The sequence below is a fragment of the Pristis pectinata genome, chromosome 41, assembly GCF_009764475.1.
Source record: "Pristis pectinata isolate sPriPec2 chromosome 41, sPriPec2.1.pri, whole genome shotgun sequence".
NCBI lineage: Eukaryota > Metazoa > Chordata > Chondrichthyes > Rhinopristiformes > Pristidae > Pristis > Pristis pectinata.
This window is the reverse complement of record NC_067444.1, coordinates 1,098,861-1,170,510: the sequence shown is the minus strand read 5'-3', so window position 1 is coordinate 1,170,510 and position 71,650 is coordinate 1,098,861. Positions and strand designations below refer to the sequence as shown.

The window sequence follows — 71,650 nt, the reverse complement described above, 5'->3', positions numbered from 1 at the left end:
GGTCTAGTCCTCAGAGATTGTGCATGTTTGAGGCTGAAATGGGTAGGTATATGGACTGTAGATCAGTCCGGAGTTCTGGAAGCTGGAGCTGAAGCTAACAATCAGCTGTGATCTTATTGAGTGGTGCTTGGGGTAGAGAGCCGCACGGGCGACTCTGCTGCCACAATTATTCAACGCCCTCAGTGTACCGAGGGAAATGATATCTTCCCGCGGAACTTCCACCCAAGGCCAAAAAAGACAACATAAAAAAGTCAACAGGACAACGTAAGATAAAATAACGCAGGACCTGGAGCGGGGCTACATAACTTTATTCCTGAATTTGCGTGCTTCCACTAATGATTGCAAAATTATTGTTCATATTCTCCACTCCAGCTGCAGTTCTTGGGAGTCTGCTGTGCCATCAGAAAAATGCCACGATTCCTCGTTGTTTCAGTTTACAATGAGGAACAGATTGGGAAGTATGTATCGGGGTGGCATTGATTGTTAGTGTCCGCTGTTTTACAGTTGGCCAAGGTGGAACACAGGTCGCTCTGGCTCAGGATAACACTTGTAACTCTTGGGTTGATTTCCGCCCGTGTTCCGCCGTGGCGCTGCTGTAACCTCCGCCTTAAAGACAAAACTCCTGTCCATTCTGCACATTTAAAACATTTTCCTTTTACAGTAACCTGATTCTTATCCTTACGGTACACCAACAAGACTGTGCCAATTACTCGGGCCATGGGGGTATTAATCCCATTAATTTGATTTTACTCGCTTTCGCAAGAACGGACAGGATTCGAGACAGAATGGTGGTTGTTGTAACAGGGAGACCAGCTGGAACGGAACTCTACTTAGGACAGGAAGGATTGGTTAGAATGAGCGCCTTTTTTTGGTAAATGCCAGAACAAGTGTCCAAGGAGACATCAGCAATGTCTTCAGCTCCTCCCTGAATTTAGTTTGGGTCACTGCATAAATGTACGTGCTTGTACAGGAACTCAGATTCGCGAGCAGAGCTCCAGTTTGAGCAGCGATAAATTCTGGCGAGGAATAGTCGCGATCAGAATGCATGGTGTGACCGGCGATAAAATGGGTCACGGTTGCCGGCAGCCACAGTAACATGAAGCTGCCCGATACACTGAACAGTAATATTATGGATTTTATTCTGCTCTCCATTTTTGTGTCGCCACGATTCTCACTCATTTGACTCCGAAATCCCCTTCGGGATTTACTGGACACCAAGATATGTCTGACGGTCAGCCCATTAAACAGTAATATTGAACCAAAGACGCAGAATAAATATCGAAATGATTTCAGTCAGGCGAGCGCCATATATGCTCGCGAATTAAAGGCCTCCAGTCTGAACTGAATACCCCAAGAAATGTTGCCAATTATTCGTAGAGGTCGAAATACAAGCAAGTGGGGTCTATTCTCCAAGGAAGGCAGTATCAGAAACACTTCCAGACTGACGGCCATCAGGTACACAATGGCGATAAGGAAGTTCGTGTGATGCAGAATTGTGCCTGGCAGACGTTTAATTAAAATTTCATAGAGAACGACATTTATGCTGATGACCGATAAATCATCATGTAGGCGCCGATACATTTGGAAAGACTACAGTTCCCTCAGGAGAGAATGATAATTGTCAGCATGTTCGCCGTAATAAGAAACCGAAGAGTCGTCAGTAACGGGGCAAATATTCGCCTGTCCGTCTGCTTCGTGTCATCTAGTCCGGTCGCACGAATTATTCTGGGGGCTGGTGGCATCGCGGCACTGAGGACCAGGCATCGTCAGACACTCGAATAACTTCTGAGCAATTACCAGCAGGACAGGTGTTCAAGGGAGACTTCCAGCTGAGGCAATAGAAAGAAAATAAAGAGTAGATTGCTTGTTTTCTTATAATTGCTGACGGAAGCCGCATCTAACAGTGTGTGAGCGGGTTATTTGTAGCCCAGGGAAGGAAATAATATTGAGACCAAACTACAAATTAATCTATTATATTCATTAATTCACGGCAGGTGGCCGTTCTCGTCGAGTCCAGCTCGTTTTGTCCATTCGCTGTTCAACCTAATCTAAGAGGTGCTGAGGAATCAGGCGCATTGGTGGGACTGGAGTCACATATAGAGAAGACCAGTAAGGAAGGCTGTGCACTTCACAAGGCACGTCAGCGATCAGATCCGTCCATGAACAGTCAGGGATGGGTTTATCATCACAATTATTGATACTAAGTGACACTATGTGGTTCCTGTAATTTCGCAGAGGCTGTGGCGGAAAAGATTATCCCGCCTTCTAGATTCCAAATCAGTGAGGGAATAAACCCACAAAATCCCCTGATGAGTGCGCTGTTGTTACATTACTGCGGCCACAGTCCGAGGGAATCCCAGGTTAACAAGGTGACTTTCTACAAAGGATTCCACGGCCATGCATAATCCCTTCATTACTGAAAGATCCTCTGTTCTGTGAATCAGAGATGAGGATCCTCCTTTACTTTTTACAGGAGGGGACATTGTGTCCCACGGGCGTGCGCACACGGATGGGTCCTCACGGGCCCTGAGGACTACCAGGAATTCTGCAGTGATTGAACAATTTAATATACTGTGTACATCGCGGTGCATCATCGGAACCCGTTGCATCCAAAAACACAATGCAATGTCAGATGGTCAGAAGTTGTGAGAAGATGCGCTACTTTGACTTACCGGGGAGACCAAAGACTGCTGGAATTGGGTAACAAATATGTTCCCCCTGGAGAATCGGGGGCCGATACATTTTCGAAGATTGTTCGAATTCTGTCCCGTTTTGTAGCTCACATCAGAGTACGACTGCGATCTAGAAACACGTCCGCTTTATAGAAAATACGGATACTCGGTCAGAGGAAACAGTTTGTGCAATAACTGTCGTCATTTAGAGCCACTGAACAAACAAGGGGCGATGTTCCGCTCCAGTGCGACCGAGATTCCAATTTGTCGATTGTGCAGCTGTACCAAGAAGATCATTCATTCACATTCCACAACGGAAAATACCCTCAGAGGGAGTGACTTCAAGGCTTACTTTGCAATCCCTGCAGGTAACATCCCTCCAGAGCGACATGAGCCTCTTGGTGCCTCACAGTGATTCAGTGACACGTCACTTCTCCGTTCTATTACTGAATCTGTTTTACACTGTGGGGATCTCCGGCGATGAGCTGACTTCAACGTTGCTGCTGTTGCTCTTGCCTTCACCTTACTCGTGATTACTAGTCTCTAACAGTGACCTTTATGATTCTTACCCAGCCTGAAGTCTGCGGGTCCCAGTCCAATATTATAGCTTGTGATCCATTCCTGATCGCGGTCACATTGCAACAGAACCGATGGTGCTGACGCTCGGACGATGAGGGTGACGTCCCGACTCTAACATTACTGATGACATCATTCTGCGGTTTCTGGTGGAGATTCCGCTGTGGCACATAACGTGGTCACTCTAAAATATCACATGAAACCCCTTTCCAGCAGTTACTGAATATGTTCACTTTTGAACAGGTGGAGTCACCTGTAGTTATGCCACTGATAATCAGAGTAAAACACAAACGATCGGGCAGCACCTTTTTAAAGACAATTTGTTTTATTCTTCCTTTAGGTCGCTCTCCTCCCCCACCTCACCTCTTTCCCCCATCCCTGAACGCCTCCATCTGCACCATGTTGTTTTCGGATTACAGCTGTTCACGCTGCCCTCTGCTGATCACTGCCAGTGACACCAGTGCTGCCGCTGTAATCTTGAGTAGGGAGTTCACGAAAACCTCTGGCGATTCATATTTACATAACATTGTGAAGAATGATACTGATCGATTAGTAAGGCAGACTGTTGATCATTGACGGCCGGTAAGAAAATCCAATATATACAGCTGTCCAACACTTATAATATTATTGGAGATGGTCCCAGTCTCCGTTTACCAGAGGTGGCTCGAGTCCAATGCTGCAGGAGGTGGATCAACACTGACCATTGAAACTGGGGTCGGACTCTCAGCACTGCACGCTCGCTGCACTATTCGTTACTGGGCCTGTTTCAGTGTGGAAATGGGGTAATTGGATTTGCTCTGGGATGAATGACCTCTTACTGTCCTTATGAAATATGGGAGGCGTGAGAGCACTGAGAACTTCTCCCCGTAACACCTGGATCACCTTCAATACAATAACCCCTCTCTCTCGGTCATGAAGATATTCAGTTTCAGCCTCCTCAGATCTGTGGGACAGAGAATTTGAAAAACTCGCTGGCATTTGAGAGAGAAAGGTCTCTTCACCTCCATCTGAAAAATTGACCGTGTTCGTCTCAGGCAAAACCCATTATAGGCAGATATTCCATTACCGTCAAATAACCTTTCAACAATGAGCGACGACTCAGTAATAAGAGACGAACTTCTTGTTGGTTGCCACTTTAATTCACCATCCCCCGCCCGTCCAGATCTTCCTCTCTGTGCTCTGCTACACCTTACACGGAGGTCAAGCATTGGGTTGAAGAAACGCAGATCATCGTCCGTCCTGGTCAATCGCATCCTTCCGGACTCGATAATGAGCCCTACACGTCAGGTCCCTCGCTTTCTCTGTATGTACAACAAATGGCCAAGTCGTCTATCAGTGAAAACGGCTCAGCATTTTTCTCTCCATCAGCACACCCGAATCTACTGGGCACGTGTTGCAGCTCTACATTTCGCAACGTTTACACTCATTACTCTGTGCTCTCATTCTATAACTGCCCTCATTTGATAGGTTTTATGACCAATTTTATCTCTAATTATGTACTCCCATTAACCGAACACCAGATGACCTCGTTTCATGGCAACGCTAGCCTCCCCGATTAGATATAGGACCTTCATATCCCTGTCCGCCCTGCTGACAATGCTAACATTTTTACTTTCTCCTTGCCAAATCCGACGAAGGGTTTTCGACTTGAAACGTTATCGTTATTTCTGTTTCCACAGATGGTGCCTGAAGTGCGGAGTGCTTCCAGCAGAGTCTATTTATATTTTATTGCGTTAGATGGGAAAAGGAACCAATGATATCAGACCAGTTACAAGAGCGAGTCCAGAACGTCGAAGACAACGGTTGTCCCAGTTTTCTGTCTCCACCTGGAATGATGGAGCACAGTTCCCGCCTGATACAGTTGAGTGCGGTCACCATCACCAGTGTCCGAGCTGGGTGACCCCAGAAGCTTGATCCGTGTGACCGACCGGAATATATTGTATTAGGGTGAGAATCATCGGGTCATCGCCAGTAACGTGTAATACGTGTAATCGTCGCCATCATTATTATTCTGCTGGAGCCCTCACCAGTACTATTTGAGTCCAATCACTGTACTGATGTTAGTGCAGGTTCCCTGGAGTAGGCAGCAGTGTTACTCTGCTGACCTCAGGAACAATGTTCGGGAATAGTATGGAATTACGTTATAACGAAATTTATAGTTCTGGGGGAATTTGTCCATGATCAGTGCAAGTAGAAAGACGACAGAAGTGGTTCTCAAGTAGATTTATTTCACGTGACTTTGGTTTCATGTCATCACCAGCAATGTTACTGCAGCGTCTCCATCACCATTTGAAGCTACTTTGATTCCTGCTGTTAAAGGGTCTATGGCATTAAATATAGATGAGGATGACCAGCAGTAATATTCGGGCAGAGTTGTCCCCTGTACACAGACGATGGAACAGTACAGCATAGGAACATGCCCTTTGGCCTACAATGTAGTGCCGGAAGAATTGAACGAGTAATTAAACGCCCAACTAGCTGATCTCTTCTGCCCACAAAATGTACATATCCCTCCATTCTCTGCACGTCCATGTGGCAACCTCACTACTTCTAACGCGTCTTTCGGACTTACCCCCATTACCATCCCTGGCAGCGCATTCCGGACACCCCAGTTCTCTGTGTAAAATATTGTCTCGCAGATTTCCTTTGAACTTACTCCCTCTCACATTAAATACACTCCCCCCCCCCACCCCGAGTTATACCCTGGAGTAAATATACCGGCTGTCTACTCTGTCTATGCCTCACATAATCTTATAAACTTCTATCAGGTCACCGCTGAGTTTCCGCCGCTCCAGAGAAAACAACACAAGTTTGTCCAAACTTTCCTTCTAGCACATCCCTATAATCCAGGCAGCATCCTGGTAAACTCTTCTGCAACATCTACAAAGCCTTCACATTTTTCCTATAATGTGGCGACCAGAACGAAAGGCGATACTCTGGATGTGGCCTCACGAGAGTTTTATAAATCTGCAACATTACTTCCCGACTCTTGAACTCAATCCATCCACTAATGAAGGCAAGCATGCCATATGCCCTGTTTACCACCCTAGCAACATGTGCATCCACTTTCAGGGAGCTCTGGACTTGGACCCCGAGAACTCTCTGTACATCAACACTGTTAACGATCTGCCATAACTGTGTACTGCCCCTTTATATTCGATATCCCAAAGTGCTACAGCTCACATTTGGCTGGTTAAACTCCATCTGCCATTTCTCCGCCCATATCTGGAACTGACCTCTATTCCCGCTGTATCCGTTGGCAATCTTCGACACTCTGGACAACACCACAAATCTTTGTATCATCGACCAACTTACTAACCCAGCCATCTATGTTTCATCCAGGTTATTTATTTATATCACCAACAGCAACGGTCCAATCCGGAATGCTGAGGAACACAATTAGTCATGGACATCCAGCCAGGATAGGTCCCATCGAATACTATCACCTGTCTTCTATGGTAAGGCAATTATGAATCCAGACGGCCATGTCACAGTGTATTCCATGCATCTTAACTACTGCTGCTGTATCGCCTCCAGTCAGTGACATCACTCACAACGTTGGATTGGCGTCACCTTATTGATGTTGGAGCAGGATGATCATGTTCGATTTGGGACAGGAGGGCCATCACCTAACAGAAGTTCAGGCCAGTGTCACCACCAGCCAGGGATTTGTTTCATGCTAGGCAGGTAAAAGGATGTTGTTTTAAAGCATGGATGACACCACACACGATAGAGTGGGGCCACTGTAGTAAAGGGTCAGTAGCGACTTCACCGGGAATGGCATAGTCATCATCAGGAGATTTACAGCAGTAATATTGGGGAAAAAAAACATCATCGACAACGGCAAAGGTGGGTCGGCATATTTACAGTCGCCGTGATGTTTGAGGTGATGGAAATACAGGAAAAGGTCCGGTTCTGTCAGTGTAGAGCCACCAATAGAAAGGTTGAAGCAGAGTCCTCCCTGTGTTCAACTTACAATCCAAGTGCTGCTTCCTCAGGAGAGGAGACACCCAGGTACTGAGAGAGTGAAGAAGAGCGGTGTGATCTTCAGGAATGCCCAGCATCTCGGTCCATTGATTTCAATCAGTCAGCCTTCATGAACTGAGCAGAACCATCTCTCCATTGGAGTCCCGACTAACTGAAGAGAAAATTTCCTTCTTGTTTGCAAATTAAATATGACTGGTACTGAATATTGGATAACCTAAATTTACTTTATGTCCCGTGAAATGATCGTTCAGTATAAAATGGGGATTTATCGATACAGCCACACAGCTGTTGTGAGCTGGAAAGATGCTCCAATCAAATTCCGCTTAAAGGCAGCCTCGCCCCGCCAGCTAGGCAGAATCTGCCGGGGTCGGCCCGGATGATGAGCCTGAGATCAGCCGCCGCTTGGTCCATGATGTTCTGGTCCTGGGAGCGGTGTGAGGGTGCTGACGCCGGGACCAGACTCATCCGTTCATTTGTTTATGGGGGCCTTTACTTCCATCACCCTGTCTGGTAGCGGGATATCGACTTCGCGTGGATGGACGGATGAGGTCGATCATAATTTTTCATGATGCTTGGACACCAGGAGCTGTCATTCGTCACATTGTGTCCCTGCAGAAAGTGATGGCTAAACCGAGTAATCGCAGCTTCGGGACACTGCTCCACATGTGTGAGGATCTGTCTTCTTCGTCCGTTCAGGTAAGGCATTGAGACTGAAGGAGAATCCTCCCGTTATGGGTAGGAGGGTCGGCAATTCAGTTTTTTTACGTCCTCTCCACTCCTACTAATTGCTGAAATGCAACCTATTATTTACGGTATTTGGCCGGAATGATACGAGAAATGGTTATCTGGATACCTCAAGAATTTGAACGTCCATGAAGTCTCCCTCCAGAGGTTCCAACTCAAGCAATCCGGGCTGTATGATCTTTCAACTTTTTTTTATCATTTGTTCCAGTTTTTTTTGATAAAGGAGCGTTTTAATATAGTAGTTATGAACTAATTATTCAGCATGTTCGTACAGCCGGAAGGCTGTCAGTGATTCTCCCTGAGCTGGTTTTGTGAGCTGCCAATTCCAACCATTTGTAATCATGCTGTTTAAAGAGGGAGTTCAAAACATTCACCTAAAAATGCCAAAGGAACAACAATATGGCTGCATGGTGTGCGACCTGGATAGAAGTGTGCAGGTGGTGACGTTCAATGTACCTGCTGCCATTGTCAACCCTGTAAGTTGTATCAAAACCTTTCTACGTTTACACTCCGCATCCTTGTAATAGTGGCCAATGCTGTATTAATCTTTCTAATTACTTGTTGAATATACATGCTAGCTTTGTCTCTCAGTTAAAATTATCCTGGGGGTTTTGTACCGTATCAGTGTATCCTCATTGCATGCGTAGATGTTCTCTGCCAAAGTGGATAAACTCGTATCTTCCCACAGTATACTCCAACTTTCAATATTTTGCCCTCTTACCTATCCGATCTATAACCCTTGCAGGCTCTTTTTGCCCCCCTCACAAATTGCTAACCCACCCATATCTGTGTTTTCAGCAAACTCCAAATGAACATAGCTGAGGTCCAGCACTGAACCCTGTGGCAGTCAACTGGTTACTGACAGCCAATCCAATGATAACCCGTTTATCCCATTGACTGATGGACTGCCCTGACCTCGGTATATGTTGAACTTGGGAGTTGTTGGAGCTGCGTTATTCCATGCAAGTGGAGTGTCTTCCATCAGGTACCTGGTTTGTGTCCTTGTGGATGATGAGAAAGTTTCGGTGAATTTGGAGGTGCTTTATTCATTGAAGGATGCCCAGCCCTCGGCCTGTTCTTGTAATCACAACAACAATATGTCTGGTTCACTGGTGGGTTTGTAGCTTTATCACCCAGATGCCTGGCGGGAAGATTTTAAAGGATCGAAGATGTAAAAGACGATGGATGCTGGAACCTGCAGCGAAAACAAAAGAACGCTGGAAAAAGCGAGCAGGAAAGCTCACCAGCGCTTTTACTTTCTCAGAAGGCGAAATGAGTTTGGCATGTCTTTGACGACCCGAACCATTTTTTGTCGATTCACCATAGAAAACATCCTATCGCGATACATCACTACTTGGTGTTGCAACTGCTCTGCCCTTGATCGTAAAAATCTGCAGAGAATTGTGGACACAGCTCAGCACAAAACGGAAAGCAGACTCTTCTCCATGGATTCTGTCTATGCCTCACTGCCTCGGTAAAGCTGCCAGCATAATCAAACACCCGACCCACACTGGAAATCCTTTCTTCTCCCCTCTCTCGTCGGCCTGAATGTTAGTACCAACAGGCTCAAACACAGTTTCTATCTCGCTGTTTTAAGGATATCGAACGTTTCCTTGGTATGATAAAGTGGACTCTCGACCACACAATGCACCTCATTATGACCTTGCACCTTACGGTCTACCTGGACTGCTCTTTCTCTGCGGCTGTTACAATTTATTTTGCATTGTGTTATTGTTTTAACGTGGACTACCTCAATGCACGGTGTAACGAATTGATCTGTATGAAAGCGATGCAAGACAGATTTTTCACTGTACCTCGGTACATGTAACAATAATAGACCAACTCCAATTCCAGGTCAAGGAGCATCTGTGGAGGCAAAAGATGTAAGTGGACGACTTAGGCCGTGACCCTGTATCAGGGCGGACAGGGAAGAGGGAAAGAAACAGCAGAAAAGACCCACGCCCCGGTGTTCTCTTCCCACACTCACTCAACTGTTCACCGAGCTTACTACTACCTTTGTTTGACTTCACCTCACGTGATTCCATCTGTCCATTTCCTGCTCATCCGGTTCCAGCTAACATCTTCCAGCCCCTGTCCCAACACCCCACTGCTACATATCGGCGATCTGTCGTCTTCCCTTTGTCCTGAAATGGGGTTTGGCCTGAAATGGTGACTTGCAACTTTGCCTCCACACATGCCTCTTGACTCACTGAGTTCTTCAGAAATCGCGTTATGGTTACAGGACGAATGTGCTGGAGCTAAATAGGTCAATTTAATTATTTCTTTAAAAAGTCTTTTGAGACACTTTTAATGAGTTAGTTGGACAATGAATGAATCTTCATGAGTTTTACATTGAATTCATTGTGTGGTTTTTAAATATCCCCCAATGAACGTTTGTAACAGGCAAGAAATTTCCAGCAAGGTATCTTGATTTTGGATCTGCTTCTATAGATATTGCACTGCTTAGTGCTCTGTAAAACTGGAACTACCAATGGATTTATTGAATGCACTGAGAGGCAGGGTACACGCAATCATTGATATTTTAGTTTCACTAATGGCAGAATGTTAAGGGTTAACCGTTATCATCAAGAAACTCGGAGCATATGATGTTGAGTCTGTTATTTCCGTTTCAGTTACCTTTGACAATCCACTTCTTCCTTTGCCAGGGTAACAGCCCGCTAGAGCTGCAAGGGATGTCGCACATTTTTATCGCTCTCTTGTCACGGCCCCTCTGCGGAAAGGCACTGGACTCGGGAGCAGCTGCAACAGAATGATAAAGGGGGAAAAGGATGCTTCGATTATTAACTGCCCAAGAATGCGTGATGTTTGTGTTGGAATAAAATAAGAACCAGGTGGGGTGTATGGATGCCATTAGTGCAAATCCGTTGATTGCTTCAGGATGTCCCAAAAATGTTTCAATTACTTAATATATGTGCATCAAAATGAAAACAAAATGTACGTGCAAATTTTTTTTAAATTAAAAGACAAATGCTGGAAACGCTGAGCAGGTCAGACCGGCAACTTGGACAGTCCCAGTTCTGATAAATGAGTCTTCCACAGCCTGATCCACCGAGTTTCCAGCACTTGATGGTTTTACTTTTATATTCGGTGCATTTTGTCCCTGTTACACTGCAGGAAACAGGGCAGCCAATTGTTCTGAGCAAGATCCCACTCAACAATAGCAATGATCAAATGTCCTCAACTTAGCTTCTGGAGACGAGATGAAGTGTATCTTCGCCCTTCGGTGACCCACAGCCGGTTTTTCCAGCGTGAGCCCCGGTTAAGACGGAGGATCATTTGGTTCCATTTAGGCCTTTGTGAACCGGAAATGGCGGGAATACTTCCAGCACATTGCCGCCAGCAGACGGTCGCTGGGGAATCTGTGCCTTATTTATAATCCTGGGGTGGTGACTCCGAGAATATGGAACTTCCAGTTTTCAGGGCTTCTGCGAGGTTGGTAGTTCTACACTGGGACTGGATGTTCGTCCTTTCGCAATGAAGCAGAAGTCTCTGGCGGTTCGACATTGGTTGTTGGGAGATCACTGACTACACCACCCAGTGTGAGACACGGGGACGATGTGTGATGCTGCGGGAGCGGGGGATGTGGTTGTTGGGGGGTGATAAATGACAGTTCACACAATGTACCCCGAAGAGGATGGGTCCCGTGGATAAGTCTGCCCGATTTTATGAGGTGTGGAGCGAACATTTCTGTTCTGGGCTCAGATATTTGGGTCTGGATTCCTTTGGAAGCTGTCAGTGTTACTCTGCGGAGAGAATGAACTCCCTTCCCACCCTTCACTGAGAGAGGTCGTGAATAAATGAGCAGCTCCGTGTTTGCAACATTAGTCATGTACCTGTGGTTCACTATTTGACCCATGTTTGGAAGCGTCCCCCCCCACATGTCCGTCAGCCGGTGGATATCAAAGAAAAAAAAAACTGAAGATCCTGGAGATCTGAATTAAAAATAGAAAACGTTTGAAGACGTTCTGACGAATGGACCAGAAACATTAACATTAGATCATGAGACAGAGGAGCAGAATTCGGCCATTCCGACCATCGATTCTGCTCCGCAATTCGACTATGGCTGATTTATTTTTCCCTCTTTAACTCCCATTCTCCTGCCATGTTCCAGCAGCGTTTGACACCCCGACTAATCAGGAAGCTATCAAATCCCGCTTTAAGTGTACCAATGTCTAGGCCTCCACAGCCCTGTGTGGCAATGAATTCCACAGATTTAACACCCTCTGGCTGAATAAATTCTTCCTCTTCTCAGTTCTAAAGGGAGGTCCTTTTATTCAGAGGCTATTCCTTCTGGTTCCAGACTCTCCCATTATTAGAAACATCCTCTCCACATCCACTCTATCTAGATCTTTCAATATTCGGCAGGTATCAGTGAGATCCCTCCTCATGCGTCTAAGCTCCAGCGAGAAAAGTCCCAGAGCCAGCGAACGCTCCTCATACGTTAACCCTTTCGTCCCCGGATCATTCTCGTAAACTTCCTCTAGACCGCCTCCAATGCCAGCACATCTTTCCTTAGATAATGGAACCAAAACTGCTCACAATACTACGAATGTGCTCTGACCAACGCCTTATGAATCGTCAGAGTGACTTCCTTGTTTTTATATTCTCGCCATCTCAGATGAATGCTGACATGACACACATCTCTTCTGCACATCCGCTACATCTGTCCTGCAATGTGACAACATGACTTGCACAGAACACTTCAAAGGTGGTCGAACGATAACTTCATGCAATGCAATATGACTCGCCAACTTTTACAATCAGTTCCCCGACCGATGCAGGCAAGCAGGCCGTACGTGTTCTTTACCACCATACGTCCTCCTGACCACCCTGTGTAATTTCCTTGCCACTTTCACGGCTGGCGTGATGATGTCAACAGTACCACTGGGGCCTGGACAGGAGCTGACCCCACCCTGAGCTGATCCCTCCATGGGGACAGAGCGATAGAGAGGGACGGTGCCAGAACGATAGACCCGCCCGGTTCCCTGTATCTGAGAAACCAGCTCACAGCCCCACCTCTCGCTGCCCACCCGCGCTCTCTTATCTTGCATCCGACAGGGGCTTCTCGGCTCGAGCTGAGGTGGGCCAGCGGCCGTCCGCCTGCTTATCGGCAGTCACATGACCCACCATACGTCAACCAAGGGTGTTTGAGCTTCAGAGCCGCTATTAGTGACATCAGATGTCAATCACTGGATATAACCAAGAGCGCAGGCGGACCCGCCGAGTGGGCATTTCCGGGCCCCCCATGCAGTCCCCGCCCTCCCGCTCCCCCCCCCCCAAACTTGCGGTCAAACCGAACAAACCAGTGCAAATGTCCCGCTTTTTTAAAATTTATTCCCAGTTCCCTCCAAGGGCAGTTCGGACTGTTTGTGTACCGGTTTCCCCACGGATCGGTAAGAGTCTTCCTGCGGCCGGAGCCGGTGAGTTGACCGATTTAATAGTGAGAGGTTAGTAGGAGGCACCTCGGGCCATCGGATGCATGTCAGCTCCCAGGGGAGCTATCCCAAAAGTCCGGTCCCCTCCATTTCCCCACATGTCCACTTTTTAAAACCTGCTCCGCTTCCCCCCCCCCCCCCCCCCCCCCCCCCCAACAGTGACAGGTCATTTACAGCTGCCAGCATCGACCGCCCCTCTTTTGGATTGCGAGGAAGCTGAAGCCGCCTGTTTTCGTTCCCCCACATCCCTAGGCGGTTGTGGGATAAGTGTCTCCCGGCCATTCATTTTCTCCGACTGTTTCTACATTTTACTCTTTCGGTGGCCGCGGTCTGAAACTTCCGAGGAACAGGAGAGGCGCGGGAGGGAAAAACCGCAGAGCAGTGGGGGAAAGGGCTGGTGGTTGTAGGAAGAATTGTCACTGGGAGGTCCGGCTTAACGGTCTTCGTCTGTGCTGCCAGAGCTCTGAAATTAGCTATTCGTCGCAAACCACGTTTGCAGAGTGAAATGTGGAGTCTGTGCAGTGGAGATAAGGAGTAGTGAGCGTGAGGCATGTGGGGGTGGAGAAGAGATGTCGGCCTCTGGCAGAAACTTCACTGTAGGACAGTGTTCGGATTAAACAATAATGGCTGAAGCCGACCTCATTTTGAAATCTGGCGATATAATTTTTCCTGTAGATTTTCATATCTAATTGGCAAAAGTGGTCGCGGCGTAATTCAGCAGTGTATTCTGGATGCGTATTCTTAAAGCAATGTGTTGAAGAACGAAACAGGAGCAGGGAATTCATCTGTCCATCTAGACATCTTCTCCCAGTGTTTCCCTTAACCGTCCCCACCCCACCTGGTGCCATCGCATATCAGCCGCTGATAAAATTGGCGAGTTCGCACGGGTGCAGGAAGCGACACTGATGCAGTCTTCAATGTAGCGGATAAAGAATCGAGAGTGGTGCCCAGGTAGGTTTGGAACATGGGACTGCTCTGTCGAGAAGGCAGGCGCTAACTGGGGCCTATGAAGTGTCCGTGACTATATCTATGATTTAGAGAAGGTGGGAGCAGCCAGAGCAGAAGTGGTTGAGTGTCAGTTGTTTGAAAAAGCAAGAGGTCTATACATGTAGTGCGAGTACCATGTTGCAATATAAAGGACCTGTAATTGTTGTGTATGAAAGACGAAGGCATCGTATCTAAACAGCGAATAATTAGGAAGGCTAATAAGATGTCGCAAGTGGATTCTCAAACTCGTTGAGTTTTGATACTCTACAGGGGTAACCTGGTCACAGGTATATGGGAGGCCACTGCGTAGGTTTCCCTCTAGGTTACACACCAGGCAGACATCACCATTTTTCTGCACTTTTGGGTCAAAATTTCAAACTCCCTTTCTAAAGAGCATCGTTACCACATGCACAGTATTGGTTGGAGTTGGCAGCTCACAGAACCTGCTCAAGGACAATAGTATCCACTTTCAAACTGATCAGTGAAGCAGCCTCCTGTGGTCGGAGCAGTGAGTACATACAATTTATTTAACAGAGGCAGGAGGAGGGTGCTCAGATCATCGGGTCCACGCTGACTTCCGGAGCAGAGATACCACGAACTGTGTCCCCATCAATATTACCCCACATGAAAGGCGCTCCCGTTCAAGCTGTTTCTCTGCACCCCTGCATCAAGTCATTTACAACAGCCTGTCTTTTGGAACTGGAGTCCCTCATTTCAGGGCCAGTTGTGGGGAAAATATCAGCATTGACCAGCACGTCCGAGTGCCCCGAGCCACGTCTGTTTGTGCAGAGAGCGGCCCCCGTGGGTCTCCTACCTCCCACTCGCAACCACTCACATTTTCACCAGTGGTTTCTGCACGTTCTTCCTTCAGTAGCAGAAGCCCGGAACTCTGCGGGAACAGGAGAGGCGCTGAAATTCAAAGGGCAGGACAGCAGGGAAAAGTGAGCGGGATGTAGTCTGTGGAGTAGGTAGAGAAGGGTCTGTTATTGGGTGGTTGGCCTGATCACCCTCATTCTATGCTGATCGGGTTCTGCGATTAATTCAGTGTAAACAACATCTGCAGAGTGAGGTGAGGAATCTGTGCTGTGGAGGTGAGAAGTAGTGAGGGTAAATATCAGTGGGTCGGTGTGGGATGTCAGTTCCCCTTACAGGAGCTGCACTGTAGGATACGGTTCATGTTTACGCATATTGTGTTTTGTCCGAAAGGTTCTTATGGAATCCTGGGCAATTACCACCACCACCCATCCCACCCCACTCACCCCACCCCCACATAAACAATGCGTCGGGCAAAGAGAGAAGCCCCTCGGGCAGTCTGTAGCTATTTAAAAAAAATGAATTATTTTTCAGAGGTATTTACCTTGGAGAAGTTCGTGGAAGAAATGGAACTAAGAGCAGAGAAGGATGTTGTCTTGGACATATCCACATTACAGAACAGGAGGTTATGGCGGTCTACATGCACATGAAGTTGAATAGGTTCCTGAGACGACAAACGAGGGAATTAGTTGTTGAGACCCTGACAGAGGTACTTGTGTCTTCTTTAGCCATGGATGAGGTACCAGAAGATTCGAGGGTGGTAACGTTGTGCCTTTATTTAAGAAGGACTACGAGGACAAGACGGAGAAAGCAGGCTGATGATACAAACACTAGTGGTGGAAAATATACAGGAGGGAATTCTGAAAGGGATTGCCATTAAATATCAAGTGTTGGTGGTTTCACTCTCTTGTTCGAGATGGTCATTGCCGGAAAAACATGTTGCATAAATGTTACTCACAGATATCTGTGCCTAAATGTTGCCTTGGTCTGGATTTATTTTTGAGGAACTCCAGGGTTGCTCCGTCCTATTTGTCTACCACTGAGACCTATATCAATGGTGAGTTTGTGCCACAAGTTCCCAGATGCCAGTGGGGAAGATTTTACATGGTCAAAGAGGAAAGGGACTGCATTTGTTGGAATCTGTAACAAAAGAAACAATGTTTGAAAAGCTCAGCAGGTCACGCAGCATCTGGTGGGAAGGTGGGACAGAGGCTGTAAGGGAACAAGTTGAACCAGGTGTGGAGGGAATAACGGGCGGATTGAACCGTGGTGGAGGGTACTTTGGGTAATACAGACCCCTGGTGTTCTTCCCCACACACGTGCCTACCTGCATATTTTTTCTTCTCCCTTTGCTCACCTTTCCCATCACCTCTCCCCAGCCAATTCCACCTATCTCCTGCTATCCTCGGTCCCATCCCTCCATTCCCTCCTCTCCGCTAACATCTTTTGCCTACAGATGTGCTGTTTGGCACGCTGAACCATAGAACCATAGAACCATACAGCACAGAACAGGACCTTCGGCCCACCGTGTCGTGTCGTCCATCAGACCACCCTCACACTACCTAAACCCTTCCTACCGCATATCCCTAGATCTCGCGTTCCTCCATATGCCTATCCAACAAGCTCTTGAACCTGTTCAATGTATATGCCTCCACCACCACCCCAGACAGTGCATTCCATGCACCAACCACTCTCTTGGAAAAAACAAACTCCTTCTGACATTTCCCCTGAACCTCCCACCCATAACCTTAAAGCCATTACCTCTCGTCTTGAGCATTGGTGCCCTGGGAAGGAGGCGCTGACTGTCTACTCTATCTATTCCTCTCAATATTTTATATACCTCTGTCATGTCTCCTCTCATCCTCCTCCTTTCCAGTGAATAAAGCCCTAGCACCTTAAGCCTCTCCTCATATTCAATACCCTCCAATCCAGGAAGCATCCTGGTAAATCTCCTCTGGACCCTCTCCAATGCCTCCACATCCTTCGTATAATGAGGCGACCAGAACTGAACACAGTACTCTAAATGTGGCCTGACTAGAGTTTTGTAAAGCTGCATAATAACCTGGCGGCTCTTAAACTCAATCCCGCGATTTATGAAAGCCAACATCCCATTGGCCTTCTTAACTGCTCTTTCCACCTGCGAGGCAACTTTCAGCGAATCGTGAATATGAACCCCCATATCCCTCTGCTCCTCCACACTGCCGTTTACCCTGTACTCTGCCCTGGAGTTTCTCCTTCCAAAGTGTACCACCTCGCACTTCTCCGGATTGAACTCCATCTGCCACTTGTCAGCCCAGCTCTGCATCCTATCAATATCCCTCTGTAAGCTCCGACAGCCCTCCACACTATCCACAACACCGCCTATCTTAGTGTCGTCCGCAAACTTACTAACCCAGCCCTCCACCCCCTCATCTAAGTCATCTATAAATATCACAAAAAGTAGAGGTCCCAGAACCGATCCCTGCAGGACACCACTAGTCACTGCCTTCCAATCCGAGGGCACTCCTTCCACCACAACACTCTGCTTTCTAGATGCAAGCCAATTCCTAATCCACACAGCCAAGCTTCCTTGGATCCCTTGGCCTCTGACCTTCTGAAGAAGCCTACCATGAGGAACCTTATCAAATGCCTTACTAAAATCCATGTAAACCACATCCACCACACTGCCCTCATCAATCTCCCTGGTTATCTCCTCAAAGAATTCTATCATGCTTGTGAGGCAAGATCTTCCCTTCACAAAGCCATGCTGGCTGTCCCTAATCAGTCCATGATTCTCTAGGTGTTCATAAATCCTATCCCTTAGAATCCTTTCTAACAGCTCACCCACCACAGACGTGAGACTCACCGGTCTATAATTCCCTGGCCTATCCCTATTACCTTTTTTGAACAAGGGGACAACATTCGCAATCCTCCAATCCTCCGGCACCACCCCCGTAGACAACGAGGACTCAAAGATCCTTACCAGCGGTCAGCAATCTCCTCCCTAGCCTCTCGAAGCAGCCTGTGGAAAATCCCGTCAGGCCCCGGAGATTTATCTGTCTTAATATTATTTAACATCTTCAACACATCCTCTCTCTTGATATCAACAACCTCGAGAACTTTACCCCTACCAGCACTCCCTTCCGCATCATCAAGACCCCTCTCCCTGGTGAATACCGAAGAGAAGTACTCATTGAGAACTTCTCCCATTTCCGCCGCCTCCAGGCCAATTCTCCCACCTTTGTCCTTAATCGGACCTACCTTCATCCTAGCCATCCTCCTACCCTTCACGTACTTGAAAAAGGCCTTGGGATAGCCAAAGCCTTTTCATGTCCCCTTCTAGCTCTCCTCAGCCCTTTCTTAAGTTCCTTCCTCGCTACCCTATATTCCTCACGGGCCCTGTCTGAACCTTGCTGCTTATACCTCACGTATGTCACCTTCTTCTCCCTAACAAGTCGTTCCACCTCTCTCGTCACCGACGGTTCCTTCACCCTGCCATTCCTTCTCTGCCTCACCGGGACATATTTATCCCTAACATCCTGCATAAGATCCCTGAATATCGACCACATCCCCATGGTACATTTTCCTTCGAAAAGGACATCCCAATTTACACTCCCAAGTTCTCTCCTTATAGCCTCGTAGTTAGCCCTTACCCAATTGAAAAGCCTCTTGTCCTCTCTGCACCTGTCCCTGTCCATGACAATTTTAAAGGTTATGGAGCAATGGTCACTGTCCCCCAAATGCTCACCCACCAATAGATCCTTCACCTGTCCCGGTTCATTTCCTAAAACTAGATCTAACATGGCATTCCCTCTAGTCGGCCCGTCGACATACTGCGTCAGGAATCCCTCCTGGACACATTTAACAAATTCTGTCCCATCTCAACCTTTGGCACTAAGCAGGTTCCAGTCTATATTTGGGAAGTTGAAGTCTCCCATTATAACAACCCTGTTATTTCTGCTTCTCTCCAAACACTGCCTGCCAATCTGCTCCTCTATATCTCTACTGCTACCGTGGGGGCCTATAGAATACTCCAAGTCGAGTAACTGCTCATTTCTTGTTCCTTAGCTCCACCCATCCGGACTTTAGAGATGATCCTTCTACAACATCCATCTTTTCCACAGCCGTAACATTGTTCCTGACCAGTATCGCCACCCCTACACCTCTTCTCCCCCCTTCCCTATCCCTCTTAAAACACCGAAAATCAGGAATATTCAATATCCACTCCTCTCCTGACGTCAGCCACGTCTCAGTAATAGCCACGATATCAGAGTCCCCCATACTTATCCAATTTCTCAGTTCATCCCCCTTATTCCTGACACTTCTTGCATTTAAGTAAACACACTTCAGTCCATCTACCTTACTACTTTTACAGCCTGTATTCTGCTTCTCCTTCCCCAAAGCCTCTCTACCTGTTTCATCTAACTTTTCCCCATTCCCTTCTTCCTCTGACCTACTCCTCCAGTTCCCTTCCCCCTCATTAACTAGTTTAAACCCTCCTGTACCACCTTAGCAAATCTCGCCGCAAGGATATTGGCCCCCTTCTGGTTCGGGTGTAACCCGTCCTCTCTGTACAGGTCCCACCTTCCCGAGAAGAGATCCCAATGATACAGAAATCAAAAACCCTCCCTCCTGCACCAACTTCGCAGCCACACATTTATCTGCCACCTCCTTCTATTCCTACCTTCACTATCACGTGGCACTGGCAGCAATCCCGAGATTGCTACCCTTGAGGTCCTGTTCCTCAATATTCTTCCTAGCTCCCTGAACTCACTCTTCAGGACCTCATCCCCCTTCCTACCTTTGTCATTGGTGCCAATATGGACCACAACTTCTGGCTGCTCTTCCTCCCACTCAAGAATTATGTGGACCCGATCAGTGACATCCCGGACCCTGGCACCTGGGAGGCAACATACCATCCGGGATTCATGCTTACTGTCACAGAACCTCCTGTCTGTTTCCATGACTATCGAGTCCCCTATCACTACCGCATGTCTCTTTCCCACCCTTCCCTTCTGAGCAGCAGTACCAGTCCCAGTGCCAGAGACCTGGCAACTGCAGCTAGGCCCCTGCAGGTCATCACCCACAACAGCTTCCAAGGCAGAAAACATTACTGAGGGGAACAGCCTCCGGGGTTCTCTGTCCTGTCTGCCTGCATGATTTCTTCTTCCTCTTCCCTCCCATGACGGTCACCATTCTATCTGCCTCCTGAACCTCAGATGTACCTACCCTAAAGGGGGTGACTGTCACCTGATGCACCGTGTCTACATAACTCTCTCCCTCCCTTATGCTGCGCAGTGTTTGCAGCTGTGACTCCAGCTCATCAACTCTGAGCCGAAGTTCGTCCAGCCTCAAGCACTTACTGCAGATGTGGCCATCTTGGACCGCAGCAAGGTCCACGAGTTCCCACATCAAACAGCTGCAGCACACCACCATGTCCTCCATCTGACTACCTTTTTTTTCCCTAGTTAGTCCCACCTACAAATCTATAATGACCAAAAGCTAAACCTTGCCTTTACCTACTTATCGACTACTTACCATCCTTGCCCCTTGAGCCAAAGCCCAGAACACTCTGCTCCCTCTCACTCCTCTGACCGCTCCGTACGCTGCCCGCTCTCTAGGCTGTTTGCTTTTTAAGCTGCCCGCGCCGCGCCTGCGCAGTCCAGCCCCCACTCGACTACTTAAAAAACTTAATAAAAAATCTAAACCTTACACTAAAAACCCTAACAAAAACTAACCCTTACACCCAAAAACCCTAATAAAAGTGATAAACAGAGAAAACACTTAGCTGCTCCGAAGTCCTCCGAACCGAAGCCCGAGTCCTCCGAAGTTTTTTTCTCTCCTTTTTCAGCTGCCCGCGCCGCGCCTGCGCAGTCCAGCCCCCACTCGCCTACTTAAAAAAACTTATTAAAAAATCTAAACCTTAGACTAAAAACCCTAACAAAAACCAACCCTTACACCCAAAAACCCTAATAAAAGTGATAAACAGAGAAAACACTTTGCTGCTCCGAAGTCCTCCGAACCGAAGCCCGAGTCATCCATGCGTTTTTGGTTTTAACAGAGTTGACTGTGCTGGAGATAATTTGGCCAATTTAGTGCACTGTTTAACAAAATTGATCCACATCTTTCAAGGACTCTGGTACGATGAGCTCCGTTGCATTCATACTGTGTGATGCCTCGGGTGGGTGAGCATCAGGTAGGAATGTGTGTCCTGTGGCGGATAGGTCTTGGGTTATCAGACAGACCGATGGTCCGGGGTATCAGACGGTGTGCATGACTATGGGAGAATGGGCTCTGGGGTATCAGCCAGCGTGTGTGACCTGGGGCGGATGTGTCTGGGAATCAGGCTGCCTAGGTTTATGAGGTGTTAAGCGAGCATTTCTGTCCTGCTCACATTGGCTGTGGGGAACCCACTAATTACACCACCCGGTGTGAAACACGGGGACGATGTGTGATGCTGTCGGGGTGGGTGAGTGACAGGTCAGACTGTGTGTCCCGGGGCATTGGGTCCCGGGATATCAGACATTTTTTTGAGCCAGGGAGGATGGGTCCCGTGGATCAGGCAGCCTGGCTTTAATAGGTGTTGAGAGAACACTCCTGCTCTGGGCTCAGATGTTTGAGTCTGGAGTTCCCATTCCACACTTCACTGGGAGAGGCCTTGGATAAATGAGTAGTTCCGTGTTTGCCACATGAGAAATGAACCTGTGGTTCAGTATTCGAAACGTCTTTGGAAATTCTCCCTCACTTCACCCGTGAGCCGGTGGAAATCAAAGAAATTCGAAAAATGCTGGAGATCTGAAATCAAGCAGAAGTTGTTGGAAGCTGTTCTGACAAAGCGTGTTGGACATGAAAACTTAACTTTATTCCTCTTTCCACGGATGTTATTTATCTGCTGAATGTTTCAAGAATTTTAGGGGGTTTTGTTTAGCTTAAATTTACCTTGGGAAGGTTTAAGTCTCCTAGAGAATATGCCTGTGCACAGGTGGCCCCTTTTGTGATACTTGATGGGGCAGTAAAGAAACCACAGCCTTTCCCATTAAACTATCCTGCGACCAAATTGCAGGTTATTACTGGAACTGCCCTCATTACAATTGTCTCTTTCTGTGAACTCAATAATGACCCCTTCGTATTCCATTTCAGGTGTTGGGAAGTGAAAGGGACAATTATATATTTGTTCTTCAGATCATTATTTTTGTAGTCATCAGTTAAGTTTCAGTGAGATTTGGGAACACTGACCAAAAACGTTGTGTTCTCCTTTGTATTGTCCACGTGTTTCATTATCTGTCCGGTTAAAAATATATCTGGAGTGAGGGGCTGAATGAAAAAAAGCCCAAAGTAAACCAGCCCCAGGACTGAGTGCAGCAACGGGAAAGAACCCCTTTGATTCAAATGTTGCGAAGATTATGTTGGTTCGTCCCATGTTCTCAGACATTGGTCCTTTCAACGGATGCTGCTCTGGAAGTTTGTACCGCATGGCATCCAGGGAGAGCTGGATAATTGGATTGATGGTAGAAAACAGAGGGCGATGATGGATGGTTGTTTTTCGGACTGGAGGCCCATGACTAGCAATGTGCCTCTGGGGTGGGTGCTGCGCCCATTGTTTGTTATACATATCAACGATTTAGACAAGAATGTACAAGGCATGGTAAGTTCGTTTGCAGATAACACTAAAATAGGTGCAATAGTGAACAATAAAATAGGTTGTCAAAATTACAGGGCGAATCTTGATCAGCTGAGTTAGTAGGCCGAGGAATGGTAAATGGAATTTATTTTGGATAGGTACTAGGTGTTGAACTTTGGAAGGTCAAATCCAAGTAGGACTTTACAGTGAACAGCTGGGACCATGGAGTCAGAATCAGAATCAGATTTATTATCACGGTCTTATATGACGTTAAATTTGTTGTTTTGCGGCAGCAGTACAATGTAAAGATATTAAAATCTATAAATTACGAAATAAATAAATTGTGCAATGTTAAAGGAATAAGGAGGTTGTGTTCATGGGTTAATGGGCCGTCAGAAATCTGATGGCGGAGGGGAAGATTCTGTTCCTGAATTGTTGAGTTTGGGTCTTCAGGTTCCTGTACCTCCTCTTTGATAGTAGTTACGAGAAGAGGCCGTGTGGCGGATGGTAAGGTTCCTCATTGATGGATGCCACATTCTTGAGGCACCGTCTCTTGAAGATGTCGTTAATGGCGGGAAGGGTTGTGACGGTGACGGAGCTGACTGAGTCCATAACCTTTTGCAGCATCTTGCGATCCTGTGCATTGGAGCCTCCATACCAGACTGTTATGCAACAAGTTAGAATGCTCTCCATCATACCGCCATAGAAATTTGCAAGAGTCTTTGCTGAAATACCAAATCTCCTCAAACTCCTAACGAAGTAGAACCTCTGACGTGTCTTCGTCGTGATTATAAGTACATGGTCTACTGAAAACGTAGTGAAGAATGATTTTGGCACATTGGCCTTCATAAGTCGGGGCACTGTGGATAAGTGTTGAGAGGTTTTGGTGCGGTACTACAGGACGCTAGTGAGGACTAACTTGGAGTATGGTGTTCAGCGTTTCTCGCCCTGATATGGGGAATATGTTATTAAACTGAAACGAGTGCCCAAAAAATTAACAAAGGTGTTGCCAGGACATGAGTGACTGTGTTATAGGGAGAGGCTGAGCAGGCTAGGACTTTATCCTTTAGAACTTAGGAGACTGAAAGTCGATCTTATAACAGTGTGTGAAATCACGAGTTGCATAGATGAGGAGAATCCACTCCGTCATTTCCCCAGGGTCGTGGAATCTACAACGAGAGATTATAAGTTTTAGGTGACGGGGGAAATATTTATTATGAAATTGAGGTGTAAATTTTAACACGAATGGTAGTATCTATATAGAATAAACTACCAGAGGAAACGTTTGAGGCAGGTACAACAACTTTTGAAAGGCATTTGGACAGGAACATGGATTGGAAAGGTTGACAAAATTGTGGGCCAATCCCTGGCGAATAGGACTAGCTTGGATATGGCATAGTGGTTCGAATGGACGAGTTGGGCAAATGGGGCCTGTGACCGTACTTTATAACTCCAGGGTTACTTTGGAAGCTGTCAGTGCTACCCAGAGAAATAATAAATTCTCATCCCACTCTTCACTGGGAAAGGCGATGACTAAATGAGATGTTCGGTGTTTGCAACATTAGTTATGTACCTGTGGTTCATTATTAATGCGAGCTATGACCAGCTTCTTAAAGCATTTCATGATGGTGGAGGTCAGAGCCACAGGGCCGTAGACATTAAGGCACGTTACCTTATTTTTCTTTGGTACCGGGATGATAGTGCTGTTTTAAAGCAGATGGGAATATCGGATGAATCAGAAAGAGATTGAAAATGTCTGCAAATACACAGGATATAAGGACACGGCCAGGGACATCATCCGGGATCGATGCTTTCCACGTGTTCACTCTCCGAAAGACTGATCTTAGGTCCTCAACCGTGACAATGGGTTCAGGTTCATTACAGGCTATAGAGGTGGGTGGTGACATACCCATCCCCTTCTGTTGAAAACGTGCATAGAATGCGTTACGCTCCTCGGGAAGGGATGCGCTGTTGTCGGCGATACATACAGAATTCCTTTTGCAGCCTGTTATAGAACGTAAACCCTGCCACAACTGACGGCTTGTCTGGGACCCGATTATGCACTGATATTGTCACATGGCATCTCTGAGGGCTTTGTGGAGGTTATGTATCGATTTCCAGTGAGGGTAAGGGTCACCTGATTTGAATGTTGCAGTCCTGGACTTCAATGGGGAGTGGATATCACTGTTCATCCATGGTTTCCGGTTTGGGAACACCCTGACTTTCCTCTTTGCTGCACAGTCCGCAACACACTATCGACCGGTGAGCCTGACTTCAATTGTAGAGAAGTTTCTGGAAGGAAGTCTGAGGGACAAGATCAACCATCATTTGGATAGTCAAGGCCTGATATGGAATAGTCAGCATGGTTTTGTGTGTGCGACGTCATGTCTGACGAATCTTGTGGAGTATTTTTGAAGAGGTAACTGAGTGGATAGATGAAGGGAGGGCAGTGAATGTTGTCTACATGGACCTTACTAAGGCCGTTGTCAAGGTCCCATATGTCAGGCTGATCTGGAAGCTTAGGTCGCATGCGGTTCAGAGTGAGCCAGCGAGATTGACACAAAATTGGCTCGATGATTGGAAACCCACTGTCTTAATTGAAGGACGATTCTACGACTGGAGCTGTGTGACTAATGGAAGCCCCGGGTCAGTGTTGGGACCTCCCTTATTCATTATGTATGTAAATGACTTGGATATGAATGTACATGGTACGATTAGCAAGTTTGCTGATGATACTAAATTAGGGGGTCTCGTTGATAGTGAATCAGGTTACAATGAATTGCACAGAGATCTTAATCATTTGGAAAGATAGTCTGAGAAATGGCAAATGGGTTTTAACTTATATAAGTGTGAGGTAATGGGTTTTGAATATTCAAACCACGGTAGACCTTATACAGTGAATGACAGGGCACTGACGAGTGTTGCGGAACAGAGGGACCTGGAAGTACAAGTGAACAGTTCGCTGAAAGTGGCTGCGCAAGTAGACAGGGTGATGAAGAAGGCGTTTATCATATTGGCCTTCATCAATTAAGGCATCGAGGGACATCATGTTGCAGTTATATAGTTGTTGTTGTGTCCCCACTTGGGGTATTGTGTACAATTTTGGTCACCCTGTTAGAAGAAAGACACTGAAGAGGGTACAGAAGAGATTTACGAGGATTCTTCCTGGACTCGGGAGTCTGAGTTTTCGGTAAGGTTTGCCACGCTGGATCTTTATTCCTTGCAGCGAGGGAAAATGAGGGGTGACCTCATAGAAGTTTATAAAATCATGAGGGGTATGGATAAGGTGGACGGACATAGTCTTTTCCCCTGGGTTGGTAGTCCAAAACGAGAGGGCACAGATACAAGATAAGAGAATAGAGATTTAAAAGAGACCTGAGAGATAACTTCTTCACACAGAGCGTACCTGGAATGAGCTGCCAGAGGAAGTGGTCAAGGCGGGTGCAAATCAACATTTTATGAGGTATTTGGATTGGTACATGGACGGGAGGAACTTGGACGGTAATGTGCCGAACGCGGGAAACTGGGACGAGCAGGGAGGATGTTGTGGTGGGCATGGGCCAGTTGGGCCGAAGGGCTTTTTCCACTCTGTGTTATTCTATGACTAATAAATGAGCTGTTGGGTGTTTGAAACATTAGTTATATCCCTGGAGTGCAGTATTCTGACCATGTTTGGAAATTTCCCCTCACTAACACCTGTCTGTGAAATGCTGGAGATCCGAAATAAATCAGAAATTGTTTGAAGCCATTCTGACAATGGGTCTTGGATCTGAAACTTTAACTTTGTTCCTCTCTCCATAAATGTTGTTTACCTGATGAGTGTTTCTTGCATTTTTCTGAATTACATTAACCTGGGAATAGTTTCTCTCCAGGAAAATGGACTCGTGTTGCAGTTCTCATTTCGTGATCGTTAATGGGAGCAGTAAAGAATCTCCAGCCCTTCCCATTAAATTATACTGCCACGAAGTTGTCTGTTATTCCTGGAAAGGTGCTCATTATAATTGTTGCTGACAAGGTTCACAAGAATGATCCCAGGAATAAAAGGCTTAACATATGAGGAGCGTTTGATGGCTCTGGACCTGTATTCGATAGACTTCAGAAGTACGTGGAAGAGGGCCGTTTCTTATCTAAACCTAACAAATACTGAAATGCGAAATGCCTGTATAGAGTGGAGTGGAGAGGATGCTTCGATTAGTGGGAGAGCCTAGGATCAGAATAAAGGACTTCCCTTTAAAAACCGATATGAGGAGGAATTTCTTCAGACAAAGAAATTCGTTGCCACAGAGGGCGGCGGAATACACGTCATTAGGTACATTTAAGGCAGAGATTAATCGGTGCTTGATTGGTCAGGAGCTTAAAGGTTACAGTTAGAAGGCGGGAGAATGGTGTTGAAATAAACATCAGCCATGATTGAATGGTGGAGCAGATTGAAAGGGCCGAATGGCCTAATTCTGCTCCTATCTCCCGTTGTGAACTAAACGATGATTCCTTCATATCCCATTTCAGGTGATGTGAAATGAGGACAATCATACAGTTGTTCACTGAGATCATTATATTAGTATTCAAGTTTTGAATTTCACTGAGTTTTGCTTTCAAGAACACTGACCAGAAATGTTTTGTTCTCCTTTGTATTGCTAACGTGCTTCATTATCTGTCCTGTTAAAGTTGGACCTTCGGCGAGAGACTGATCGAAGAAAGCCCACAATTGGAAATAAACAGTAGCTTAAGACACGGAGGCACCAACAAATGAACCAGCCCTAGGACTCAGAGCGCTAACGAGAGAGAAACCTTTTGACTCAACGTTTCCATTAAGTAAGCCAGGCGAATGTGTGGTGTGTCTCATTTACTCAAACACTGGTCCTTTAAGTCTGTACAAAGGAAGGCAAAAAATAGTTGGGGTGAGACTGAGTGTGCCCAGAAGTGTCAAGTTATGCCTTTTGCAGACCCAGTTTCAATCGCTCCAGATGTGGTAATGTGCTTTCAGCAGCCCAGCTCTTAAAAACTGTTTGAATTCCCTCAGAGCGTTTCCTCATTGCAACGCCTTGCATTTTAAGCAGCTTTTGAACAATTGTTCTGATATTTCCTCGTGTGGCAGTGTTACATCACAACCATATCAAATTGAAAATTTCCCCCATTTTAAGATGTGACAAGTGCAGTCCTACTGTAGTAACTGCATAAATAGGGAATTACCATGAGTTGCAACAATTGGTCATTGATTCCTGTGGCTATTGCAAGCTGCAAGTAAATGTTATTACAAGGTTGGGAATTAGCAGTGGGAGTTTGCAGTATATCCCACAGGAAGTACCGCTGGTACAGTATCATACATCCTTTCAACAAGGGCCCACTGACGAGACACTGGGCTGTATTTCCGTGAGTAATGTTTGAAAAAAAAACACTTAGAGGTGGCAGCAGGCGGAGCCTTTTGTCCACTTTACTTTCCAAGGTTGTCTGTCATAGACAGGTTATGCTCTTTCCCCTGACCATGTTGTTTTGGCCTTGCAGTACAGGATAAAGGACTGGGGGAAAAAGCCCTTCCTGAGGTACAATCACTGGTGTATGTGATTCGGTGAAAGCACATCTGTGCAAAGGTGGATAAATAGGATCCCACTGCTTTAGTGGAGGAAGACTTCAGGACTACATTTTGTGTGGATTTACATAAAGAACTCGTGGAAGATCAGTGAAACAATGATAGAGCTCATCTAGTGTGACATTTCTCCTGCCCAATCTCATAACCACAAGTTGAGGAATGCTGAGCAGTGGAGCAAAGGGGATGGGTGAAAGTCAATGCATCCCAGATAAGATTGGCGGCTAGCTCAGAAACAGACTATCTACGCACAGATTGCCTGTGGCTAATGGAAAGAATGCCATCCGAAACGTGTCACCAATTTCTAGTGTGCACTGAACTACCTATATCTCCCCACAGACTGTCTGTGCTTACTGGACAGAATTCCACAGGCAGCATGTCCCCAGTTGCAAATGGCAGACTGGTTGTCTGTATCCCCACAGCCTACCAGTGGTCAATGGAGAGAATATCACAGAGAAAGTGCCTCCATCTGTAGGGCAGTCTGTCGAGCATTCTCCCCCAGGCAGATGCCTGAAAAAATCTGACTCCATATTCATTGTAATATTGTACTCTGGCATCTATGGACTGTTGCTGAACTGAGGACTGAAGGAAATGCAGTGTTGTAACATTTTACTTCAAATGGGCCTGTTTTCAGCAGAGGCTTTCACGGTGATACACTTGAGAGAAAGACAGAAAGGCCTTTATTTATGCCCACGGAGCATGCACACCTTTTTACAGGCAATAGAACATGGAATATTGTCACTGTTGTCGTGTGGAAACAAAGCATCACATTGTGTTCAGCAGGATCCCATGGATCAGATTATTCAGATATTACCACCCTGGTTCTTTGGTGTTGACAGTAATTTGAAGTAGTTACTTACGTTTGTGTCTTTATCGTCACTGGCATGTCCTTGGGATGGGAGCGGCCTGCTGCTTTCAGCAACTGCTGTGTTTCTGGTAAATCTGGTATCACCGGGCTGCTGGAGGGAGTTCCAGAAGTTAGACTAAGTGATGTTGAAGAAATAGTGAAATAGCTCTAAATGACGTGTGAATTGGAGGGGAACCTGCAGCTGATAATGCTGACATGACACCTGTTGCCTTTTTGGCCTTGGTGATGGAGCTTAGGTGTTTCGCAGAAGTTGTCTGAGTATTCGGGACGAATACCTGCAGTGCATTTAATAGATAGGACGCACTGCATCCGCATTGTATCAGTGGTGGGTGGAGTGTGTGTGTAGTAGTTTTGGAAGCAGAACCGATCAAGTGGGCGGCTTTGTCCAGGGTGGTTGTCAGAGCTGTACACCCAGGTATGTGGAGACTTTTAGATCACACTCCTGACTGTACCTTACAGATTGTCCCAACACTTAAGGTGCACATCCTGTATCTTTGCATCTCTCCCTCATTCCAATATCATTTCCTTTTCATTATTTGTCCTTCTTTCTTGGGTTCGGTTGGTTTTCCTTTTCTCCCACTCCCTTTCACTGTACCTTGGTCGATTACATTTTTTTCAATCTGCCAAACTTTCTCTTCCCTTAATTCTGCCCCAATCCCCACCTTCCCTCTTTCATTCTCTCGATCTCGCTTCTGTTTTCTCATTCACTGACTCTGTTTTAATGTGTTTAAATGTGAAAATGATGACGACCCTCCTTGGCAGCTTCGGTTTCTGAACTGCAATCTCTAGCATTTGTTCTGTGAACTTTGTTAATGGTAGAAGTTGTTTTCAGTGAAGAGAAGGGACGACCCCCACTGATAGTGTTTCGCATAGCACAACTGTTGTGAGTGGTTGAATTGGGAACATGCTTTCCTTCCATTCTTACTTCTTCTTAATCGCAGGATCATAGGTTCTGACAATTTTCTTCGTAGAGAAGTATTTATAGGCCAGACGTATGCAAATATGAATTATCAGTTGGCAGACTGTTGACCTGCAATTGTGGCCAATGGTCTGTGGGAAGTGGAGGGTCATTAGATTTGGGGGGAATGTTGGACCGGACTTGATCTTATTGAATGGCCGGATGGGCTGGAGGGGCCAAGTTGCCTTCCCCTGTCTCTGGTGTCGGTATGTTTAAGAGATGGAATAAACATGTCAAGAGGGTTCAGGGAGATGTAGGCAAGGTGAGTGAGTGGGAACAACAGGTCAGCTAGAGTCCAATGTGGAAAATATGAGGTCACCCACATCTGAAGAAGGGACAGAAATGCTGAATGTGTTTTAATTATAAGGGACTGAGATACGGGTAGTGAGGGAGATAAAGAGTACGTTGTATTCATTGTTAGAGTTATTGGGTAGAAGAGTGAAAATTCCCTCGCACATTATTTAGAGCTTTGTTGAGACTGCACCAGGAAGACTGTGGAAATCTTGGTCTGCTTGCCTAACAAGGGTGATATAGTGCAACCCGCTGGAGGAACTCAGTGGGTCAGGAAGCATCTGTGGAGGGAAATGGACAGTCTACATTTCTGATTGACACACTTCACTTGGACTGAAAGAGCAAAGGGGAGATAGTCCGTGTGAGGAGGCAAAGGTAAGGGGTGGGGCAAGAGCTGGTAAGCGATGTGGATCAGGTGAGGAGAGGGGAGTAGAGAAAGGTGGAAATAGTGAAGGGGCTGGCAGGTGAGAGGTGGGGGCTGCACAGGGCTGCAGAAGATGGACATTAATTACATAGTAATACCGCAAAAATATTTGAGTATTTGTTATGGAGAGTGCAGTGAAGATTCACCATACTGTTCTCTGGAGTGGTGGGGTGATCCTGAGAAGAAAAATCACATGTGATAACCCTTTCATTTCGTGTTTAGAAGACTGAGAGATGAGCTTATTGAAATGCACAACAGCTTTAACGGGTTAGACAGGTTGAACCAGGGGTCACCGGTTTAGTAAAACGGGTGGGACTTGGGAACTGAGATGAGGGGAAATGTCTTCATTCTGGGGCTGGTGAATCTTTGGAAGTCCCCACCAGAGAAGGCTGTGAAGTCTAAGACATGCTAAAACCGAGATACGTAGATTTGTGGAGACTGAAGGAAATGAGAATCGGGAAGAAACATTTGGCTGAGATGGGACAGCAGCCGTGATGTTCTTGGTGGTTCGACGGGCTGAATGGGCAACTCCTGCTGTTTCTGACTTTGATATCTCAGTGTTCTTGTTTAGTGAGGCCAGGGAAATGCAAATAGGAATGAGGGTTCATAAATATCGAAGATATTGGAATTAAATCAGAATGTTTCCACTTTGGGTGTGAACGGTTTGTCGGGCTGGGATGGGGATCGAGCCCGTGTATCTGGGAATGAGGGTTGGGGCTAGGTGACGGGGCAGATACGGACGTCAGAATAAATTGTAGCTGCTGTAAACGTGAACTGACCCAGAGGACACGGCAGGCCGGTCGGGCAGAGTGGGGCCGGTGGGGCAAGGAGCAGAGTTACCAGGTCAGGTGGGAAACCCTCCTCAGGTCACGTGACCCCGGCTCCCACTCCAATTTTACAGCAGATTTCCAGCATCTGCGGGTTTGTTTCCGAGGCCCAGCCTCTGAACTGATGACTCGGGGAGCGCAGTGCGCATGCTCACAATCAGCGGATGGGCGGCGGTTTCACTCCCGACACAGGAGGTTCTGCGGATGCAGATTCCTTCGCGATCTGTGTTGAAGCGTGTCTGCGAGGCCAGGTCTGGGAGAGCGCCCATTGTATGCGGGGCTAGGACTAGGAAGGGCCCACTGTCTGTGGGGCCGGGACTGGAAAGAGCCCGCTCTCTGCGGGGCCGGGACTGTGAGAGGGCCCACTGTCTGCGAGGCCAAAACGGCCATTTCCCACCGGTGATTATTTTTTCACCGCTCCCCGGTGGGCGAGGTCCGATGTTGGGCAGTGACTCCGTTAAAATTCCCCGAAAAGGCGGCCACGCGCCGCCTCCTGCACCGAACCTGCCGGGGTCGGTCCGTGTGGTGGGGCCTTCACACGGAGCCGCCTGTGATCAGCCGCCCCTGGGTCCCTGGTGTTCTGGTCCTGGGAGCGGGGTGAGTTTGGCGACGCCGGGACCACAGTCATCTGCCCAGTTTTATCTGGGGACCTTTACCTCCATCACCCTGTCCGGTAGCGGGATCAGAACTTCCCCTCGATCGATGCCTAGTGTCGACCATAGAGTTACATGATTGCAGGAAGCGGCTATTCGGCCCATTGTGTCACTGAAGAAAGAGAAAGTTAAACAGAGTAATTTCACTTCGGGACACAGCTCCACGTGTGTGAATAGCTTCCTCCTTCGTCCGTTCAGGCAAGGAAGTGAGATTCAGATCTGTCTCAACCTCTCGTTATGCGTGCGGGACGGCAATTCTGTTGTTTTCACTCTTCTCCACTCCTACCAACTGCCGAAGTACAACCTATAATTCCTGGTATTGGGCCCTACTACAAAGGGAAATTGGCCTTTTCGTTTATCTGGGCACCTCAAAAATGTGTTCACTTCAATTGTATCCCTTCAGGAGTTCTAATGCAAGCTGCCAGGCTGTCTAATCTTTCCACGTGACTATTATTATTATTTGTACGAGCCCTGCTGTTTTGGAAGCTTTTCATATAGTAGTTATGTACTAATGATTCAGCATCTGTGTATTGCTGGAAGGCTTTCAGTGATTCTACCTGAGCTGGTTCTGTGAGCTGCCAATTCCAACCATATGGTAATGATGTTGTTTAAGGAAGGAGTTCAAAACTCCGACCCCAAAATGCAGAAGGAACAGCAATATGACTGCATGGTGTGCGACCTGGAGAGAAATGTGCAGGTGGTGACGTTCCATGTACCTGCTGCCATTGTCATCCCTGTAAAGTTGTATCAAAACCTTTCTACTTCCATATACCACATCCTTGTAATAGTGGCCAATGTTATATGAACCTTCCTCATCATTTGTTGAATACAAATTCCAGCTTTGTCTTTCAGTCACAAGGATCCTGGGTGACTTTACACTGCAACATTTTACTCTCAAAGCCTATGGAGACTTTCTATTCCAAAGAAGATAACCTCACATTTTCCCACAGTATATTCCAACTGTCAATGTCTTGACCTCTCAGTTAACTTATCTATTATCCCTCGCAGGTTCTTTGTTTCCTCCTCACAAATTGTTAAACCACATTTCTTTGAATTTTCATCAAATCCATCCACGGCGCTTTAGTTCCTTCATACAAATGATGAACATAGATTGTAAGTAACTGAGGCCTAGCACTGACCTCAGATAGTTACTGTCAGGTAATCCAAACATGACCTGTTTATCCCGTTAACTGATTGGCTGCCAGTCAAGAGGGCTGCCTTGTCCTCGGTATTTGTTGGACTTGGGTGCTGTTGGAGCTGCACTCGTCTTACATCAGGTACCTGGCTTGTGTCTTTGTGGACGATGGGAACGTTTTGGTGTGTTAGGAGGTGAGTTCTTCATTCCAGGATGCCCAGCCCTCGACCTGTTCTTGTAAGCAAAACAACAATATGTCTGGTTCAGTTTCTCTTCAATGCTGACCCCTGGATGTTGATGGTAGGAAGAATTTTGATGGCAGAGCCATTGAATGGCAAGTGTTGGTGTTTTGGGTCTTGTTTGAGATGGTCATTGTGTGAATGTTACTTACAGTTGCCTGTGCCGGAATGTTACCTTGGCTCATTGTTGAGGACTCCCATCGTTTCTACCACTGTGCTGCCACCACTGGAGGGTTTGTGGCTTGACCCCCCCCCCCCCCAGATACCTGAAGGGAAGATTGTAAAGGGCCAAAGATGAGAGAAACTGCAGACGCTGGAATCCGCAGCAACATAAAAGAGCGCTGGGAAAATCCAGCAGGTCAAGGATCATCTGTGGAGGCAAACTGTGTAAATTAACGAGTTAGGTCGTGGCCCTGCATCAGGACTGAGGGGGAAGAGGAAAATTTACCAGGACACAGTGGTATGAGGGTGTGGGATGGAGGTTGGTAGGTGATGGTTGGAATCCAATGGGGAGGGGATGATGGGCAGATGGAACCAGGCAGCGGAGGAAATGTAAAAGAAACATTGAAACTTCCAGTTTCAGGAGACCCACACCCCAGTGTTCTCTTCCCACACTCACTCAACTGTTCACGTTGTTTTCTTCTACCTTTGTTTACCTTTCCCAAACCCTTTCTTCCCTCTTCCCCCACCATGGTTGCACTCGCCCATTCCATGCCCATCGGCTTCCACCAATCAACTTCCAGCCTGTGCCCCACCACCACACTGCTGTATATCGGGGATCTTTCTTCTTCCCTTTGTGCTAATATAGGTTTTGACCTGAAATATTTATTTGAACCTTATGCCTCCGTAGATGCTTCTTGACTGAGTTCCTTGCGGAATCGGTTTTTGTAACAGAACGACGGTGCTGGAGATAATTAGGACAATTTAGTTCTTTGTTTAAAACATATTTTGACAGCATTTTGATGTAAGTTGGATGAAGAAGGAAACTTCATGGGGTTTCACCTCTGAATTCATTGTGTGAATTTTATAGATCCCCAAATGAACATTTGGAGCAGACACGTAATTTCCAACAATGTGTCTTGATGTTAGATCTGCTCCTGTAGAAATTGAACCACTGAATCTTCTTTGAAGCTGGAACTCCAGAGGATTTATTGAATGAACTGAGGGGCAGGGTAAATACAACCACTGAATTTTAGTTTTACTGTTGAAAAAAATGGCGGAAGGTTCAGGGTTAATCTTTGTCACAATGAAACTCTGATCACGTGACGTTGAGATTGTTATATCCGTTTTCTGTTTCTTTTGGTGAGCCACTTCCTCCATTACCAGGTAACAGACCGCAGAGCCGCAATGGAATTTTACAATATGTTTAGGACGTCCTTAAATATTCAACAGATTTGTGTAAATGCATCCCCCACACCACCCCCCCGCAACGGTTATTTAGTATCAATTAATTCAACACAGGCATCATTCATTCCACAGCGAGTTTTGGTGAGCCACTTCCTCCATCACCGTGGCAACATCGCTCTCTGCTCATTGCCCCTTAGCGGAGAGACAGTGGCCTCAGGAGCAGGTACAACAGAATGATGGTGGGAAGAAATGCAGCTTTGAGCTTTTCCTTTGTGGAATGCATGATGCCTGTGTTGGGGTGGTGAGAACTGACGATGTCATTTGCGCAAATCCGTTGATTATTTCAGGATGTCCTAAACATTTTGCAGTTGATATTTGTACATGAAAATAAAAAATACTGTAGTTGCAGAACAGTTAAAATAAAGAGAAAATGTTGGAAACGCTCAGCAGGTCAAAAGCATTGTGGACGGTCCCAGTTCTGATACTGGGTCTCCCTCTATTTCTCTTTCCACAGATATAGCCCGATCTACTGAGTTTCCAGCGTTTTCTGTTTTTAATTTTATACTGAATACAGTTCTTTTCTGTTACATTGCAAAAGCTGTGGCAGCCAATTGTGTTTGGCAAGATCCCACTCAACAATAAGGTAATGATCAAATGTGCTCAGTTGAGCTGCTGAAGCTGAGTTGAAATGTATCTACGCCCTCCAGTGGCCATGAGCTGATTTTCCAGCCTAAACCCCCGTCTAGTTTGAGGACTGTTAATTTACAGTTCGGTTGGGGCGTGGTTTGGTGACATTAGTTTGCGAACCAGGAATGGTTGGGACACTAAAGCAGCTTGCCGGCAACAAAGATTCCTGGAAGAGTTTTTGTCTGGGGCATAATCCTGGGATGGAGACTTCGGGAATATGGAACTGACAGTGTTCGGGCAACGGCCCAGGTTGGTGGTTCTACATTCGGACTGGATGTTCCACCTTCCGCAATGAAGCAGAAGTTTCAGGGTTGCACATTGGCTGTGGGGAAGTCATTGACTACACCGTACAGTGTGAGATATGGGGATGATGTGTGATGCTGTCGGGGTGGGTGAGTGGCAGGTGTGTCCCGGGGAGGATGGGTCCCAGGGTATCAGACAGTTTGTAACCTGGGGAGGATGGACCCCGGGGGTCAGGTTTCCTGGGATAATATGAGGTGTTGAGTGAACATTTCTGTTCTTGGCTCAGATGTTTCGGTCTGGCATTCCTTTGTAAGCTGTCAGTGCTACTCTTGGGAGAGAATGAATTCTCATTCTATCCCTCACAGTGAGAGGCTGTGAATAACTGAGCAGTTCCGCATTTACAACATGAGAAATGGACCTGTTCAGAATTTGAAACGTGTTTGGAAATTCCCCCTCGCTGTCACCGGTGAGCTGGTGGAAATCAAAGAAAATATTCAGATGCTGGAAATCTGCAGTGAAAACAGAAATAGATTGAAGCGATTCTGACCAAGGGTCTGGGACATGAAACATTAACTTTGTTCCACTCTCCACAGCCGATATTTATCTGCTAAGTGTTCAGAAGAAGTTCAAAGGATTGGGAGGGTGGGAGGGATTTTATTTAAACCCACAGAATGCTGATAACCCTGGATTGAGTGGAAGTGCAGGCCACCTTGCCATCAGTGGGAGAGCCTGGGGTCTGAGGGCACAGGCTCAGAATAAAGGAACTGAGGCAAATTTCTTCAGTCAAGGGGTGGTTAATCTGTGGAATTTGTTGCCACGGAGGACAGTTCAGGCCGTCACTTTTGTATGTATGGCAGAGATTGATAGGTTCTTGACTGCTGAGGAGCTTAATCTTTCCAAGGAGAGGGCAGGACAATGGATTGGGGAAAAATCTCATGATTGAATGGCGGACTAGATGCAATGGGCTGAATAGCCTAATTCTGCACCTATGTCTTATGGTCTTATTCTGAACTTAATGATCATTCCATAATATTCCATGTCGAGTGTTGTGAAGTGAAAGTGACAATTGTATATTAGTTCACTGAGATCATTATATTTGTATTCAACATTTAAATTCCTGCGAGTTTTGTTTTTAGGAACACGGACCAGAAATGTTTTGTTCTCTTTGTATTGCTAACCTGCTTCATTATCTGTCCTGTTAAATTTAGTCCTACCGTGAGAGACTGGTTGGAAAAAACTCACAACTAGTAGTAAACAGCAGCTGAAGATTCGGGAACATCAACAGGTGAACCAGCCCCGGAACTGAGAGAAGCAGCTGGAGAGAACCTTTCTGATCCAGAGTTTCTATCAATTCTGTTGGAAGAAAGCTTGGTGAGTCTCATTTACTCAGACACTGGTCCTTTGGACGTTACAGATCTGAACAAAGGAAGGCAGGAGATGGTTGGCGTGAGACTGAATGTGCCCAGAAGTGCCAAGTTGCGCCTTTGGCAGACTCCGTTTCAGTCGCTCCAGGTGTGGTAGCAGCCCAGCTCTTTAAAGCGATTCCAAAAGTGTTTCCTCATTTCAATGCCTCGCGTCTTTTGATGTAGTTCTTGGTCAGTTGTTCTGAAATGTTCTCGTGCGGCTGTGTTACCTTGTAACCATATCAAAGAGCGTTGAAAATTCTCCCCATTTTGAGATACCCCAAGTGCAGTCATACTGTAGTAATTGCAAAAATGGGGAATTGCCATGAAGTGCAACAATTTATCATTGATTTTCTGGCTGCTGCAAGTGTATGTTATGGCAATGTTGGTCATTAGCTGTGGCAGTTTGGAATATATTCCACAGGAAGTGCCTCCTGGTGCAGTATCATTAATCCTTTCAACAAGGTCCCACTGACGTGGCATTGAACTGTATTTGTGTGAGAGACGGTTGGAAATAACCAGCACTTGGAAGTGGAAACAGGCAGAGTCTGTCGGTTACTTTCCTTTCCCAGGTTGTCTATCACAGAGAGGTTCTTCTCTGACCGCTGACCATGATGTTTTTGGGCCTTTCCGTAAGGGACTGAGGGACATCTGAGGGATAGAAGCCCTCCCTGAGGTACAAACACTGGTGTAAGTGATTCGGTGTAACACCAGCTCTGTGTTGAGGTGGAGCAGAAGAATCCCAGTGTTTTAATGAAGGAAGGTCTGGGGACAAAACTGTGACTGGATTTTCATTGAGAACTTTTCAAAGAAAAGTGGACCAATGCTAGCGGTCATCTCAAGTTAATGTTTACAAACCCAATCTTATACCCCCAAGTTGAGGAATGCTGAGCAGTAGAGCACGGGATGGATCAAGTTAATGGATCCCAGGTAAAATTGTCGGCTGGCTGAGAAACAGACTGTCTGTCTGTAATGGACGGAATGCAGCACGAAAATATCCACAATCTCCAGTGTGCACAGTCCGCTGATCTCCCTCTCCCCACAGACTACATGTGGTTATTGGACAGAATCCCACATGGAGAGTACCCCAGTCCCAAGAGTACAGTGTTTGCTGACCTGTCTATCCACAGACTAGAGTGGTTAATGGAGAGAATACCACAGGGAAAGTACCTCCATCTGCATTGTCGTGGTCAAAAGAACAGACGGTGTCCATGGCATGGCATACTTGTCAAATGTATCAGCTCTGCAGGTTGTGAAACATTGAACAAACATTGTGCTCAGTGTGAGCTGGACCAGAACACAAGGAATTGAGCTGGGGCCAGCGGCCTGTTCGTGAAACGGAGAAGAGAGCATCGGCACCCAGCACTACTCCAGAGACTAACTATGCCTTATGGGGCGAGCTCAGAGGCTGGTAGCAGAAGACTAACTGTGGGGGAAAAACCTGGCCAGCTAAAACTCCTGGTAACATTTGATGAGTAGTCTAGTGCTTTGTGCTCCATATCAGTAACATTGGTCGGACATACAGGAGGCACTGCCTTAAGAAGGCCAGATTTTTCATGAAAGATCCCCACCATCCAGGCCATGCCAACTTCTCACAGCTACCATCTGCAGGCGGTACAGAAGCCTGAAGTCACACACCACCATGTTCAAGAACAGCGACTTCCCTTCAACCATTATGTTATTGAACCAACCGGCACGATCCGGATCATCACTACAGTTGAGCAACACGATGACCACTTTGATCACTTTGCACTAAAATGGTGTCTGTTTTTTGTTCTAATTATGTCTTTTCTTGTAAAAAGTTCCATATAATTTGTGTTTAATTTTTGCTTTTCTTCTGAATGCTGCTTATACAATGTTATGTGCCTGTGATGCTGTAACAAGTTAAGTTTTTCATTGCACCTGTACACACATGTACTTGTGCATATCACAAACTCGTATTTGCCTTTGACTACTACAGGGTCTGGAGGACTTGAGTTGACTAAATTACTGAGTGTAGGACCTCGCTGGCATTCCCGTTTCCATTCGGCAACCGTTTCAATCACACAACTACTGAATTCAATGGTGAAAATTCTGTTGCTTCCTTCTTCCGTCCAACCATATCAGTAAAACTGTATTTATCCAAGTCCTAACAAAGAGACCCTGCACTGACCAAAGTCGCCCAGAGCAGTCCGTCCTAGAAAGTCCTCCCCAGAAACATTTGGGGATTTCTGACCCAACCCGAGACAAACGGCGCACATCACTCATGGTCTCCCCAAACACGCGCTGCCCGGCGTGAATCACCCCCGCAGACCCCAGACCCCCACTCCCTCCCCAAACTACCTTTCAAACCAGAACAAAACCTCAGAACAAATGTCTTCCATTTTTATTTATTTCCATGTCCCTCCAAGAGAAGATGGGGCCGTTTTTGAACCGATTTTCCCACCGACGAGTGAAGCGGCTTCCTGCGGCCGGAGCAGGTGAGTCGACTGATTTATCGGTGGGAGGCAGGAGGAGGCAGATCGGCCCATGGCTTCATGCGGGCCCATTCGGTAGGGATCCCCGCAGCCCAGTGTCCCCCTCCTTATTTCCCTTCAGAGCCGCCACCTTCTCCCCACAGGCCGGGCCCTCTCCCCTGGTGAAGCCCTTTACCCGATCGCCCCCATTCAGCCATATTTGCATCCGCTTATCCAGCCCAGAGCGCCCGTCCTTGGTGTGGGAGGGACGCGGAGTCACTGTAGGTGTCTCTGTGTCTTTTTCACACGCTCTCTGGGAGTGTGTAATCTGGGAAGTGGACGTCCATGGGGGTGGTGGGAGGGGTCATACAGTGTGGCATGGGAAGGATGGGTCCTTGGAGATAGTACAGTATGTGACCCGGGATGGAAGTGGGCAGCATATCCCGCGAGGAGGATCTGGTCCATTGGATCAGGCAGTGCGTCTGTTGGTTCACAAGGTAATGTTTCCCTACTTGTCTCAATTATTGTCTAATGCTCCTGTTCAAATTGTTTATTCCAGAGCACCGGAATTTGGTACCATCATGGCTGAAGGTATCGGCTGTGGAGGATATGCAGTTACCAGGTCAAGGAAACACGCAGGTGTTTGCAGTCTTCTCAAAAATATAAATATAGTCCTGATAGTAGGTCTGGATCTGGTGCAGGTACCAGAGGTTCACAATGGAAGTGGGAACAAGAAAGGGCTGAGCAGAGAGAGTTGACATCTCCAGGGGGCAGCACAGATACATTGAAGGAATTGTCTCATAAATCACCGGGAGGATACTCGGAGTGGAGCAGTGGCGGTGAGCATGGTCAGAGGCAGAAATTCGAGAGCGACAGTGATGGGGTTTCCTCTGTCATGGGAATACACGGTCTCAAGAGAGCAGTCTGGGGAAGTATGTAGGAGGGAAAGCAGTCACAGCTGTTGGGTATGAGGGGCTGAATGTGTCGTACTCTTCAATCTGAACAAAAATCATTTCAAATATCCTTAGAAACTCAGAAGTAGGAGAGGTTGTGATCTCATTGCAGAGTGCAGGAATTCACTCGGACAGTGATCGGACAGTGTGTGAACCAGGGAGGGCGGGCCCCAGCGGATCGGACGGTGTGTAACTCGGGGAGGGTGCGTCCCGAGGTATGGGATAGGGTGATACACGGGGAAAGTGGGCCCCTGGGGATCGGACGATGTGTGACGTTGGGAGAGTGGGTTTCGGGGGATGGGAGAGTGTGTGACACGGCGAAGGTGGGCCCTGGGGGATTGTGCACTGTGCGTCCCGGGGAGGATGTGGTCCCAGGGATTGGGGAATGTGTGACCCGGTTCGGATAGGCCACGGGGGTACGGGCAGTCTGTGACCCAGGTAAGGTTTTGCTTGTGGAGGATAATCCCAGTAATATCTGCCTCCGCAGCAGTTCCATAAAGAACCCCTGGTCATCGGTGTATTAATCTACCGTATAATCTATAATCAATATCACAGTTTCTGCCCTGTTCTGTCAGACAGTGGGTTGGCCATCACCTGCTTCTCGAGATGGACACCCAGCAAGTGACCCAGTTCACATTCACCAACAAAATCTGCTCACCCAGAACCTCGGCTCACATTGCAACCACCCATTCTCAGTCTGTGTTTTGCTCAATTCAAAATCACTCTGTAACCTGCAACTCATGATTTTTCAGGTAGGAAATTAACTCGTATACAGAAAGTTTACAAGAGAATTTTGCCAGTTGGATCATCAAGGGAAGATGATCAGGACACAGGAACTACGACACCAAAGCAAGGCCGGATTGAGGGCAGTGTCCCAATGGAATGTGCGCTGACCTTGGAGGAAAGGGAAGGAGTCAGCCCAGCGGGAGTTGGATCAGAGACACGATTCAGGGCCATGGAACCGGCCCAATTGAGGCGATTGCCTGTGACGTCGGAGGCTGTTAATCAAAGGAATCATCAGTCTCAGCCATGGAACAGGTGAGTGAAATGTGAGGGGACTGCGGGCAGCAGAATGATGCAAACGTTTGAGGTTGGGGGAAAGGCAAGTGAGAGGCCTTATTGGGAGATGGGCAACAGAGAAGATAGGAAATAAAGTGGGGAGGGAATGACAATTACAGCACATGAGGTGTAGAGGGATGGGGGGTGGGCACGTGTGAGAGCATGGGAATGTAGTACCTGCTCTGAGTTTTTCCGGGATGTGTATCAGAGGAAAGGTAACTGTCCAGATGTGGAGACTATTTCCGTGATGTGTGTTTGAGAAAATGTTGCTGTACAGATCGTGGTGTTCACCTCTACCCAGGCCGCTTGTCATCTTTGGTGCAAGACCTCGTTGGTTTAAGGGGAGCTGTCAGAACAGACGATGTCAGTAACTGCTGTTCATCTTATAGCTGGCAGACCACCATGTGCCATTGGTGTGGGAAATGAATGTTAAAAATAAACATCAGAAGCAGGAACAGTGAATCACACCCCCCCCCCCCACTTCCCACACCACAGCCTGCTTGCTATTCAGTTAGATCTTGTTTGTTCTGCCACATTTCCCCTCTGCCGCAAATCTCTTGATTCCTTGTGAATTCCATTGTCTGGCATTATCTCACAGCTCCTCATATGACACTCCTGTCTGTCACTCAATTTACCTACAGCGACTCGAGCACAAAGTGAGAGTATCTCAGCACAAAGAATTAGGCCCATTTTATACCCTTAAATCCCCTTACCCTGGTACTTTCCCACGGGACGGTACCAGGTGGCTCCTGCAGCTGCACATCATTTTCCTTTCCCAGAGGAGCATGTTTTTCATCATTATCTACTCTTAAAGGCTGTGGGCTGAAGCCCTTTGACTTTCTCACAACAGTCCCACATTCCAAGCTAACATCATTGTGTCTTTCAAGCACCATTTTGTGTTACACATTTTTGCCCACACCAAGCAGGAATCGTATACGATTCAGCAAATTTAACTATTTCCCTATAGCTTTGTCGACAGTGCAGAGGAGCCTCACCAGGATGGCGCCTGGTTTATAGTATGAGCTTTCAGGAGAAGAAACTTGGACTGTTTTCTCTGAAGCTTTGAAAGCTGAGTTGAGACCTGATAGAGACATGTAACGTTACAAGGGGCACAGACAGGGTTGGCAATCGGTATTTTACTGAGGGTGGAAGCGTCAAATGAAAGGGGGAGGAGTGGCATTGCTAGTCAGGGAAAATATCACAGTTGTGCGTAGACAGGACAGCCCGGAGGGCTCGTCTACGGAGGAAACATGGGTGGAGCTGTGCAACAGGAAAGGTGTGACCACACTAATAAGGTTGTATTATAGACCGCCCAATAGTCACAGAGAATTGGAGGAACAAATCTGTAGTGAGGTAGCAGACCGATGTAAGACACAGAACGTTGTAATAGGAGGGGATTTTAACTTTCCACATTTTGACTGGGACTCCCACACTGTGAAAGGGCTGGATTGTTTGGAATTTGTCAAATGTGTTCATGAACGTTTTATAAATCAATATATAGAAACACCAACGAAAGAAAATGCAATACTTGATACCCTATAAGGGAACCAGTCAGGTTAGGTGACAGAAGTATCTGTAGGTGAGCATCTTGAGTCCGGTGAAAAAAATGTCATTAGTTTCAAGTTAATTATGGATAAGGACAGGTCTGGTCCTCGAGTTGAGGTTCTAAATTGTTCTGAATTGGAGAAAGGCCAATTTTGTGGAAATGAGAAAGGAACTAGGAAGAGTGGATTGGGATAAGTTGTTTCCTGGCAAGGATATTCTCAGTAAGTGGAAGGCCTCCAAAGGCGAAATTTTGAGAGTGCAGAGTTTGCATGTTCCTGCCAGGATTAAAGGCAAAGTTAGCAATCATAGGGAACCTTGGTTCTCAAGGGATATTGGTGATCTGGTTAAGAAAAAGAGGGAAGTGTATTGTAGGTTTTGGCAACTAGGAACAAAGGAGGTACTTGAAGAGTATAGAAAATGTAAGAAAATACTAAAAAGGGAAATCAGGAAGGCAAAAAGAAGACATGAGGTTTCTTTGGCAGATAATGTGAAGGTAAACCCGAAGGGTTTCTACAAGTATATTAAGAGTAAAGTAAGAGTCAAAATTGGTCGCCTAGAAGATCAGAGTGGTCGTCTATATGTGGAGCCTCAGGAGATGGGGGGAGATGTTAAACAGTTTTTTTGCGTCAGCATTTACTCAGGAAACTGGCAAAGTGGATATGGAAGGAAATGAAACAAGCAGTAATGTCATGGAACATATAGAGATTAAAGAGGAGGGGGTGTTTGCTGCCTTACAGAGAATAAAGGTAGATAAATCAGCCGGGCCTGATAAGATATTTCCTCTGACATTGAGAGAGACTGGTGTAGAAATTTCAGGGACCCTGGCAGATGTATTTAAAATATCCTTAGCCACGGGTGCCGTGCCGGAGGACTGGATGGTAGCACATGTTGTTCCGTTGTTTAAAAAAGGATCTAAAAGTAAACCAGGTAATTACAGGCCAGTGAGCCTGACATCAGTTGTGGGTAAATTATTGAAAGGTGTTTTGAGAGATCGGATATACAAGCATTTGGACAACCAAGGGCTGCATAAGGATGGTCAGCATGGCTTTGTGTATGGTAGATCGTGCTTAACGAATCTTGTCGAGTTTCTCGAGGAAGTTACCAAGAAAGTAGATGAACTGTGGATGTTGTCGAGATGGACTGGTCTGGACTCTGTTCATCGAACAAGAGGAAGGATATTTGTAAGATTAAGAGAATGCGGAGGAGATTTACTAGAATGTTGCCGGGTCTTCAGGAGTTGAGTTACAGGGAAAGACTGAACAGGTGAGGACTTTATTCCTTGGAGGGCAGAAGAATGAGGGGAGATTTGATAGAGGTTTATAAAGTTATGAGGGGCATAGACAGAGTTAATGCGAATACGCTCTTTCCACATAGATTAGGAGAGATACGGACGACAGGACATGGCTTTAGGGTGAAAGGGGAAAGGTTTAGGGGAACATTAGGGGGAAGTTTTTCACTCAAAGAATGGTGGGAGTATGGAACGGGAGGCCATCTGATGTAGTAAATGCGGGCTCGAGTTTTAAGAATAAATTGGATCGATACATGGACGGGAGAGGTCTGCAGGGTTACGTTCTGGGTGCAGGTAAATGGGACTAGCGGAATACCGTTTCGGCACAGACTGCAAGGGTCGAATGGTCTGTTTTCTGTGCTGTAGTGTTCTATGGTTTTATGTTTCTAAAGGGCAGAGATTATAGTTGATTGGAGGAAAGTTTAAAGGAAATGTGCGAGGCACATTTTGATGCACAAAGTCGTCGGTGTCTGGAACTCGCTGTCGGTGGAAGTGGTGGACGCAGATCCAACTGCAATGTTTAAATTCATTTACACAGACTCATGGACAGTCGGAGAATAGAGGTATATGCACCATGTGCAGGCAGGTGGAATGAGTTCAGACTGAGATCATGGTTGGCGCAGAGATCTTGTGCTGAACTGTTCTGTGATTCATCATCAAATTTGGCTGGACCACACTTGGTCCCTTCATCCAAGTTATTAACATAGATTGTAAATAGTTGAGATCCGGCACTGATCCCTGTGGCACCAGACTATTTTCCGATTCCTCATCCAACATTGACCCGGTTACTCCAATGATTGATGGGCTGCCTGTGAAACAATTTGTCTTGCCCTGGATGGTGTTGTAACTGCAGCAAATCTTGATGTGTGTCCTGGAGATCAGGGGTAAATATATGGGCTGTTAGGTGAAGAGATACCCACTGAAGGATGCCCATCCTGTGACCTGATGTTGTAGTAACAGTATTGAAATGGCTGGTTCAGTTCTGTTTCTTGTTACTGCTGACCCCCAGGATGTTGGTGGTGGTTCCCATTTCACAAGGCAAAATCTTCCTTGTCATCTTAATTATTGTCTGATTGTTCTGTTAATATATTGTTTACTGCAGAGCACCAGATGTTGGGATCGCCTGTCACCACCAAGGCTGAATATGCAAACAGGGGAATGGATACAGTGATTTCAAAATGAAGGAAGGGCTCTGGTGTGTTCCATAATTCATTCAAATATAAATGTTGTTCTGGCATCAGTTCTGGATCTGGTGCTTCGGCCTGCAGTTCACAACGGTAGAGGGAACAAGGAAGGGGCTGAGGAAGAGAGGGGAGTGTTAACCTCCACAGGGGCAGCACAGGCATTGGTTGAGAGGATAGAGGAACTGACAATAGAGGGCATGTGTCACCCGAATGGAAGATTCAGGTGTGCATTAATGTGAGGAGAGAGGCTTCCTGAGAAATAGTGACCGGGGAGCCGGAGGTCACCCAGACTGATGCGATGGTGATGGGCAGGTCAAACAGTAAAGGAGAGAAAGAGTGACGGTGTTTCCGTTGTCGGGAGAATAAGCGGAGTCTTCTCCAGGGAGCAGGTCCCAAATGTAGATGTTGACTCCCTGGAGGTAGAGGAAAGACGAGACTTTAAACAGGGGAGCCATCTCTGGGAAGGGAAGTATGAAGGAAAGCAGCTGTGTTTGGAAGAAACAACAGTCGAGACTGGCTGAATGTCTTCCTCTGCCAATTCTTCGAGGAAACCAGTGATCCTGTATCTGCAGGAAGGAGCCCGAGCCTCCATTAGACTTGCAATCCAGGTGGTATTAAGATGGCTTTGAAGGGATAGATTAAATGGTGGTGAGGAACATGTTTAATAGCAGGTTCTGGCAGAGCAAAGGCAAAGCCAAACGTACGCAGAGAAAACATCACTGGTGTTGAGAAAATCACAGAAATTCCAGCAGTATAATCCCAATAATGTTTGTGTCTGTGCATATTAGGACAGTGGCCTTTTTATTTGTTCAAGCGAAGTGGGCTTTGCAGGTTCAGCCAGCATCTCATTGCCCATCTCGAATTGCCCTGGAGAAGGTGGCGGGGATCTGCTTTCTTGAACCTCTACAGTCCTTGTGGTGCGGGTTTACCCACTATGCTGTTGGGGGGGGGGGAGAGTTCGGGATTTTGACCTGCCAGTGGTGAAGGAATGGTGATATATTTCCAAGGCAGGATGGTGTGTGGCTTAGAGGGCAATTTTCTGGTGGTGGTTTCCCATGGTTTTGTTGCCGTGGTCATTCTAGCTGGGAGATACTGTGGGTGGGTTTGGAAGGTGCTTTTGAAGGAGTCGTGACTTGCTGTCGTGCATCCTGTAGATGCTGCAAGTCGCAGCTCCCGTTCTCCGGTCGTGGAGTGAGTGAATGGTTATGTGTGACGTCCTGTATCGTGTGGAGCTCTTAACTGTTGTTAAAGCTGTACATCCGGGAAAGTGGAGAATATTACATCACACGCCTGACTTCAGCTTTGGAGATGGTGGGCAGGCTTTGGGGACTGAGAAGGTGACTTACTCGCCGCAGCATTCCTGGCCTTCGACTTGCTCTTGTGGCCACATTGTGTATTTTAGCTGCTCCAGTTCAGTTTCTGATCAATGTTAATCTTCATAGTGGGGATTCTGTGATGGTAACGCTATTAAATGTCAAGTGGTGATGACTCGATTTTCTCATCGTCATTACCCGGCACTTGTGTGTCACAAATGTTACTTGTCACCTATCAGCCAAGTCCTGAATATTGTCCATGTCTTCCTGCATTTGGATGTGTATTCGCATCATTGTCTGAACAGTCACGAATGGTGCTGAATGTTGTCCAATCATCAGCGAATACCCCTCATTGGTCAAAGAGGGTAACTGGCAGCATAAAGAGAGGGAGGGGTATGGAGATTGCTAAACAGTGGAAATGGCGGCATTTATTGGGCTGTGCATATGCAGAGACCTCGACCAAGATGTGTTCGAATCCCACCGAAGTGTCTGGAATAATAAAGTGATAAAATAGACTTGTCATTAAAGACCAGTGTCCGTTTTGGTGAACGCGTAACAGCTGGATTATCTGTGGTATCAATCTGGTCCACACATCCCATTCATGGATGGAAACCTGGCAGTGTTACCCCGCCCTATGTGTGACTCCAGACCGAATGCAGCCGATTCCCAACTGCTCTCCCCAATGGAGGGGTTCCCTCCCTCTGCAATGTGATACAGAGTAACGGGTGAGCTTGGGAGTGATCACGTCCTGTGCATGAACGTATTAAGGGAACATGTTGAAGAAGTAATCCAGGAGTGCGTACCTCAAGACAAATGGGACTGGCACCGTTCGTGCTGGACGTTGCTACGCATGGACCTTGCAGGTGGTGGTGGGTGGGGTTGGCAGAGCTGATTGTCGTGTTGGAGATCCACATCTTTCGCTCAGTTTCCAATGATGTTGGTGGCAGTGGAAATGTTATTGAGCTAAAGGAGAAATCATCATTTGTGGAGAGCGGATGGTGGGATCATCTGTGGGCTGGGTGGTGAGGGTTGAGCAGAGGGAGGGTTTTATTCCTGTGGAGTTTGTTTTTTTAATTTGTGTTCTGGGCAGTCATTTATATTCCATTTGCTTTTGGGCTGGAGTTTAGCTTCTCCTTTTACTCACAGATCCAAAGACTACGATGTCTGAGCTCCTGACACAGTGCGGGGATTACCAACTGTTCCGGTTGTCAAACTTCTACCGGGAGAGACTGAAACCTGCGATTGAAGAAGGGGTTGAAGGGCTCAGCTTTATGTTGAGAGATGGGCAACATTTCAGTGGACAGGAACATGAGGTGAGTGGGAGGAACACTGCGTCCTGTTTATCCCAATGTCACGGAACTGTGGTAGCAGAGGGAAGAGAGACCAAGGTCAGACTCGCACCCCTTCTCACATACCTGGGGATCTTCACTGCAGTACAATTGTATCTCTGATCAATTGTGTCCCACAGATCCGGCATCAGGTCTAAATTCTGTGAGACACGGAGCTGGGAACTGCAGATTCAGTCATCTGTTCCTTCCGAGCATGCTGTGAGTAGTGAAAAAGAACTGATCATCTGATTCAATCCCATCAGGGCATTTCATTTGATTAAACTACAAAGAACCCACAGCTGTCGGATTGCCAGGTAGAGCAGCATAAAACTCAGTTCCCACAAGACATTATGTTCAGTAGCAGCAGCAGAGTTGGAACCAATCACAATCCACGTGTTATGGACCAATATCTACTTCACTTCACCATAACATGCAATACCATGAACACTGGGGGAGAGGGGGGTGGCTTCTGATGGAGTGTGGGAGGGGAGATCAGGAGCAGCATCAGCAGCACAGTAAAGGAGTTGTCCAGCTGATAAAGTTGTCCCACACGTCTGCGTTGACACTGGGCAGTGGAAGCCCCATTAGAACATACAAGAGTACAGCACAGGAACAGGCCCATCGGGCCATGGGCCTGTTCCTGTGCCGAAGTAATTCAGCTAATGATGCCTAATAAAACTAATCCATTCTGCATGGACATGGTCCGCATTCCGCTATTCTCTGAACAATCATGAGGCTATCAAAGCCTCCTAAACCCCTCCACCATATCTGCCTCCACAGTACACCCCTGGCAACGCATTCCAGGCACCCAACACTCTGTTTACAAACAAACACTTGTCCTACACATCGCCTTTGAACTTACCCTCTCTCACCTTCATTGCATGCCCACTAGGTTATGTATTAGACTTTTCGACCCTGGAAAAACGATACCGGCTGTCAATCTATGCCTCCCTTAATTTTATAAACTTCTGTCTCCGCTCAGCCTCCGCTGCTCCAGAGAAAACAACTTCAGCTTGTCCCAATTCTTCTTATAGTAATGCCCTCTAATCCAGGAAGCAACCTGGTGAACCTCTTCTGTACCGTCTCCAGCGCATCCATATCCTCCCGATAGGCGGGAAACCAGAATTGAAAGCAATGATCCAGATGCGGCCTCAGCAGAGTTGTATAAAGCTTCAACATAACTTCCTGATTCCTGACAATGCCTCGACTAATAAATGTAACCATGTCATACGGCTTTTGTATTACCCTATCAACTTGTATGGCCACTTTTAGAGAGCTAGGGACTTGGAACCCACGATCCCTTTGTACTTCAATTCTATGAAGGGTCCTGACATTACCTGTGTGATTTTCTCTTACTTTTGACCTTCCAAAGTGCAACACCTCACACGTGGCCGGATTGCACACTATCCACTATTTCTCTGCCCATATCTGCAGCTGATCTATATCTAGCTGTATCTTTTGACAATCTTCTGCACTACTCACATCATCGCAGATCTTTGTGTCATCTGTAAACATACCAACCCACTCATCCACGTTTTCAGGTATCACAAACCAATGAAGTCCTGTTGCGGATCCCCGCAGAACACCACTCGTCACCGACCACCAGCCAGAATAATACCCATCGACCACTACCCTCTGTCTTCTATGGCCAGCCAGCCCTGAATCCAAATGGCCAAGTCACCATGGATCCCATGCATCTCAATTTTCTGGATGTCCAGCATAAGGGACCTTGTCGAATGCCTTACTAAATTCTATGTGGGAAACATCCACTGCGCTCCCTTCATCAATAACCTTCGGCACCTCCTCGAAAAGGTCAACCAACTTAGTAAGACTTGACCTGACCCGTACAGCAGCATGCTAACTGTGCCTAATTTCGCCAAGTTTTTTCAAATGTTCATAAATTCTATCCCGAAGAATCCTCTCCAATATTTTCCCATCAGTGATGTGACACTCACCGGTCTATATCTTCCCTTCTCGAAAAAGGAACCACATTAGCCACTTGCCAATCCTCCAGGGCCTCATTTGTGGTTCGAGAGGACACAAAGTTCTGGGTCAATGCCCTCTCTATTTCTCCTCTTTTGCCTATTTCATAAACCTGGGGTATATCGAATCAGGCTCTGAGAACTTAGTTTTCTTAACATTCCGCAAGAGAAACAATAACATCTCTTTCTTTAACTTAAAATGCCCTGGCATATTAGCGTGCTTCACTCTGATCTTGTGATCCTCCATGTCTTTCTCCTTGGTGCATACTGACGCAATCTAGTCAGTTAGGACCTCGCCCACATCCTCCGTCTCAATGTACATTTTATCTGCTTTATCCATGAGTGCTTTTACCCTCCTCCTGTTTATCCTTTAGCTGTTGATGTTTATGCAGAATGTCTTGGGATTCTCTTTAATCCAATTTGCCAGTGACTTTTACTGTCCCGTCATGGCTCTCTTAATTTCCTTCTGGAACTCTTTTCAGGCTTCTTTATATTCCTCAAGCTCCCTGTTTGATATTTAGCTTTCTAAATCTTAAATGTGCTTTCTTTGTCTTCTTGAATAAATTCACAGCCTCTCGGAATCCAAAGTTCCTTTACCTTGCCATCCTTGTCCTTCTTCCTCACTGGGACATACTGGTTCTGTACTCTGTGCAGTTTGTCATTGAACACCATCCACGGCAGATGTGCTGTTGCCCAAAATCAACTGTTCCCAATAATCTCTCCCTTGCTCCTGCCTAACACTCTCGTTATTTCCCCTGCCCCAATTTCATACTTTTCCGCAAGGTGCATACCAGGTCCAGTATGTCCCCTCCTCCAGTTGTTCATTCTGCATAGTGATTTAAGAAACCCTCTCAGATACGCCCAACAAATTCTCCGTCGTCTAACCCCCTTTCACAAAGGAGGTCCCAGCTTTTATCGATGAAGTTGAAGCCAGCCACTCGGACAACACTGTTGTTTTTGCACCTTTCCTTCATCCGCCTGCACATCGGTTAATGTCTCAGGGCTATTGGGGGTATCTTCAGTGTTAACCCATTTCAGTGATTGCACCTTTCTGCATTTTGCGTTCTAGCTATGTTGACTTAGTTGATGACCCTTCCACTGAGTTTTTATGCATCTGTGATCTTATCCCTGATTAGGAATGCATCTCCCTCTCCTCTTTTACCTCCCTCTCGATCTCAATCTCTTGTAAAACATGGAAACCCTAGAACAGTAATCAGCCAATCCTGTCCATCTCTCAACCAGGACTCTAATGGCCACAACATCATAGTTCCGGAACTGATCAATGCTATAAATTCATCTCCCCAACCTTTAATACTCCTTGCATTAAAATCAACACGCTTCAGCCCTTCCGTCCCATTGTGTCCATGACCTTAATCATACATGTCCTTACTGCACACTGAATGGTCATGACATCTGTCTTCCCCTCAATCCCTCCTCTTTTTAATCTGGTTCTCATCCCCCGACCACACAAGCTTAAACACTCCTGTGTAACAGCAGCGTAACTCCCTGCCAGGATATTGGTTTCCAGTTGAAGTGCAATCTGTCCCCCTTGTCCAGGTTGACCCTGCCCCAGAAGGGGTTTTACTGATTCAAGAACCTGAAACCCTGCATCTGCTCCTCAGCCACCTATTCATATGTTCAATCTTTCTGTCCCTGTCCTCACTGACACGTGGTACCGGGAGTAATCCAGAGATTATTACCATCGGCCATGCTTTTCAGCCTCTTTCCTATTCCTGATATTCACTACGCGGGACCTCATCCCCCTTTCCACCTATTGCGTTGGTGGTAGAGTGTACCACGACCTCTGGATGCTTATTGTCTCCGCTCCCCCCCACCGCCATTTAAGAATTTTTTGCAGCCAATCCGAGACATCATTGACCCTGACACGTGGGAGGCAACACACCAACCTTTCCACATTTTTTCGGCCACAGAATATTCTGTTCCCCTAACTACCTAGTCTCCTATCATTGTTGACCTGCTGTCTCCAGCCTTCCTCACTGAGCGTCAGATTTGGCTGCTGTTGCTGTGCTTTGATAGGTCACCCCCCCCCCCCCAGCAGTATACAAAGGCGTAAACTTGTTGCTGAGGGGAACAACCACAGGGTAATCTCCTCCACTGTCTGCCTGCTCCCTCTACCTTTCCTGATGGTCACCCAGCTATCTGCTGCCTGCACCTTTAGTTGTGACATACTCGGGTAAACTCTCATCGATAATGTTCTCAGCATCCTGGATTATGTGAAGTCCGTCCAGCTCCAGTTTCTTAACGCGGCCAGTCAGGAGCTGCAGTGGGATGCACCACACAGGAGAGGTTTTCAGTCTGCTGGCAGTTTCCCTGATCTCCACATCCTGCAGCAGGAGCATAGCATTGCACTCAATGCCATCCCACCTGCACTGATCCGAAGAATAATTTTTGAAGAAAATCCTGACCTGCTTTTACCTATTGCTCTGCTCAGTATCCTCGCCGAAGACTCTCGAGCCGCAACGTCAGCACTTGTGCTCAAATACTGCACTGCAATTCTCAGCTGTTTCGTTTCAGCCTGGCTTATTGGCTGATGTGTCTCAAAATAAGCCAATCAGAAATGATGTTGCGCTGCTGTGCTCCGCCTTCTGGCTTCAAACCAGCGTTGTGGACAGGTCGATGATACCACAGCCAATGGAGCAATTCAAAGCCCCACAGTCCCGTCATATACAATCATGGAAAATTAACCATACACTGGAGGTGACTCAGTGCACGTTGTGATTCAATCAGTTTTGTCCTTCGGGTTTCTGAGGAATGATGCTTGAGGGTGGTGGATGATAGCGTGGAGACAGACAAGGTGGGGAAAGAGTGGGGAGCAGATGGAGCCAGGTTTTTGGGGGTGAGGGTGAAGATACAGAGGCTGGAGGATAATAAGTGGGGACACAAGGGTCTGCAGGTGTTGGTATCTGATAAGTGAGGAAGATGATAATGGAAACCAGACAAGGGGTGGTTGATGGGCAGATGGAGCCAGATCTGGCTCTTGAAGGTAAATGTCAGTATGCGGATGACAAAGGCACCACCCCTGTCGGCGAATCTCATGCTGATGTCGACTTAGTACGAAGTGAGTGGAGTGTTCCATCCTTGGTGTGATGTTGGAGTAGGCGAGGGAAGTGGAGAAGTCAACGCTGTTGATGCCGTGACAGAAAATTGAAATGACCACCCTCTCTGTAACTCCCTGGTTCACTCATTACTCCTCAGCACTTGATACATTCCCTAGAACCGGAGGAGGGGTCACACCAGTTCCTACTCCACCTGCCTTACCACCATCCAGAGACTTAAACAGCCCTTCCAGATGAAGCAAAGATTAAAATGCACCCTCCTGCAACGTCGTCTCCTGAATTCAGCGGCCTTCTCCATATGAACGACAGCAAGTGTAGGATATGCGACCGGTTTGCAGAGCACCTGCGATCTGTCCGCAATAGCCGTCTGATCTCCCGGATTCATGCTATTTCAAATACTGTTTCCATTCCCACACCCACCGCCCTGTCCCCGGCCTCCTCCACTACCAGGTCGAGGCCCAACACAAACTAGAAGAAGAACACCTTACATTCTGCATGAGAAGTCTACAATCCAGTAGTTGGAGCATTGAATTATCCAATCTCAGGTAACACACACTTCCCATGTTCTCCTCCCTCCTTCCGATCCACCTTTGGTCCTTCTGACTTTTTATCCGTAGCCCCTTCCTGCTCCCATCACCTATTTTTGTGTTTCCCACAGGCCCAGCCACCTGGTTGCATCCACCTGCTACACACTAGATCCCCTCCCCCATCATCTACCCATCATCTCTCCCTTACTTTGTTCCCATTTATCCACTTACTTACATCAGATTACAACACATGCAGGTTCATTTCCCTTCTTGTCACCCTAACCCCAGCCTCTTATAACTTCAACTCTCTCAAGACGACTCGATCTGACTCCCATTTTCCCAACTATCACTCGCCTCCCTTTGTTTCCCAACTCAACCTCTGCCCCGAAATTTTATTCCATAACCTCTCCCTTTCCCTACCATCCTTGCTTCCCGTAGGGGAGAAAAACAGTACAAAATAGGGACCTTCAGTCCACTGAGTCCACGCCAACCATCAACCACCGTCCTTGATGGCATCTTCAGATTTACTCAGTTTCTCTCTGGTCCATTCCATATCCATGTCCTTCCCTGGAATTGTTTTTATCTGGATTACATATGATGTTAATGGAAATCCTGTGAAGAAATCTCGTTGCTGTATACGTGGTCCAGGTCACTGAGGTGTGGTATCAGCAGTGGATGTGCCAAAGAAAGCTGTTGGCATGAGTAAAGTGATTAGATATTTCATTCTTGTAATTGGTTGGTGACTATGGTGAAATGAACAGAAGTAAGTGAGATCACCTAGTGGTAACTCCAGGTTTTCAACTGTCCCCGTCAGTTAAAATATTCTGCTGAGTTATCGGAGCTTTCACGTGCTGTTGGTTGTTAAGAGAATCATCGATTATAAAATCCAACCATGTTGGAAACATGAACAATACTGGCACCCATCCAGATAAACGATTTGAAATATAAACACTAAATAGCTGTCCACAGATGATGCCTGAGCTGCTGAATAATTCAAGCATTTTCTGGTTTTATTTTGGATTTCCAATACCTCCAGTGGTTTGCTTTTGTACAAGTGAGCTGTGCTGTCAGTCAGTAATTTGATGTAACATTGTAGAATGAAGGACAGAGGAAACTGATCACTTTAAACCCGAGTCAGTGATCCTTCAGCCTGCTGCAATAATACTATGATTTGTAATTTCTGCAGTTAGTTCTTCGCTGACAAAGACTGAGTCCGGAGATTTACACAATGGATAAAGAGGCTGCCGGTGACTGTTTCTGTGCTCAAAACCACTGGGACGTCCCATCACCGAGCAGATATTTTCTTCATTGTTCTGTGTCCATCAGCCCACTCGTAAATACTTTCACTGTTGTTCTTTACAGAAAGTCACCGAGCTCGTGGAGAAGGGAAACCGGATAGACGGTTCCAAACTCTTCTTCAGTCTGGTTATGGAGAAGGGATCCCAGGCCCGGAGAGTGATGTGGGAATCCTTTGTGAAAATGCGGAATAAGTTACCAAAGTTGGACAAAATACTGAATGAAATCCAGGAGCTCGGTACGGTCAAACAACACTGATCTGAAAATCATATTGAAAATCTTTACTTAATTTATTATTCATGTCTGGTTTCATGAAACCTTGTTAATTTAAACAGGTCCTGATCCATATGAATACATGGACATCGGCCGAGATTTATGTGATTTATGCGCACAGCTGAAGGGTGAGTGATGGAACACAATTCAAACCAATTACTTTACATAACTGATGTTGAAATGCAGCTGTTTGAGAGGTGGCAAAATCTGAGACCAAATGTCAACGTCTGGGGAATAGAATGGATGTCACAGAATTCACTGTCAGTGAATGACTGATCTGTGTGTTCAAGTTACAAATCATACCATCTCTGCCACACTGTTTAAATATCTCAATTCAGCGTTTCAGCTAATCCAGCTGTGAGTTACATTGAGCCCACCACACCTGGCAGAGTCCTGATACACTGTACAATCCTGGCAGGTTCCTGATTAGTGATCACGTAGTTGAAATGGTACATTGGAATAACTCAGACAGAAATGTTAAATTCCAATTCCCGTAGCTGAGCGGATACTCAAAAAACAACCGTGATTCCATGGGAGAATGTGTCCCCGGCTGGACTGTGAGTGCTGCACTGTAAAACCTCAGACACACCTGGCATGTTCCTGAAGTTGTTCTGTTGGTTCATTTGTTCAGTATCACTCCCACGTCCAGGATTTAATGTCACTCATTAAGTAACGGTATAAATGCCAATCTGTTGGTGTGTTCTTTGGAGGACTGACTGGGCACTAAATCCTACCACAAGTACATGCTAATTGCACAGATCTCTGGTTTCACAAAGCTCCCACCTGAACCAAATGCTGTGTGTGTTACTGCGTAATTGGAAACTTACCCCATCAGGATGTTCAGGGAAAGGGATGTGGAATGTGGGAATATTGTAAATTCACAGCACGCAATCAGTCGTCTGCAATTGTGAGATCCCATCCAAGAAACTGAAAAAAATATTCATTTAACAACGCGTTAGTCAGTGGAGGAAAGGTGATACTGGATGTGTCACTGTGGGCTGGCTTCCTATTCACAGATAGAGAGAACGGTTACAAAGTTACAAAGAATATTATTGTCATTCAGGACTCACACTAGACCCAAAGTAGTCCATGAATTACAGTGGTGGACAGAATTTTATTTCAAATTGTAGTGAGGAATATGATACGCGGAAGATTCGCAAAATGCATAACGCTGCTATAATGTTTGCAATTTCAGAAAATTTATAGGTCGGGATTGTTTAGCGCCTGGAATATAAATTTTGGTCTCATTGAACCCGTCACTGTGGGAAGTGAGGCAACCCGACACCCACGTCCACCTTCCATTCCCAATGTCCACAGAAACACGGTCACTTTCCCTTTGACCCAACCTGCTATGTTCCTTCAACCTCCAAAGCTGGTGATCGAACCTTGGCAAGGGAAGAGAGCACTTCTTCCCCCCTTTGTTTCTGGGCTTAAAAAAATAATTATTCTCTTCATTTTTTCTTAATTATTTGGGGAATTTTGAGCATCTTTCTTACACTAATGCTGTGAATTCTGTTTGTAAACTTTCAATGCATCCCAATGGATTACCAGTCTCTCAAAAAATGAATATAATAAACTCCCTAACGCTCCCCTCAGCAGAAAATCCCAATAATTTTCAAACCTTTTCTGATTACCCTTTGTGGTCTCAGTTTTACAGGAACAGCTGCCTTTGATTCAATGACTATAAAGTTGCATGAAATTTCCACATTATTTCTCCCAGTCCTGATCGAGGCATTTATATTGTGTGCTTTCATGTTCTATCCCTCCCTGTGACTACAGTACAGGAGGTTCTGCTATAATGTGATGGTTATATTCCTATGAAACCTCGCGTTTTAGAATGCCACATTATAGCAGAACAGAATGTAGTTGCTGTCAAAGCACCGATCTCAACAGATTTCCCTATCGCGCGATAACCAGTGTGGCCTGTGCAACGCAAATAGTGTTCACTAATCCAGCAATCACGTTATAACCAATTCAAGTTGTTAAAACATGCGTTATAGCAGAAATACCCTTATTGTGGATAACCAGGCTATCTTACGAAACAGTAATAGAGTCTGAGATGAGGTGGGTAGGTTCTTGGAGGGAAGGTTGTCGTTTACATCTTCGAAGCTGAAAGACACAGCAGCCAGTGGTCTGGAAATTTGGGAGGATAAGTGTGGGTGAATTGGAGGAGCACAGGGACCATGAGGAGTGGAGCAGGTTGCAGGGAGGTAGTGTGGATGTGCTGCTGTTCATTAATGGAAATTATCTGTTTTTAAATAAAGGCATTTCTGTAGTGATGGTCAAAATAGACGGAATTGTGGGGTTGTTGGTTGAACGAGGTTGCTGCGATTTGGGGAAGGCCGGAGAAGAGATAAGATATTACATATTTATTTATTAGTCACATGTACATCGAAACAGAGACGTTTTGTGTTATTGAGAATGTGCTGGGGGCAGTCCGTAAGTGTCGTTACTCTTCCGGGGCCAACGTAGCATGCCCACAGCTCCTAACCTGCACCCGAAAGAAACCCAGGCAGACGCACGGGGAGAACGTACAAACTGCTTAGAGACAGAAGCGGGAATTGAACCCGGGTCACTGGCGCTGAGGTAGCGTTATGCTAACCGCTGCAAGCAAAGCTGAAACTGATGAAGGTTGGTAAAAGGAGACCAACACGAAGTCTGGGAGTAATAAAAGGAACGAGCGGATTTAGCCTTGGGCACAGAGCAATAGGGAAGCGATTTTGTAGAGCTAAAGTGGACGGGGCTCAGTGTGTTTGGGGGGTGGGTGATATGGCATCAGGAGCCCAGGTCAGGCTCACGTGGAATGTTGAATGGAAAAGGTGAGAACTCGTATAACCAAGCCTGGGACTGATGCAGTCCCAGTAGAAACTCCGTCTATTCACGCACTACTCCTGTCCCACTTTGCAGTGTGCCCCAGATAACCTGGCCGAGGTCTGAAGCAAAGCTCCTGGCAGTTTCGTGATACCTACATTGTTCCTTCCCACGATCCAGGGACACAGTCACCTTCCTGTTGAAGCAGTGATTCACTTGCACTTCTGGTTCAGTGTATTGCATCAGGTACTGAAGGTGCAGCCTCCTATAAACTGGAAAACGAAACACAGCCTGGATGACCACTTTGCAGTCCTACTCCCCCTCTGTGTAGCCCGTTCAGTTGACAAGGGAGGCCGAGTTTTCAATTGCCTTCCACTTCAATTCTCCATCCCACGCCCAGTCTGACCTATCTGACTTGGGCCTCCCACACTGTTCCAACAAAGCCCAGAGTGGGCTCCAGCAACCACACTTCATCTTCAACATGGCACGCCACAACTTTGTGAGATCCACGTTGAATACAATATTTCCTGACAACCACTTGTCCAGTCGTATCAGATTATCTCTCTAAAATATCGTCAATCTGTACTGACAACTCGATCATTCCTCTGCCTGGCCTGTTGGTTTGTTTCACATTTCCAACATAACATTCTTCTCACTTTCGTCTTCTATTATCCACGCTCTCCACCCCACCAGATAGATCAGCAGCAATCACCAGGACTTCGCCACCCGTTCCTGTCCTCAACCACTACTTTATGCGTCATTGATACTGTCTTGGTCTTCATCCCATTGCAGCCACCCCCTTCCCTCTCCCTTATCTGAAACATACTTCAAAAGTCATCGACCTGAATCTTCTACCCTGTTTCTCTCTCCAGAGGTGCTGCCCGATCTGAGCATTTCGAGCACAATCTGTTTTTATGTTGATGCAACCGCAATGAATCCGCAATCTGTCCCTTTGCCAGAATACCCAATGCCCTGCTCCCCATCTTCAAACAGCAGATCAAGACAACGGTTCTCAAAGACTGGACAACAATGGAATGACAGATGCAGTTGTAATGTTTAAAATATTGAAAGGACTGGACAGAGTAGATGCGGCCAAGCTGTTTCCCTTGGTGGTTGAGTCCAGGACCAGAATTAGAGGGTACAGGTTTAAAACAGAGAATAGGAGAAATTTCTTTAGCCAGAGGGTAGTGAATTTATGGAATTCCTTGCCAAGTACAGCAGTGGAGGCCAGATCATTAGAGGCATTTAAGGATGAGACAAATAGATATCTAATTAGTCAAGGTATCAAGGGATATGGGGATAAGGCTGGAAATTCGGGTTAGATTAGTGGATTTTTTATTTTTTTGCTCATGGAGCAGATTTCCCCCCACCCCCCACCCCGATTTCTCATTTTCCCTTTTCTTTGGAGCAGACTCGATGGGCCGAATGGCCTACTTATGCTCCCTTGTCTTCTGATCTTGTGAATGGAAGGTGTCTATGAGAGGGCAGGGAGAATATCATAAAGTCGTGGTGAAAGTTCACCTTCACAATTCGGTTAATATCAAAATGGGAGGATCTGATATTTTCTTGGCCAATACAGACCACCGATCACTTGTCTGTGAGCCGAATCTTACTTTCGGCAATAACATCTCCGAACACATTGAATTATGTCTTGTAATCTTAATATCTGAGTGTGGTTGGGGGTACATAAGTTCTCTTTGCTTTGGACATCTGACCGTGAGACCACTTTCTCTCTATTCCCATGGAAGATATTCAGCAGAAACACAAGGAGACTCTTCGGGCACAAACTGAAACACTGAGAATGAACACAATCCTGATGAGGGAGAAGGTGAAGGTTTTCCAGCTGGTTGATCGATACGCTGAGCTCACGGTCATTTCTACTGTTCGAGATCGGAGACTTGTGGAACATGAACTGCTGGCAAGAGGCCGGGACCATGAGGAATGGAGAGAGAAGAATCTCCGGGGAGAGCTGGAAAAAATCCGCACTGATCAATTGTTCCAGAGCAGCTTTTCCCGGAGTAAATCCAAATTTGTGAGTTCGTCAGCAGTGGCCGGAGTCCCGGGGATCGGAAAAACAGAAGATTGGTGCAGAAGATTGTTTATGACTGGGCCACGGGGAAAATATACCAACACTTCCAATTTGTCTTCAGCTTCAAATTCCGGGACTTAACCTCCATAAACTGCAGAATAAATCTGAAGGAACTGGTTCTGGATCAGTATCCTAACTTTCGGAATATTCTGGCAGAGATCTGGAAGAACCCAAAGGGATTGTTGTTTATATTCGATGGTTTGGATGAATTCAAACATGCAATCGATTTTGCTGGCAGTCGGAGAGACACAGAACCTCAGCACACATGCCCAGATCCCGAGTGTTGGTGTGAAGTGTCTGACATTGTCTACGGTTTAATCCAGCACAAGCTGCTCCCAGGGTGTTCAGTGCTGGTGACCACCCGTCCCACTGCGTTACATTTATTAGAAAAGGCGGAGATCAGTGTCAGAGCTGAAATCCTGGGATTTGTTGGTGAGGAACGGAAGGCTTTTTGAAGATCAGACAGTGCCAGCAGCTGTTTTCAAACACGTGGAGGAGAACGAGATCCTGTTCACCATGAGCTACAACCCCTCCTACTGCTGGATCCTCGGTCTGGCACTGGGTCTGTTTTTCACAGAAAGACACAGGAACCCGCAGCGAGTTCCCAAGACCATCACCCAATTATATTCCTACTATATTTACAACATCGTGAAAAACCACAGTCGTGAGATTGAAAACCCCCGTGATGTGTTTCTGAATGTTGGTCAGATGGTCTTCACAGGAGTGTCCAAGAAGAAGATTGTGTTTACAGATGGAGATTTGATCAAGTACAATCTGCAGCCTTCCCAGTTCCTGTCCGGGTTCTTGATGGAACTTTTGGAGAGAGAGGATTGTGGCCGGAGCGTGGTGTACACATTCCCACACCTCACCATCCAAGAGTTTGTAGCCGCACTCGCACAATTCAAGACTCCAGATCGGAGGTATATCCTGAAACTCCTCACTGAAGCCCACAGCACGACGGACGGGCGATTTGAGGTGTTTCTCCGTTTTGTTGCCGGTCTCTCCTCCTCAGGGTCAGTTCGGGGACTGGAGGAGTTTCTGGGTCCATTTCCCCATCAAACAACCTGCCGAGTGGTTGACTGGGTGAAGGAGGAGATTAAACGTCAGATTGGAAATATAGGGAGTAAAGCTGGTAAAAGGAGCCTCCTGAACACACTGCATTACCTGTTTGAGTCTCAGAACCGTGGACTGACTCAGGCCACACTGGGATCTGTGGAAACACTTTCATTCTGTGGATTGCGACTGACCCCGATTGACTGCGCCGTCCTGTTTCATGTCATTGGGCTCTGTGATACAATGAAACGCCTCGATCTGCGGGGCTGCTTCATTCATTGTGAAGGGCTCCAGCGGCTGGGACCGGCGCTGCACAATTGCAGGGAATTAGGGTAACTGTTAATTTGTTTCTATTTCTAAATTATAAAGCTTTCGCGATCTGTATTGCTTCTGTGTGTCTCCCTCCCTCTCCTCATCCTCCCAGTGCAACTCTCTTTCATCTGTTCCTCGGCTGGACTCTGTCCCCTACCCCACCCCGCCTCGGCTCTCTGAACCCCCACTCCTGGCACATCCACTCTGACACTACCCCCACCCCCGGCGCGACCACTCTCCCCCACAAACACGGCGCGTCCCCTAATCCCACCACACCAGGCCCGGCCACACCTCTCACACATGGCACGTTCACCCCCACAGCTCCGGTGCGTCCACGTTCACCCACCCACGCCAGGAGCATCCACGTTCACTCCCCACCCCTGGCTCGTCTACTGTCCACTTACCACCCCCACGGCACGTCTACGTTCAACCCCAACAACCCCGGCACGTCCACGTTCTCACCTACACCCCCGTCGCGTCCACTTTCACCCCCACTTCTGGCGCGTCCACGTACACCCCACCATCCCCGGCGCGTCCACTCTCACTCCCCAACCAACAGCGCATCCGCTTTCCCCACAACCGCCGGTGCGTCACACTCCCCCAACACCCGGTGCGTGCACGTTCACCCCCCACCCCCGGCGCGTCCACTCTCACCCACACCCCCGGCGCGTCCGTTCACTCCAAAGCCTCGCCGCGTCCGCTGCCCCCAAACCCCGGCGCGCCCACGTTCACTACACACCCCCGTCGCGTCCAATCTCACCCCCAATCCCGGCTCATCCACTCAACTCCACACCCGCAGCGCATCCAGGTTCACCTCCCTCACCCCCGGCGCGTCCACTATCACCCACCTCCTACCTCGGTTCGACCACTTCCCTCCCCACCTCTGTCACCTCCACGTCCACCCCCCCCACCACCGGCGCGTCCACTTTCTAACACCAACCCGCTGCGCGTTCACTACCCCGCACCAGGAGCACATCCACTATTACCCCTCACAATCGGCGTGTCCACACCCACGACCCGCTATGCGTCCACTCTCCCAGCCCACCCCCGGCGCGTCCACTCACTCCCCAACACCCGGCGCGTCGACATACATTCCCCCACCCAAGGCGCGCCCACGTTCACCCACCTACCCCCAGCGCGTCTTCATACTGCCCCCGTCCACGGCTCTTCTCCTCCCTCCCCTTCCCCCGGCGCGTCCACGTTCTCTCCCCACACCCGCGGTGCGTCCACTCTCACCCCCACCCCCGGCTTGTCCACTCAACCCCCAACCCCGGCACGTCCATGTTCACTCCCCACACCCCCTGCGCGTCCAGTCTCACCAACTCGCAACTCCGGCGCCTCCACACTCAGCACCCACCCCCGGCTCGTCCACTCCTGCCGCCCATCCATGGCACGTCCACGTTCACTCCCTCACCGCCGGTACGTCCACATTCAACCCCATTCTTGGCGCGACCACTCTCCCCCCAACTCCCGGCGCGTCCACACTCTCCACCCCAACCCCGGCGCGTCCACACTCAACAGCCCCCAGCCCCGGCGTATCCACTATCACTAACCCCACGGCCGCTGCGTCCACATTCTCCCTCAACACCGGCGCGTTCATGTTCAGCTGCCCCCACCCCCAACGCGTCCACATTCACACACCCCACCACCGGCGCGTCCAACCTCCCCCCGTGGCGCGACCACACTCCCCCTACACCCCCGGAGCGTCTATTCTCACCCCCACCCCTGGCGCGTCCACTATAACCCACGAACCCCCGGCGTGTCCACTCTCAAACCCCACCCCTGGCGCGTACAATCTCACCCACCCACCCCCTGCTCGTCCAATCATCCCCCTCCGCCGTCGCGTCCACGTTCACCCCACAACAGCGGGGCGTCCACTTTCCCCACACCCCCACCTCCACCGCGCGCCCACGTTCACACCCCAGCCCCGGCCCGTTCAGTCCCACGCTCCCACCTCCGGCGCGTCAATGTCCACCACCCCCACCCCCGGAGCATCCATGTTTACAAAGCACCCCCGGCCCGTCCAGTCCCACACACCCACCCCCGACGCATCAACTCTCACCTGCACCCCCGTACGTCCACACCGCCCCACCCCGGCGCTTCCACGTTCAGCCCCACGGCATGTCCAGGTTCACACCCATACCCCCAACCCTGCGCGGCCACTTCACACCTCACCCCCGGCCCGTCCACCCCACACCCCATCGCCGGCACGTCCACTCCCCACTCTCCATCTCCGGCGCCTCCACAGTTATTCCCGCAACCCCGGCGTGTCCACCCAGCCCCCACCCCCGGCTCTTCCCTCAAGACACCCACACCCCGGGCGCCTCCTCTCTCACAGGCACCCACCCCCAGCGCGTCCACACCCCCCCCCCACCTTAGGCGCGTCCACCTTCCAGCCCCACCCCTGGTGAGTCCACTATCCTCAACCCCTGCGCGTCCACTCTCCCCCACACGGCCGGCGCTTCCACGTTCACCAACTCCACCAGTGTCGCGTCCACTGTCCCCACTACCCACGGCACTTCTACGTTCACTCCCCCAACTCCAGCGCGTTCAGTCTCACCCCAACCCCACCCCGGCGCGTCAACTCTTACCACCACCATGCCCAGCGCGTCCACTCACGAACCACCCACCCCGGCGTGTCCAGTCCCCCACCACCGGCGCGTCCACCTTCACACCCTCAACCCGCCGCGTCCAGTACCACTCCCAACCCCGGCGCGTCCACGTTCACCCCCGCATCCCCGGAGCCTCCAATCACCACCCCACCACCGGCGCATTCACTTCTCACCGCCACCACCCCCGGCGTGCCCACTCACCCCCAAAGTTCGGAGCGGTCACTCTCCCTCCTCCTCAGACCCCTCCTGGCGAGTCCACTCTGCCCCCCACCCCTGCCTGCTCATTCTCATCCCCCACCCCTGGTGCGGCCATGATCCCTTTCTCCTCAGTGCAAATCTCTTCCCTTCCTCAGTTGTAGTTTAGTTCTCCCCTCCTAACGCACTGCGTGTTGGTGACTTCTCCCCTCCCCAGCCCAGTCTCTCTTTCTCTCTCTCACACACACACTGAGACTGACGGGGGAGAGTTTACACAGCACTTTATTGGATAAATTACTGACATTCCGCGAGTGTCCGGGAGCTGGGAACTGAGAGGTGTAATCAATAATTAATGTCCTGAAGTGTCCCATGTAATATCCGAGTTATATCCTCTTATGTCAGACTCTGACTGGACCCCGGGTGTGAATCAGTTTGTTCCTCACTCTGTCTGTCTGTGTTTAGACTGGAGAACAACGACCTGGGAGATTCTGGACTGAAACTGGTGTCTGCGGCTATGAGGGACCCAGAGTGTAACATACAGAGACTGGGGTAAGTCCCTGACTGTGAGAGATTGTGTTTACAGTCACTGGGTGTCTGACACTGATCATTAACGTGGACAGTAATTGTGTTACTGACAAACCCTGGGGATTTGCACCGTCTCCTGTCTCTCTGTGTCCCTCACCCTGACTCTCTCATCTCCAGGCTGGGGGTGAACCGTCTCACAGATTCTGGTGCCGAGGATCTCGCGTCCGCTCTCAGTACAAACCGCTCACTGACGGAGCTGGACCTGAGTGGTAATAAACTGGGAGATTCGGGAGTGAAACTGGTGTCTGCGACACTGATGGAGCCGGGCTGTAAAATACAGACACTGCGGTAAGTTCCAGACTGTGAGAGATTGTGTTTACAGTCACTGGGTGACTGACACCGAACATTAATGTGGTCAGTAATTGTGCTACTGATAAACCCTGGGGATTTGCACTGTCTCCTGTCTCTCTGTGTCCCTCACCCTCACTCTCTCTCATCTCCAGGCTGGGGGATGTCGGTCTCACAGATTCTGGTGCCGAGGATATCGTCTCCGCTCTCAGTACGAAACGCTCACTAACAGGGCTGGGCCTGGGATCAAATTCCCTCACAAACTGATCTGTCCCCGCTCTCCGCCGCCTCATCCTGGCCCTCCCGAGTCTGGAGTGGATCGGGTACGTGTTTGTGTTCATGTTTAATGTGATAAAACATCATTGGATCCGCGGGATTTTCTGGTAACATTTGTCTGTAAGTGTTGTTGAAACATGAACCCCAGTCCCCAGTTACTGACACTGATGTGGAATCTGTTTATTTCCTCTTTATTCTTCACTCTGTTTCAGGCTGCGGGGGAATCAGTTCAGTCGGACCGGGGAGAAGGAATTGAGGTCGCTGCAGGAAACCAGACCCGGACTGTGTGTCGACCTGTGAACGTCCAAATGTACAGACATCCTCTCCGGCGGGATGGGAATAGTTTTTGGCCGGTTTACCGCCCCTCCCTTTAAACGCGCGCGCTCCCGGTTTAAATCCCAACGGCCGGGGCGGAGCGCGCGCTCCCCGCTGTGACATCAGTGGGAGTCCCGGTGACACGTGACTCGACCGCTGCCACGGATATCCGGGGCCGGATGCCGCCTAGTGGGGCACTGGGGATTAGAGAGACAGGAAGGTTCCAGGACAGTCTGGGACACAAGTGATCGCATTCAGTATCCGGGGTGGGGCTCAGTCTGGGACACGTGTAATGGCATTCAGTGTCCAGGGTAACACTCATTCTAGGACACGAATGATGGCATTCAGTGTCCGGGGTGGGGCACACCCTGGGACGCCAGCAATTCCATTGAGTGATACGGGAGTCAATTAGTCGAGGTAAGAACCTTTCTGGCCATTTTGCTGAGGGGGTAGTGGTGGAATTTTTCCTCCATTCAGCAGCCTGTGGATATAGTAATGATATATTTTTTATAATTCCTCAATAGATAACTCCAGACCTGTAGCGTTCTCGGACACGTCCCTGAACTGTGATTTATAATCGCCGTGCTGTTAATCTGAGTGAAGACAGAGAGCATCCAGCAACTCCTTCTGGTGTTGACTGACGTTGATAAAAGGGGCTGATCATTCAACTTGCCGTTCATTGTCGCTTGTCTGTTAATTGTGCGCGAATCGCACTGAATTGTAAGAATTTTAGTTTATCTGCACGTCAGAAAGTCACTCAGTCTTTAACTTACAATCGTCATGGTGAACTCAATAAACCATGGTCAGTTCAGTTCTGAGTTCCTGTCTTGGTGTCTGACTTGTGTCTGTCTTGAGGAAAAATCAGTGACCGGACAACACAGCGTCACAGAGCGCCTGTTTTTGCGGAACAGACTCCGTTCTTCGACAGCGACATCGGGCGCGCAACGCTGCCGGAACAGTGGAGTCAGCACATCGTGAGCCCAGAGCGTCCCTCACCGACAGAACACCAGCGACACATTGAAACATTCGCCCACAGCGTCCCTCACCGACAGGACACCAGCGGTACACTGCAACGTCAGCCTACAGCGTCCCTCACCGACAGAGCACCAGCGGCACACTGTAACATCATCCCACAGCGCCCCTCACCGACAGAGCACGAGCGGTACACTGTAACATCGGCGTCCTTCACCGACAGAGCACCAGCGGCACACTGTAACATCGGCCCACAGCTTCACTCACCGCCAGAGCACCAGCGGCACACTGTAACATCGGCCCACAGCTTCCCTCACCGACAGAAGAGTTGCGTTACCTCATTAGTTGAGGGACAGACGGGGAAAGGGGCAGAGAAATTGGAGGAGAGGAAGGGGTGAGACGGGGTGGAGAAAGTGATAGGAGAAGGGATTGGGATGTTTGCAGAGAAGATGTGGGGAAGCAGTGGGAGAGGGGATCGGGACAAGGGGAGATAGTGGCGTAAAAGGAGGTTGACATGGTGGGAAGAAGGGGATGGGCTGGGGAAGTCGTGGGAGAGGTGTGGGGAAAGATGGTTAAATGGGTTTGGGAAAGAGGGGCGAGGGGTTAGAATAATGGGGAGAGGGGGTGGGGAAACTGACTGGAGAGGCGGTGTGGTAGAATTCTGGTAAATTCGGGGGAGGTGTGGGGGAAGTGGGAAGTAGTGATGGGAAGTGGAGTCCTGGATGTTGGAAAGAGTTGGGTATTGGTGGGGAAGAGGGGGAGAGTGTGTGTGGAAAGTCCGAGAGTGGATTGGGGAGAGAAGGTGGTATAAGGAGGAAAGTGTGCGGAAGGTGGGGAAATGGGGATAGGGAAAGGGGCTAGGGAATGGAGGGGAGTGAGTGGTGAAAAGTGGTGAGGAGGTGTAGAAAGAGGGGGAGTGTGTGCATAAAGGGGGTAAAGGAGGGTACAGTGTGTGGGGACGGAGAAGGGATGGGGAAAGAGGGTGTGTGGCACGTAAGACAAGATAAGGTATCTTTATTAGTCACATGTACATCGAAACACACCGTGAAATACATCTTTTTGAGTAGTGTTCTGGAACCAGACCTCAAGTGTCACCACGCTTCCGGCGCCAACATAGCACGCCACAACTTCCTAACCAGTACGTCTTTGGAATGTGGCAGGAAACCGGAGCGCCCGGATGGTCTGGCGAAACTGGGAAATAGGTGGAAGGGGAGAGTGCGGGGAAAGGGGATTTGGTGCGGGGAAAAAGGTAAAGGTGCGGGGAGGATGTGGGGATAGAGTATGGGAGAGTTGTGGGGACGGTAGAGGAAGATGTGGGGAAATAATTTGTGGGGGAGAGGTTGCGGCGAAAGTGGTAATGTGATGGTGATAGGGTGTGGGGAAAGGGGGGAATAGGTGTAGGGGAGAGCGTGCGGGAAAAGTGGGAAAGGTGTGGGGGGAAATTCAGAGAGAAGCGAGAGAGCTATAAGAGGGGAAGGGGAGGGAAAAGGGGGAAATGGAGAGGGAGTGAGGGGAGGGTAAGTAAGCGGGAAAGAGGGGGAGAATGTGAGAAAACGAGGGCCTAAGTGATGGACAGATGGAGGGAGAGGGCCGTAAAAAGGAGACAATGAGGGGTGAGAGGTGAGCACTGAGGGCAGATGGGGAGGCAGAAGGGGTGAGACGGGAGGGAGAGAGAGGTCAGAGGGACCGAAAGCAGGAGAGAGAGAGAGCGAGAGAGAGAGAGAGAGGAAGAGAGAGAGAGATGACGGAGAAAAGCAGCTGAAGGAGAAAAGGAACAGGAGAGCGGGAGAGGGAAGAGCTGAAGACATACGGATGGTGAGGTGGAGAGACAAGTGTCGGGGCAGGAGGGGGGTCACAGGGCCGTGGAGGGTGGTTAGGAGAATGAGGGTGTTACGGAGGGCCCGGAGGGAGTCACGGAAACGGGAGGTATGTGGAGGATGGAAGGTGTCACGGAGACGGGGACGCAGGGGGTCACAGGGAGGGGCGTAGGGGAGGAAGAGGGAATGGAGTCAAGAGGGAGGTGTCATGGAGACGCGCAGAAATGAGGTCAAGAAGACGGGAAGTGGTGTAGGGACCGGAGGGTGTCACGGAGACGGGGAGGAGTGCTGGTGAGGGAGGAGTGACCGGGAGACGTGTAGGAGCGGAAGGGATTCACGAAGACGGGGAGGGTCATAGGGGATGGAGGGGTCAGAGATACGGAGATGGGTGTAGGGTCCGGTGTTGGTCACAGAGACAGGGAGACATGTACGTGCCGGAGTTGTTACTGAGATAGGAACTGTTATCGGGGTTGGAGGGCGCTACAGTGATAGGGCGATTTATGGAACTTGAGGGGGTGTAACAGAAATAGTGAGGGTGTTGGAGATGGAGGGTCTACCGAGTTAGAGAAGGTTGTAGAGTCTGGAGGTGGGGGGGGGGTCATAGGATAGGGTGACATCTGGGGCTTGATGAGTTCACAAGAGATAGGGAGGTACGTCGGGACGGGAGTCGGTGACAGAGGCGGTCACGGAGATGAGGAGGGGTCCAGGGGCCGGAGGGGATCACGGAGACGAGGAATAGTGTAGGTGCTGGAGGGGGTCATAGAGACGGGGAATGGTGTCGGTGTGGATGGGACTATAGACACGAGGAGGGGTATAGGGCCTGACGGAGTCAGAGACGGGGAAGGGTGTCGGGGAGAGATGGGGTTCACAGAGACGGAGATGTGTGTCGGGGCCAGAGGGGCTTAGAGACGGTAAAGTGTCGGGGCGGGAGGCGTTAAAAATACGGGGAGAGGTTTTGGGGCGGGAGGGGGTTACAGAGTCCGGAATGGGTGTAGGGGCCAAAAATGTGACTGACAATGTGTTTGACTGGGGCTCTGAGTGTGAAATCTGGCATGAACTGTGTTCACGCATCAGGGTGTTTTGCAATCATCCTGGGACCCAACAAGCACGCAGACAAACCTGCTCAGGATGCAGTCGGAGCAGCTGCTACAAATCCGGAGCTTCTTTCCCCTGTAAATGCAAATGAAACGCTTTTGCACACGTTGGAAATCTGAACTAGAAACAGATATCAAGAATGCATACTGAGCCGTCCCCCGCCCCCACCTTGGCTACTCAGACCACGTGTCTATTAGGCTGATCCCGACATACAAACCACTCGTCAGACACTACAAAGTCTCTCGAAAGCAGATAAGATTGTGGCCTGCGAATGCAATGTCCGCCTTACAGGACTGCTTTGAAAATACAGACTGGAGTGTGTTTAGAGAAGCAACCACCTGTGACCATACCATCAATCTGGAGGAGTATGCAGCTGTGGTGACTGGCTGCATCAACAAGTTCATTGACGATGTCACTGTTATCAAAACCATCACCACACGTGCTAACCAGAATCCATGGCTGACAGCAGATATACATCAACTGTTGAAAACCCGAGACGCTGCCTTCAGGTCAGGTGATGTGGCAGCCCTCAGGACAGCGAGAGCCAAGCTGTCCCTCGGCATCAGGGAGACAGTTGGAGGGTGGGAGGGAGTGCATTCGGATTGGAGGGCTGTGACTAGTGGTGTCACACAGGGTTTGGTTCTGGGACTTCTGTGATATTTATTAATGACATATGAGGGGGTGGAAGGGTGGGTCCGCAAGTTTGCAGATGAGACAAAGATCGGTGGTGTTGTGGATAGTGTGGAGGGCTATTGAAGCTTACAGAGGGATATTGATAGGATGCAGAGCTGGGCTGACAACTGGCAGATGGAGTTCAATCCGGAGAAGTGTGAGGTGGTACACTTTGGAAGGACAAACTCCAAGGCGGAGTACAAGGTTAATGGCAGGATTCAATGTTCATGGCAGGATTCTGGGTAGTGTGGAGGAACAATGGGAACTGGGGGTTCATATCCATAGATCCCTGAGAGTTGCCTCACAGGTGGATAGGGTAGTGAAGAAAGCTTATAGAATGTTAGCTTCCATAAGTCGGGGGATCGAGTTTAAGAGCCGCAAAGTAATGATGCAGCTTAAAAAACTCTGGTTAGACCACACTTAGAGTACTGTGTCCAGTTCTGGCCACCTCATTATAGGAAAGATGTGGAGGCGTTGGAAAGGGTGCAGAAGAGATTTACCAGGATGCTGCCTGGATTAGACAGTATGGATCATGTGGAGAGACTTAAGGAGCTAGGGCTTTACTTATTGAAAAGAATGAGGATGAGGGGAGACATGATAGAGGTATACAAAATATTAAAAGGAATAGATAGAGTGGACAGACAGCGCCTCTTTACCAGGATACCAATTCTCAATACAACAGGGCATGGCTTTAAGGTAATGGGTGGGAAGTTCAAGGGAGATGTCAGAGGAAGGTTTTTTACCCAGAGAGTTTTTGGTGCATGCAATGCGCTGCATGGGGTGGTGGTGGAGACTGATACGTTG

General features: G+C 48.0%; 2 protein-coding genes and 1 long non-coding RNA gene across 5 annotated transcripts; all 3 read left to right on the top strand.

The window, feature by feature from the left end:
• The first annotated feature begins 37,314 nt into the window (after positions 1–37,314).
• LOC127566460 (uncharacterized) lies at positions 37,315–41,871 on the top strand. 2 transcript variants are annotated; one of them, XR_007955732.1, is made up of 4 exons: positions 37,315–37,462; positions 39,890–39,953; positions 40,489–40,568; positions 41,635–41,871. It is a non-coding gene; the product is annotated as an uncharacterized LOC127566460 (long non-coding RNA). The 2 variants fall into 2 exon arrangements; XR_007955731.1 differs by having other exon boundaries at positions 39,885–39,953.
• A 6,553-nt stretch (positions 41,872–48,424) lies between these two features.
• On the top strand, positions 48,425–60,735 carry LOC127566455 (uncharacterized). Its single transcript, XM_052008888.1, has 4 exons — positions 48,425–48,584; positions 55,548–55,719; positions 55,817–55,882; positions 60,314–60,735. Exons 1-4 carry the CDS (start codon positions 48,432–48,434, stop codon positions 60,733–60,735), a joined length of 813 nt encoding a protein of 270 aa, XP_051864848.1. The 5' UTR covers positions 48,425–48,431.
• A 414-nt stretch (positions 60,736–61,149) lies between these two features.
• LOC127566453 (NLR family CARD domain-containing protein 3-like) lies at positions 61,150–67,073 on the top strand. Of its 2 annotated transcripts, none has more exons than XM_052008886.1 (6): positions 61,150–62,039; positions 65,289–65,375; positions 65,529–65,699; positions 65,855–66,022; positions 66,188–66,285; positions 66,815–67,073. In XM_052008886.1, the coding sequence occupies exons 1-4, from the start codon at positions 61,171–61,173 to the stop codon at positions 65,964–65,966; spliced, it is 1,239 nt and encodes a 412-aa protein (XP_051864846.1). In that variant the 5' UTR covers positions 61,150–61,170; the 3' UTR covers positions 65,967–66,022; positions 66,188–66,285; positions 66,815–67,073. The 2 variants fall into 2 exon arrangements, with proteins under 2 accessions (XP_051864846.1, XP_051864845.1); XM_052008885.1 differs by having other exon boundaries at positions 66,188–66,707.
• Positions 67,074–71,650: the final 4,577 nt, after the last annotated feature.

Coding starts and splice junctions, on each gene's coding strand:
- LOC127566455 (XM_052008888.1), top strand. CDS start 48,432: ATGTCTGAGCTCCTGACACAGTGCGGGGATTACCAACTGTTCCGGTTG. Junction 48,585..55,547: donor TCAGTGGACAGGAACATGAG/GTGAGTGGGAGG, acceptor TGTTCTTTACAG/AAAGTCACCGAGCTCGTGGA. Junction 55,720..55,816: donor GAATGAAATCCAGGAGCTCG/GTACGGTCAAAC, acceptor TAATTTAAACAG/GTCCTGATCCATATGAATAC.
- LOC127566453 (XM_052008886.1), top strand. CDS start 61,171: ATGAGCTACAACCCCTCCTACTGCTGGATCCTCGGTCTGGCACTGGGT. Junction 62,040..65,288: donor CACAATTGCAGGGAATTAGG/GTAACTGTTAAT, acceptor GTCTGTGTTTAG/ACTGGAGAACAACGACCTGG. Junction 65,376..65,528: donor TGTAACATACAGAGACTGGG/GTAAGTCCCTGA, acceptor TCTCATCTCCAG/GCTGGGGGTGAACCGTCTCA.